The 72089-nt window shown below is 40.1% G+C and overlaps 1 protein-coding gene across 1 annotated transcript; it reads right to left on the minus strand.

The window, feature by feature from the left end:
• Positions 1-39115: 39115 nt before the first annotated feature.
• LOC147463313 (uncharacterized) lies at positions 39116-41627 on the minus strand. The gene is made up of 5 exons (XM_086488014.1): positions 41286-41627; positions 40252-40358; positions 39660-39988; positions 39476-39572; positions 39116-39275 (listed from the first exon to the last, which is right to left on the minus strand). Exons 1-5 carry the CDS (start codon positions 41625-41627, stop codon positions 39131-39133), a joined length of 1020 nt encoding a protein of 339 aa, XP_086344140.1. The 3' UTR covers positions 39116-39130.
• Positions 41628-72089: the final 30462 nt, after the last annotated feature.

Genomic DNA, 72089 nt, shown 5'->3' on the forward strand with positions numbered 1-72089 from the left:
TGGTGCGGAAGTCAAGCCAAAGCTATGGTAGGTTAGAAGCCGTGGAGACACCCTCATTACAGAGTGCATAATGGCCAACTCAAGACCATTGGGCCTTGCTTTCTTTCAAGCGCAAGGTGCTGCAAGATTTCCAAGGTGTCCCTAAAGTTTGGTAAGGCAACCAGATCGGTGGGTCTCAGTTGGCATTGTCCCATTCATTTGTTTGTGCATGCATTCCGCTCTCTGCCGATTGTAGAAACTATAACAATGTTTGTTTGCAAAGAAGTTGACATAGATGCTAGGTGTCAATTGGGGCTATGTTGACGGTTTGCATGATGGTGACCGTTACAAGTACAATGTGTCCCCCACACAGATTTGCCTTCGATATTTGAAAGCAAGGTGCACCTTGTATGCACGGTTTAGCTACGAGAGGTGGATGCACAAACGTGGCAAATGGATACCCTTGCAGCTGACAGCCGAAGAGGTTCAATCCTTTGAAATTCGTGTCCGCATGCCCAATAATGAGGTGGAGGTGGTTGAAGTGAATTCGCATTGGACTCTTGCCAATCTTCGGGAACACTTTGTCATAATGGGATTCGAGGATGTCGGCAGTGCAAGTTTCAAACTGGAACAACGCAAGGTGTGCTTTGTGCTTGCTTAGCTACCTTTTCTTATTTTTTGTGGGTATTTGTATTTTGATTGCCCATTTTTTGGTTGTGTAGATTGGAAGGCGGATGGAGGTCACTATGCTTGTTTACAAAGATTGGGCTACATACGAAATCATCTTGTCTAAGTGAATTGGCTTGTAACTTTAATCGTTTATATATTGAATATTTTATTAAAGATTTTGAAAATTTTTAAGGTGTTGTACTTGAGCTTTAAGGTGGTGTAAATTTATTTTTAAAATGCATATTTTTTATTTTTTTCGAGATGGAATATGTCTATATAAGGGGGAAAACCTCCTCATTTCACCATTTTCATCCCAGCATTGCAGAGAGACCTAGCATACCCAATCACAAAGAGAGAAGACATGGCTGCTACTAGTGCTTTAGATGCATTCCTTACTGAGGTTGGGTATGCAAATCGCCCTGAGCTTCAAGCATTTTTCACAACCCAACCCGATTTAGAAACCACCTTGACCCTCCACTCTCAATCTCTTGAGCACATTACTTCATACATTTCCATGTGTATGGGGAGATTCATTGTTGAGTATTCAAACTGGACATGGCAATGGGTCCGTGAGGGCCTTCTCCACCACATCTACCAAGGGGACAGGCCATTTCATCAGCGGCTTGCACGCTTTGCCACCATAGCACAACCCGCCGGACAATATGTGCGGCTTGAAGCTAATGATGTGCGAGCAGTGCGTAAGGGAAGGATCGGAAACACTTTTTTCTTTGTTCAGGCCATAATGATCTTCCTCCTTCACGAGTGCCCAACAGGCCCTGATGTAGTGCGACCACACTTGCAAATCGGCGGGGTATTGGCTGATCTGAAGGACCTCAAGCCCGCGGCCATTGACACATCCGCAGAGGAGAGGACGCTTGCCTTGACCTACCCTGTAGGGATTCAAGGCCTCTTGGAGGCCTCTCCATCTGTCGGTTCATCCTCAGGACCGCCAGAAGGAACCACCACTCGGGATGCCATCCCTGAGGTAGAGATTATCCGCTTCTCCTCCATTGTGGTGGGTGGGGAGGAGTTTGTGTTTATGCACGATCTGGAGAAATCCTTTGAGCTTCGCATGGATGAGTGTTTCGCCATCCTCGATTCCCATGGCAAGTTTGAGGTTGATACCACCACCTCCCATGACGATGATCTCCTACTGCCCATGGGGAATACTTTGGCGGACACAGTGGCGATCGCACAAGCCGAGGTGGCGGAGGCCAAGCAGGCCAAGGTCTCTGAGGACGAGTTTGTGGCCGTTCAAGCCATGTGTTTGGCTAAACGCGCAAGAGTGGATTCACCATCACCTGCAGCAACACCTGTTTTTCTTGATCCAAAGGGGAAGTCAAGTGTGGATCTTTACTTGCACCCAGATGCTGATGAGGAGGATCGTAGACAAGAGGTATAGATTCTCACTTACATTTGATTGTTACAAATGATTTTGTTAATGTTATATCATAATTCTGTGCCATATCTCACAAAACCGATGTTTTGGAGGTTGACGCGTGGGCGCAACAGTCAGGGGGGAGGAGGACGCCGTTCGGACCTCAAGCGGCACTTGCTCACTACCTCGGCACACTTCCGACTGGTGTCGTGGTGTTTGTCCATGCCGACTACTCTCCCAATGGTCGCTACAACATTTTTGCTCTCCGTTCACTCTCCAAGGCGTTGTGCTTAACAACCCTTGCCCAATCGGCCAACCTTGTAGTGCTTGTAAGGAAAGATTTTTCAATATCCACTTTCGGTGTTAACTTTCGCGGGCGCCTTATCGCCCATGTCGGCATGAACCAAGCTGTAGGGGTTAATGACACCCAAGAAATCACAACCACTTTACTTAACAGGGAGCCACCCCAAAAGGCCAAGCGCCAAAAAATTGTAATTCGAAAGATCCTAAAGCAAAAGCCGGATATCATGTAAAGCATTGATTTCTTTAATGAAACTACTTTTTGGTGTCTACGACTCTCTTACTTGCAAGTTTTTGAATTTCTTATATGTTTGGCTTCCATTGTGTATGAGAAGCACCATAATTTCTGATATGACTACTAAAGGGTTTGACAGGCCTTAAAATTATTAAAATGCATACTTTGTTATATGCTAGGCTTCCAAAGTTATTGATGTGCCTACTGAAGGGTTTGGAAGGCCCTAAAATGGGCTGCCACAAGGGCGCACATTTGGGCCTTCCATCAGCAAATGAAAGGGGAAAATGCGCGCCCTTGTGGCAGCTCATATTGGAGCATGTAAACCCCATTTAGGAGCATACCCAGGTACATAACATGTGCAAAACCCAAAGACAAGAGATAAATATGTTATGGCAGCTCATTTGGGGTAATCTCAAGCCACCTTGTAGTAGAGCCAGATACTTAAAGTTGTTATATTTTAGGCTTCCAAAGTTATTGGATTGCCTACTGAATGGCTTGGAAGGCCCCAAAAATGGGCTGCCACAAGGGCGCGCATTTGGGCCTTCCATTAGCAAATGAAAGGGGCAAATGCGCGCCCTTGTGGCAGCTCATTTTGGAGCATGTAAAGCCCATTCAGGAGCATACCCAGCTACATTACATGTGCAAAACCCAAAGACAAGAGATTAATATGTTTTGGCTGCTCATTTGGGGTAATCTTAAGCCCATCTTGGACTAGACCCAGATACTTAAAGTTGTAATAACAAATCACAAGAGGAAACTATGTGGCAATCTCTATCCCATTTTGGAGTATAGGACTGACTTCACAGATGCAATAACCATCCTTCAAAATTTCTATGCTACATGGACTAAGGGGGGATGATTGCCAAATGCATCTACGCTAATTGAAGCATTGAAGCAAACAAGATATCCTTATTGCTTGTTAAAATTTTCTAGAAACCATTGGAAAGGGTTTGGAATGCCCTAGAAAAGTCTGCCACAAGGGCATGCATTTTGTCCATCCATATGCCTCTGGAAGCCCCAAATGCGCGCCCTTGTGGCAGCCAGTTTGGGGGCATTCCAAGCCATTTTCAAGACTTTGTAGATGCTTTTTCCATGCAATAGTGATTTTTCCCTTGCTTCAATGCTTCACATAGCATGGATGCATCAGGAAGTGCATGCCCCACTTAGCCAAGGTGCTTAACGTAGGCAAGTTTTCACAATAACAAGCTAATGGCTACATACATACAATAGAAGGTAGACAAAACTTGGACCAGTGCTACATCGCATGGTACAGAATTAAAGCAATACAATGCGCAGTGGGGTATACAATAAAAGACGCTTATATTCAAATTCTTCCCAATACAATGCACAGAGTGGGGTATACAATCAAAAGACGCTTGTATTCAAATTCTTCCCAATCTTGGAAGTTCCGTAAATACAAGAAGGTTTGATGCCTAATTACAAGCTATTCCTCATGGCGCAAACGGCGATCAAGCTGCATATTCTTGGGCATAATGGTTACACGCTTTGCATGGATGGCACATAGGTTCGAATCCTTGAATATGCTAGTTAGATATTGCTCTGCTGCCTCTTGGACTACCTCTATGGCCACGGCGCCCATCCAAAACTGAGTGTTGTATAATTGCAAAACCTCCCTGCATAGCCTTGCAAAAGGGGCCCTCTGAGTCAAGAGCTCGGTGCTCTTTTGATAGTGGCGAATCTCCGCAAAAGCACAGCTGCGCTTTCGTACCTTCTGAGGTCAACGTGGAGGTGCATTTGTTGCACGAGTTGGGGCAGCTTGCTTCCTCTTCTTGTAGACAATGCTCTTTCTCTTTTTTTTCTACACAGGCACTTCCAACACCTCATAATCTGATTCCACCCACTCTCCATCTGATTCGTGATCTTCACTATTGAGCGGATGTGATGGTGTAGGTCCACTCCCTTTAGGGAGTGTCTTACCCCCAATAGACATGTGAGCCTCATAAGTTTGTATTTTGAGCCAACCCATGGGGCATCTTCATCCGTTTGCGTCTCTTCGAAGCCTTCTGACGGCTGCTTTTGGCTGTTTGTTTCTTTGCCTTGGTCACTCTCATCCTCCCTGTTGCCATCAGAATCGTTGGAGTCCGATGAATAGACAACAAGGCAATGTTTCCTTCTCTCTTTTGCTGCTGTAGAGGACTGGCCATGCTGATTTGAAGCTCTAGCTTCTTCTGTGTGGACCTCACCTTGAGCTTGTGAAGTTCCAGCTTCTGTTGCTGTACCTTTGAGCCGTTGGCCATCCAGCCCCGCTGGATATGCAATCCTTTCCGTTTTTTTTGTTCTTGCCATGGTAGCACCTAGTAGGGAAAATGACAAAATGAGCGTCTTCAACCTTTAAATAGGTTTTTTTGATATTTGGGCCCTTTCACACTATGCGGACAATTAAGTGAAACTCAAATAAACCAATTGAATTTAACAAGTAAACCTGGATCATGCCGACATCTGACGCGATGCCCAAACACTGCCTTTTCGATACTTAGTTGCATGCCAAGCTTCATGGCCCAGGGACACTCGCGAGCGTTTCCACTTCTCAGATGCTGCAGTACGGGAGGCGTTGCATAACTGCTTTGCTAACATCGACTCTCTTGCTTTCTCAATAGTGCGAGTTCTCCCAAAGGTGTGCCTAAAAAACCAGTTAAACATCTCTTGGAGGTAGTTGGAGTGTGAACCACCACCACCATGCCGAGTATTCTTGAAGTAGACTCCTTTTGCTCGATAGTGGGACTTCTCCATGCCTTGTGTACTCCATATATCAAGCGAACCATAGCGGTCCATGAAGTATGCACCATGCGCATAGAGAATGTGCTAAAACAACCAAAAAGGAGATAAGCCAATAGAAAAGTTGCATTTTCAAACATTGCATATGTATTAAGTCCGTTAAAACAAACCATGTAGTGTGTAATCTTGCTTTCAGACCATCCGTCCTTAGCGGCCTTTGTGAATTCATAAAGCACCTAAGTAATTCAGGAGGGCATTTTTCAGGAGATGGAACTGCAAGAAAAATATTTCAAGTTGGACTTTGGTGGCCAACTGCTATAAAGGATGCTCAAGAATTTAGTAAGAAATGTTTGTTGTGCTAAAGGGTGGGCAGACCATTGAATGTAGACAGGATTCCCTTGCAACCTATCTTAACTTTGGAACCATTTTAAAAGTGGGCATTAGATTTTTTTTGGTCCCATCAAGCCACCTACAAGGTTCACACAGAACAGGTACATCTTGGTTGCAACTGATTACTGCAAAAAATGGGTGGAAGTTGTGGCTTTGAGAGATAACAAAGCAAGGAGTGTGGCAAAAATTTTGTATAAAAATACTATGACCATGTTTGGATGTCCTATTGAGTTGGTTTTTGATTAGGGAGGACATTTTATTTACAAAGTCTTCAATAAACTGAGTAAACTATACATGATACTGCACAAGAAATCAATTGTGTATTATTCTAGGCAAATGGACAAGCAGAGAGTACCGATAAGATCTTGATGAGGATAATCAAGAAGTTGGTGAATCAGAACAGGACAGATTGGGATGAGAAGTTGATTCAACACTCTAGGCTTTTAGGACAACATTTAAGTGACTACTGGCATGACACCATTCAAGTTGGTGTATAGATTGGAAGCAGTAGTCCTTATGGAGTTTCTAGTACCAAGCCTGAGGGTTACAGTTCAACAGAAATTATCTCTGTCAACTGTAGAAAGGAAGCATTATTGAAACTAGAAGAAGATAGAATTCAAAGCTTGTATATTGCAGAGGTTATCCAGCAAAGAAGGAAAGCTTGGATCAACAAGGAATAAAGTTCAAGATTTTTACTACAGGAGATTGGGTGATGGTTTATAAGAATAAATTGGGACCAAGACCTGGCAAACTGAAACTGAGATATGTAGGACCATTTGAGATAGTTAGGTATGTGGGGCCTAATACTTTTACTTTGGTTGATGAGTCAGGATAGGTAATTGCCAAGCCAGTGAATGGTTTTTGACTTAAATTAATTTTTGCAGAAATAAGGGGTACTCGAGTGGAGCATAACATTAATGATGTTAGTGGAATAGAGACATCTTATGCATGCAAGGTAGTTGAAAAGATGACCATTTCAAAAACTGCTGAGAATTCTTCTTTGCTGCGTTTTTCTTCTACTCTGTGTTTTTTTGTTTGCTGCAACATGTCAAGTCTCCGCAATATATCTGTGGCCGCAGGGTCTAACTTGAGGATGGAAGATGATGAGCCGTTTTTCACGCTGCGACCTCTGCACAAAGCTTGATATCAAAGAGTTGTACTACCTACTTCAAGTTCAGAGGAGGATCCAGAAATGCTTACACCTATCAAAGCATTACCACCTGCCAAGGAGGAAGTGTTTCCAGAGTACATCTTCTTGGACTTCAGGTATGAGCTGGTGGTAAATGAAGAGAATATTCCATGGTTGAAGAAAATATGGTTACTTAATTTTGCAAAGCTACCCTGGGTTTCATATAACTTTTAAAGCATACTCTCCAATCGGATTCAATCGTGGATAGTCTTCTAGTGCTATTTCCCACCGTAGACCTGAGTTGGAAGCAGAATCATATGCCAATGATATACTTAAAGTATTTGCAGGCAAATGATATACATATCTTTGCAGAGGACTATTTGACTGAAAAATTGATTGCACAGGTGTTTGATGTACCTACTGTAGAAGATAATTAAGTGAGTAAAGCAGCTGAGAAGGACATGACAAAGGCATTTGGAGAGTCTCAAGGTGGGAGGAACTATTTTTCACTGTCAAGAATGAAGAATCAGGTGATACTGCAACATGTAAAATGGTTTATTGAGAGATATTTTTGCTGGTCAAGTCAGAGTATATTAGCAGGAAAAACTATGGTATATTGTTGGCAGCTAAGAGTGGCAGACAGATTGGATGGGCAAACATCCTATTTGATAGGATTAAGTTTGAAACCTACACCAAGCAAAGAAGAAAGGATAAAAAAACAGAAGTGCGACCATATTTGGCACTAATTTTTCAATATGTGAACAACAAGAGTATTTTGCAAGGAAAGAGTTTTCTAGTATTAGGCCAGTTAAATGAAGATTCAGGATCTGCACCAAAGAGAAAAAAAACAAAAACTGCAGTAAGAACAGAAGACCTTACAGATGACAAAGGATGAGGAAAATCTGATGTCTACCGGTAATTCAAAAAAGGAATCTCTAGATGCAATTAAGGTAAAGCTGGACAAGGAATTTGGGGACTTGTTTCTTGAATCTGTAGTGGAGAAGTGAAAGACCTGTAGTACCTGTGTCAGTCAAAATAGGTTTTAAAATAAAAAAACTAAAGGGAAAACTTGTTAGGGAGGTACGTGTCATTACAGTTGGGGACTCTACAATTGAAAAGCCTAGCATACCTAAGGCTAGCTTTCCAAATGTATCTTTTAATGAGGTGCAAAATGAAATTGGTGTAGTCAAAGAATATGTGGAACAATAGATAATGGATTTCACTTTATTGATCAGGAAGAATGAGCAATTGCATAGTGAATTGAAGCATATTAAAGAGAAAGCACTGAAGGAAAAGAAAACACAGACTGAAGAGGAAGTTTTACAGAAGAAAGTTAAAGATTTGATTGAAATCTAGGAACTAATGAAACAAGAGTTAGTCTCCTACAAGCAATTTGCAGTATACAGAGAAAAAAGTTCAGTTAGAATTGCTGAGTGGAGAGATGAGTGGCTTAATGTGTTGTAGGGTTAGTTAATTGAGATGACTACTTTGAATGCTACTCTAGAAAGCAATAACAAGGTTTTGTTGAAGAGAGTTACAACATGTATAAAAGTGGAAGAGAAGATTAGACAAACGTTAGAGGAAGAGCTAGATGTGGAGGGTTCGTATTTGGCTTCAAGTGATGTGAAGAAAATGAAGACTAAAATGATGAAGTATATGAAGGGTGTTTGGGAGAAAATTAAAATCAAAACGTACGATGTGGTTAGTAAGACATATCATATCTTTGCAGCAAAAGAAGCAAAGGAGGAGAACTTGTTAGTGCAGAGGCAGTATGATAAACTGAAGTAGTAGTATGAGCAATTGCAAAAGCAACTGGACCAGCAAGGCTGGCTTTAGATGACTAGGCAAGAATTTATATAGAAAGGTCTCACTCTTTGATTCATTAATGTATAGCATAATAAGAATGAGGTATCATTCTAAGGATTTTATACAAAAGTAGCAGAATTGTTGAGGTCATCTCAGTTGAGTCAACAAGGGTCTTCAGAGTTGGACTGCAATATGCTAAACCTTTTTAAGTCAAGATAGAATTCTCTCCCGCATCCATGTAGTCAAGACAACAGATTAGTTAGACTTGGCTACGTATGACAGGCTTCAAAGAACATATCAATTATTATCCATGTCAAACGTAAAAATTATTAGACTAGCTACTATTGTCCTAAATATTAAAGTCATTAACAAATCTCAAGTATTTTCCACATTTTAAGTAATCCTGCCAAATTTGTACCAAAGAGTTCCACCCTGTCAAACCATCCCTAAGTTAAACTAAAACATGTAAGTACAACTTCAAAGTGATTAGAGAAGCTTGCATTGTAGCTATAATCATATTGTATGGATCAAAGTAGAGCCCTTCAAATAGTGGAACTAAAACCTACTCTATAAGCGAGAGTATTCCAAAGTCAGTAACCAGCAATATTATAACCTTGAAACAAGAAGTAGAGACCAAAACAAATCAAGGTCAGCTAATGCAAATCCAAAAATCTCGACAATTGATTGTCAAGAACCACTAAACCATATTTCTAGAAATCCATAATGCAATTCCTCCAAAGTCAGTAACCAGCAATATTATAACCTTGAAACAAGAAGTAGAGACCAAAACAAATCAAGGTCAGCTAATGCAAATCCAAAAATCTCGACAATTGATTGTCAAGAACCACTAAACCATATTTCTAGAAATCCATAATGCAATTCCTCCAAGGCCCAGCATGCTTGATCAAAACAGTAGTATAGATTCAGCTAGGTAAATCTAAAGAACAATTCTAGAACTACACTAGAAAGGTAACAAAATCAAAAGATCAAGCCAAAAAGCCTGTAGTGGTCTAAAAAACCAGGCCATCATAACAGTGATCTAAGCCAGCAAGTTATTAGCAAAGTTAGCACACTAGAAGTGAAATATTTTGCCAAGTCATCATGACAATGAACAAATCCAGAATCATCTAGGATTATCACTAGTGAAAACCCAAGTTCAACTCAAAACTACCAGAATAAGCATTGCCATATAGTAGATCTTGCCAAACCTTCCCATAAAGAAATGAGTACACCCATTAATTAAAAGTCAGAAACCAACTTATTCTCCCTTATCCGGGTATATCGCCTTCCCATTTATACCCTTGTATGGATGATCAACCATCACTAGAAGACCAAAAAGTGTAGCCCAATCTTCTTTGTGACAAACCAAGACATAGCAATTAGTAAGCCAGAAACATTGCCGATGCCATATTTTTTCTAAGTAATTCATGAAATAGGATTGGAGCCCTTAATAGATTTCAATCCTACCAGAATATGTATGTATGTATAAGGTCACCAACAATTTGTGGTAGCACCTCAACCAAGAACCAGATATGGCAGAATATGTATGTAAGAATATGGTTACCAATAGTTAAAAAGACTAATTTACCAGAAGCCAATCAATAATCCAGTAATCTACAACAATCCTATACACTCATCAACACCACACCAAGTACCATAAAGAATTTCCCCTAAAATCAAAGGAACATTTGAACTATCAGCCCAGAACCAAAACTGAATATCAACCTAGAGCCAAAAAAGGTGTTTTTTTAAGAAGTACTCAGGTTTTTAGCAAAAAATCTCCAACATCCCTAGTCAAAATTATATATATTCCTTACCCTCATGATTAGCACTCCCCACACTCACCAGGTGATTTAGCACCCATCCAGGTTATAAGACCAGTATTTGGCCAATTTGAAAAAACTAAACCTGTTAAGAGTCAAAGGAATATGCAGTGGGAACTTTATGAGTTACATCGCATCATCCTTTATATAATCAGAGTTATCTTAGAAGCATCATCAAGTATTAGAGCCATTTTTTTCAAGCCACATTTTCTGTCAAAAAAAGGTAAACCTCTAGCCAAAGGTAGTGAGCATGATTCCTCCTTAATTCATTTTGAGTAAAAACTACACCGCAATAACTGCAGCAGTTATTAATGTCGACAATCATCAATGTCAGTATAGAAAAACCCTGTTCAACCTATAGTCCAGCACCCAAAAGAGTCACAAAAAACCTCAGTTTATTGTTAGTGTTCCAAGGCAAGAACCAAGCATACTCCAACTTTCCATTCTAATGTATGACCAATTGTTATTGCCTCTCATCCCAACATCGAAGAAAGACAATAAGAAACCTCTTACACAAGATTCACTCCCTTAACATACACAAGAATTAGGAATCTGTCAGGCATCTGAATACAAATTGAGAATTGAATATGCAGGAAAACAGGAATTCAACATTGCACAAGGCGGCGTCAATCCTCTTTGTCTTCTTATTCCACACGTCCAAAATGTTACAACCACCAGGGAATAATCCATTTTTTGATATGAAGAGGTTTTGTCCCTTTCACACTATAAATCTTGACTTTTTTCTTAAAAACTACAAACACTGAACTGGAAATATAAAACTACACCCGGTGGTAGAAAGTTTTTCCCAGCAAAAACTTTCGACTCGATTCCCACAAATCTCTTGCTCAAAAAACTTAGTGCTAATAACTATATAGAGTGCAAAGAGAAGTGCTTAGAACCTAATCCAAGATTCACAAACTACACACTACTTAATCACTAAACACCGCCCATTGTCCCCCCAAAGGATTACATTGATATCCCAATTTGTGCACCACCTCACCATCAAGAGTGATTTACAAATGCACCATTTATTGGCAACATGCCACATGTGGGAACCCATCAAGTAAATCATCATCCATGAGAGCTCATACAAAACAAACTTGTAGAACCAAATTTCTATGATCAAGCTTTTACTCAACCAAAAATCAGTAAAAATAGACAAATTCAAGTTCAGGGTCCTCTGCATCCCTAAAATCTGCACTACTAAATTTTGCACTATTGAAAACTGCATTCTTAAAAACTATATCTCTTTGAAAACTTGAAATTCATCAAACATATCCTCAAAAAATATTCTCAAGAGAAAAATTTGATTCCAAGAACCATAGAAAAATTGATCCAAATGCTCCACAAACATCTCCTCTTCAATATCCATCATTCTCGGCAAATCAAACTCAAAACAGTTCCCTCTTTGCAACTCGATCATTCCATTCATCAAAGTCTACAACTTTTGCAAGAAAAGCATCTAAAACATCAAATCCCTTTGAACTCCACAAGCATTTTGCACAATCAGGTTCAAAACCTTCATCTCTTGATCATTGTTTTGCAAAATTTGATCTAAACAATATGAGACTGATAATATTGAATCATCAAAATCAACATTTGCAATCTGCAAAATTTGATTTGCAAGCTCAAAATTCAAGAAATCTAAAAAATTCATGTAAGGTTGAGCTTGATCCACTTTAGACACATCACAATTTGGAGCATTTGCAACTTTGAGCTTGGTAACCATCATTGCATAATTCAAAAACATCTCCACACTCAATGTTAACCACCAATTTGTTGCAAATAGTCTTTTAGATAAATCAGGTTTTAGTTCAAAATGCAATATGGACGGTTCGATATGAAAAAACACCTTGCAAACCATCAAACATTGCTTCTTAAACATCTCCAACACTTGTGGAAGAAGACTAGAATCAACTCTCGACTCCACTTTCTCAAAAACAAGCTTTCCTTGATCTTCTTCACTCATGTCAGGACAAAGATAGCTAAATTGATTTTTGCTTCTCGCATCCGGCTTCAAATCCCTTTTACAAAGCAGTAAAATCTTCTCTTCTTTAAGTAATTTCAGGTCTTCATGTCCATTTTCAAATTCAGGTATAGATTCAGGTTCAGATTCAGGTTCCTCAAAAAAACTAAAGAAATATTCAAGATAGGATGCAAACTTTGCAACCATTAGACACTTCCTCTTGAGCATCTCCAATTCTTTGCATGTAGATAAATACTTCAAAATCTGAATTAGACTCAGTATGCCAAAACAATTGATTTTCTTGAAAATCTCAATTCAAGAAACACTAAAACTGATATGCTTCTTCATCAAACTAATATGATTCAAGGCTTAAAAATAACAGGTTAAAATCTTTTTCACACATAAAAAAACACCAACAAGATGGCTTGGACACATTTCTCCTCAAAAATAGAAAGAAATCCCCTTTTTGATTGCAAAACACTCCAATCGTTGATATCTCCCTGAAATTAAAAACTTTCAGGTTCATTTTCAATTTTCTTGCACTCCAGTAACACTTTGAAGGACTTCACATCAACTTTTCGCATTGTAGGTTGCATGACTTGACTTTCATAAAAAAACACATGATCTCTTATTTGAAACATCTTTGCCTCCAATCCACCAAAATTGACTTCACTTTGGTTAAGCAAAGTCACTTTGCATCACAACATGCAAGAAAATTCCAAAAAATTTGCACTTGTGGATGTAAGAACATTCAATAGAACCATTATGAACTTCGATGTGAATTTCTTCCCTTTCTACTTTCACTTGAAAACCTCTAGACAATTGCTTCTTATAGAGATTAGATAACTGCACTCGACCAATATGAAAACACTGAACTGAATAGACTTCAAGTGACTGAACCTAAAAAATTTTACTTGTGTTCCCTGAATTTCTTCCCTTATGTCATCAAGCATGAAGACATAAAACCAATGAGATGTAAGCATATTAACATCATCTCCTCCATCAACAACATCACATAGAAATGTAGAACCATCATTAGGAAAACCCACTTCACCATCATCAAGAACATGCAAAAGGCTTGCATAATCATTAGTCAAAACCATCTCCTCAGTATCAAAAAAACCATTGACATCAGGAACTTGGTATACATCATCAAGAATATCATCAGAAAACTGAACTCCTTGGAAAAGGATGAACTTCCAATCTCCTTGACGAAATTTGTAAAAGCAGCAACATCATGAATATCATTCAAGACAACATCATCATTCAAGACACCTTCCACAACATCAACGTTTGAATAATACTCCACATTCACAATTCAAGTAAGTTGAAGATTCAAATCCTCAGTTTAATGATTTTCATCCAAAATAACTTTCTTAAGAGCATCATTAACTTCACAACAATAAGAAATATGAAAATCGGCCTCAACTAGAACCTGAGAAAACTTCACCATCAATGATGCCTTCTCTTCTTGAAGTTGCTTGATTTTGAAATTCACTTCATTTTTCGCAACCATACTTGAAAACCACTCATTCTCCAACTCTAATGAGAGATCGATCATCTTTGCTTGAAAAACAACAAGACTTTGAAATTTAGCAAATTCAGGTACATATCTTCCTTGCAAATTTAAGGGACTTGCATTATGGAACTATGTAAATCAGGGACCTTTGATATCAAAACTTGCAATTCAGGGACTTGAAATTCAAGATCCTTGTCTTCAAAACTTGAATAACTTATATCCACTCCTGAAATTGATTTTCAGTCTTCATCAAGACTCCAAAAAACACTTCTCCCAACAACACAAACACCTTCCTAAATGTCACTTGCAAGATACATCAAAAACTGATTCATCACATCATCTTCATCATCAACACACCTTAGTTCTTTGTCTGTCTTCATATCTTCCACTTCATTACACTATAATCTGATCTTTCCATGAATATCAACCTCTTCAAGATTGATGTCCAATGTTGGTATATGGGTTTGTATGGGATATTGGTGGCTTCTCTAGCTCACCCCCACTTGCATTCCCTTCTTCTCAATCACCAATTCTTCTTTTGGGTAACTTTCACTCTCTTCCTGCAAAGAGGTGAGTCTCTTTGATGTGAGGTTTGGGGATAGTTGGCAATCCTCTTGGCTCTCTTGGCTCTTGAGTTGCTCCTGACTTCCTCCTTCTTCCTCCATCATTTTTTTGGACTTCATCTCCCTTGCTTTGAACGATATCTCCTTCTTCAACCAACTCTTTTTCTTCAATAATCTATATATCTACAACTTTGATCCCATATTCATCAAGAACACTAAAATCAGGTTGAAAATTTTTAGGTGCTAAATAATTAGATTCAAGCTTTGAAAATTCAGGTTTTGAAACTAGAGGTGCCTGATAAACTGTTGGTAACTGAAAACTGACTAGTTGAGGATGTTTTTTGTTGGAAACAATAACAGGTTGTTGAAAACACCTTCAAGAATCATCATCACTGAGATAATCATCAAACCCATCTTCATACTACTCTGAAATACATTCACACGCTCTTGCAACCTTGATATTCGCTTAACATTGAGCATGACTTTCTCTTGTTATTGACATGACTATTATCCCTCTTGTGCATCATCAAGAACATCATAAAACCAATCTAGTTCCTCTTGAGCATCACACATGTCTTGGTGACATGATGCATCTTGAAAACATTGCATTATCCAATACAACTCCTTGGAAAACTTTGGCATGCAATACTTGACACAAACCTACTCTTTTGAACAAGGGATACACATGTAAGGACATTGCTTCGCATAGTGCCCATGTTTTTGACAAAGAGAGCATTTCTTCTTCTTCTTCTTCTTCTTCTTCTTCTTCTTCTTCTTTTCCACCATAAATAAATATCAAAGCGATAGCGAACAACAATAACGGCGTACTGAAATAACCTTCAAAAGATTGTATAAAGCCGTGTACTGCATAATCTTCATACTTTCAAAAATTAACTTCTTGCAATAGCAAACTGCAATTGCCTGAACAAAACTACAATTGACTGCACAAAAATTGAATGCACAGAAGCCGCCTGAAACTGCACATAAATTGTCGAGAACCTGTAAACAATTGAAACTGCACGGAAACCATTTCAAACTCCTGAAACTCTTGTTTCAACCATCCTTTGTGCTCCTTCCACTTTATCATCATGGCTTTACCATCATAACTTGCGTGTGCCTTTTCTAGGCTTGCTCCATTCACTTTGAGATTACTAGAATTCACTCCCATGTCCATTAGGACACGTACAACAGGGTCACCAATTGCTATTGTCTCTCATCCCAACATTGAAGAAAGACAATAAGAAACCTCCTACACAAGATTCATTCACAAATCACGTAACAAACAGAGTTTAATACATACACAAGAATTAGGAATCTGTCGGGCATTTGAATACAAATTGACAATTGAATACGCAGGAAAACAAGAATTTGACATTGCATGGGGCGTCAATCCTCTTCATCTTCTTCATTACACACGTCCAAAACGTTACAACCACCAGGGAATAACCCATTTTTTGATATGAAGAGGTTTTGTCCCTTTCACACTATAAATCTTGACTATTTCTTGAAAAACTACAAACACTAAATTGGAATTATAAAACTACACCCCTTTTGGGTTTAACACTAGTATGTTACCCAAGCTGAAATAGAGATTACATATGAGGAGATTAGGTGTGTTTAGACAATATAAGAGAGCCCTTTTTAGACTAGTGTCTTTTATTTCTACCACCACAGTAAAGAGATTAAATCAAATAACAAACAGTTACTCAAGGTATAATCCACAAAATGTATTTACAATTAAATGTATTTGCAATCAAAATAGCATTTTCAAATCTTCACTATCATTGAGTGAGCTTTTTCATTATCACCATACATCAAAACTTCAACCATTCTTTCCTTTATTGGCAAACAGAAAGGAAAAAGACCAAGTCCAAGTAGAACTTAATGGTCAATTAAATATAGAACCTGTGAAGCAGAAGCCTTCCCACTAATAATCCAGGTAGCAGGGGAAGTAGATTAATGCAGAGCCAAGCCTCTTTCCAACCTCTCTCTCTCTCTCTCTCTCTCTCTCTCTCTCTCTCTCTCTCTCTCTCTCTCTCTCTCTCTCTCTCTCTCTCTCTCTCTCTCTCTCTCTATCAATCTATCAATCTATCTCTATTGAAATAAAACAAACCCAACTCTAAGTGAGGGAGCATAGATCCCTCACCTATATATGTAATGAGTTGAAGGCAGTTGTAGCCCAGACTTGTAGCTATGTGACCCAATATTGTCACATCAACTCATTCATATCCTGGAGGGTAAGAGGAGGAGTTATGTAGCCGAATGATGCCAAGGAATGGATGGGCCAAAGGCCACATCCAGCTATCATACCAAGCATCAGATGGAGATGCATAAACTATGAAACAACATTAGTGAAAGGGGGAAAGGACCCATCAGGACACAGGCAAAGTGCATTAAAGCATGCATTGGAGAGGGCAGCCGATACATGCTAGAAGGAAAGCATAATGGGAAAGGGGAATAACCCTTCATGTATGCACCCTTTATAGGTTAAACAACTCACAAATGAAATGGAGCATCTAACCACCAAAAGGAAGAAGGGTCTACCTTGGAGTCTGAACACACAAAAAAAACTTGAAACCAAAATGGACTTAGTTGACCACCAACTAGAGGGGGTAAGGAAGGCCAGAGTCATATCTAGAGAAACCTTTCTCTCCTACTAGAGGAGGCCAATCAGGATCACTTCTTTAGGACCCTCAAAGTCAAAAGGATTAGGGTTGTGGTTCACTCGCTCATAGATGGGAATGAAAAGGTGGTCAAGAATCTCGATGAAATGGCATTGTTAATGCTTAGCCAACTACGACAAATTATAGGATAGTCCAAGGACCGCTCCTCTGAGGTTGACCTTGCTAGAACTACTCTTCTTAGGAGAGTCAAAAGAAGGATTCCCCTCTCTGAAGCCATCCCTGTGGAAAATCCGTTTACTGAGGATAAATGCTCTCTTGCATTACAAGCTCTTGGCAAAGAGAGGTCCCTGGACTAGGACAGGCTAACTACAAAATTCTTCAAATAATTTTGGGACAGTTTGAAGTCCCCCATTACGTGAATGGCTAACCAAGCCCTGGTTGATGGAGTCTTGGACTTGAGCATTAAAAGGGGCCTCATTAAGCCTATCCCCAAATAAGTATGTTGCTCCCATCTGAAGCATTTGGTGCCCCATAACAATGATGCCAATTTCTTATAAAATTATAGCCAAAATCATGGCGCTCAGGCTTTTCCCCTTCCTGGACAAATTCCTCACACCTCACGGCATGGTTTTATCAAGGGAAGGTCCATCTATGATAACATTTTGGCAGCAATGATCAGTATTGAATATGCTGCTTTCACTAAGAACGAGTGTATCCTACTACAGTTAGACCTAGATAAGGCCCATGACAGGATCACTTAGTCATTCATTGAGGACGTCATGAAGGCACTTGGATTTGGGCCTCGGATGTACCAACTCGTCAGTACCATGTAAATTTGTAGCCATTTGGAGCTTCCTTTCTATGAAACGATTGTGGGTGGCTTTGAGGTTAAAAGATCCATTAAGTAAAACTGCCCTCTTAACCCCTCTATTATTTTCCATTGGATCCCATCCTCTAGTAACACTATTTAAAGACAACATTGCTAAATGGGAGATTCAAGGACTAACTCTACTTAACAAGGGCCATCTATTGGCTAAGCTCTTTGCGGATGACTCCCTACTTTTCCTCAAAGCATGCCCTCAAGTCATCAAGAAGGCTCTAGAAATTGTGCAAACATACACCTTAGCTTCAATAACATTGAAAAGTCAAGATTAATCTCTTTAAGAATGACGCATTTGATCCATCTTTGTGGACAAGAGATATTGTTTCAAAAAAAGGGGATATCTTCAACTTGGGAGCCCCTTTAGGGGTGGATATAACCCATAAGAAAAGATTCCTTTGGGTTATGGAGAAGATAAGGACCAAGATGCGAAGGTGGGAGTATGTGCGTCTCCCTTTCTTGAGTAGAATTAAAGTCATAAACTCCTTTATGCTCCCGTAGGTAGCCTTCAATGGTTTGATTCTTAAGCTGGCCAAATGCAACTAGAAAGAATTCTTGAAACTTGTGAAGATATTCCTATGGAAAAACAACACTAAAGACTCTATGCCTTGGCAGTGGGCTAAATGGGAGACAATTGCAAGACCAGTGGAGCAAGGCGGTCTAGGGATTCTTAATCCTTGCATCCATGCAGAGGCCCAATGTGCTAAGTTTGTGGTGAAATTAACTAAGCAACACTAGGCCTAGGTTATTATGGCCAGGGCTATGATGGACAATTATATATGCTCAAAAGGTGTCATGTGGAAAGGGTTGGAAGTACATGATGAGCTTATTGCCCCTCACTGGACCGTCCTCAAACTTGGAGGATTGCTAGGCAAACTCATTCAAAAATGCAACAAGGAAACAATTTTTTTGGAGTGGGGAGAGCCAACAAGGTACTTACAAAACTCCATGACTCATTGGTCCCCTTGGATCTCTAAGGCTGAAATCATATCTATCACCCCTTTATGGAGGGATGTTGCCAGAGAAATTAATAACAAAGGTATCATATTGGCCAATTTTGGGACTATAGTAGTTATAGCTGGAAAGGAACATATCAACTAGCGAATCAGTTTAACCTCAATGGGATTGAAAGCTTACTGATCAATAGAGCTCTTGAATAGCCAAACAGGTGGTATCTATCGGACTGTGATTCTATTTTTGAGTGGAAATCATGGTAGTGGCCGAAGAATAGACACTTTATGAAACCACAAACTAAGGGAGTGTACTTTTCACTTATGTATTTCAAGGACTGGTTCTCTCCACTCAGCAAAATATGGGGCAAGCAATGATCAAAGTCAAGATGGGAAACAGTTTTGAAGAACATATGGCACCTATATTGGCCGCATAGGATGAAGGTCTTTGCATGGAAGGTGTTATGAGGAGCCTTGCCGACTAGGGTGAAGGTGCTCACTATGGGAATCAATCCAGATCGTTGCCTGCAGTGCAGATTTTCTAGTGAAGACCTCACTCGTCTTTTCAAGGAGTGCTTGACAATTAGTGGCCTTGCATGGAACATTTGCAAATGGGTGCAAAAAACCTAGAAAATTGGATTCTACAAGAATGATCTCTTGTTGGGAGGGAAAGTATATAAGAGTCAAGCGCTTCTTATCATAACACAAGTAGTGAGATTTTGCTACTTTAAGCATGTGTAGAAGGCAAGGAATTGTCGCATCTTCAAGAACAACATTATAACAGCTAAAGTCTCATAGATGATCCAAGAAATTAAGGGGGTGATCATCCCCATTGGCAAGCAATCAAAATCTAATGAATGGAACAAGACCTTCAACACCGCTTTGACTAACTTTCTTGGGTGAAAAGGTGGACTCATTCCTTTCCTTGGGGTGGCTCCCCTATCAACCGATGTAGTTATGTCTCACATTAGTTGTCATGGATTGTCACGAGCATGGAAGAAAATTGTAATTTTTTTGGTTGTAATAATATAATCTACTCACAATTGTGATTTTTGCACACCAAAAAAACCTTTTGAAACAAAAGCGATATTAATACTTTGAAAATGTTGTTCCAAGGGCTTTTTGGATGACTTTAACATGGCACATGGGAATATTCATCGATAACTTCTCCTTCAAATAGTATCTCCACTTGGGTCGTTGCATGTTGGTAGGTGGATATAGTTCCAATTTTAAAAAACACCCACCGACTTGCACAAAAGATGTGAAATCATATGCCTCTACATTAAAGAACCCTCATGGATCAGCTCCTTCAACCAAGTCAAGCATTAGAAAGTCCCAATCATTTGCTGACCAAACAAAACCTCTAGGAAGTCACCCAAAAAATCAAAGGAATATCAACCCAAGTACTCATTAAAGTTTGAGAAATTCATGTTGGGTATTCAAGAACTGGTTTGATTAGTGTGTCAGCTCGTGGAAAACATGCTCTTATGAAGCATGCGGGCAAGTTTAGTTAGAAGTGGAGTGTTTTTTGCATGGCTACCTAAAGCCTCTTATATTTGTAAGGCTTCACAAAATTAATACATAACATAGCATGGTGTTGGAAATAAGGTTGCAAGAAAATGCACACAGCTTGAAGAAGACAAAGGAAGATTAAGACACACAACAAAGAGTGTATTACTTAGTGTGCAATGGAAAGATAAGATAGCCCTAGAGTGATGGGCGTATATACAATACACGGGGGGAAAAACCTCCTAATGAGGGAAAAAATGCCCCAATGATCCTAAGTGTGTTCACACACATCACTACCACATATATATGCTAACAAATCCCCCCTGGGAGTGATGTGATGAATGAGAGCTAGCACATAGAGTATAGGGAAGTTCCATGCCCTGTGAGGACATGATGAGTCCACAAAGGGGAGTTAGCCCAAAGCTTTCCAAAAAGCTTTGAATGAGACAATTCCTTTGTGAAAAAATCTACAAGGTTGTCCTACGTTGGCACATAAGCCAAGCTAATCTCTCTTGCTGAGAGCCACTCCCTAACATAGTGTTAATGCACCTCAATGTGCTTTGTGCTTGCGTGAAAAACTGGGTTCCTTGCAATTTCCAATGCGCTCTAGATGTTAGTGTAGATAGTGTTGGAAGTGTCCTGTCCAACACCTAAATCAGCCATAAGGCGTCTAAGCTATACACTGTGAAAACTTCCATGTACTCAGCCTCACAATGGAAGTGGCCATAGTAGGTTGCTTCTCGCTTAACCATGATATGCATGAATTTTCAAGCATGAAACAAAAACCACTTGTGGACACTCTCGTGTCAAAACAACCAGCCCAGTATGAGCCCAAAAAAGCATGTAAATCTGGCGGCAATGATCTCCCCTTGGGATAAAACAAGCCAAGATGTAAAGTGACACTCAAGTAGAAAAAAATCCTCTTGACAGCATGCAAATGCTTAGACCATGGGCTGTGCATAAATTTGGTGACCTATGAGACTGCAAATTAATATCTGGCCTCGTGTTGCATACATAAAGAAGGTAGCTAACAACAATTTTCTAGAGAGTGACACCGACAGGATCACCAACATCATGAAGACTCAATTTTAAACATGTTTCCATGATAGTGGCAATATGTTTTGCAATCCTCAAGTCCAAACTTACATAGCAATTTTCTATGTAACTTGTCTGACACAAGGCAATACCACCATCACACTACTTAAACTCTATACCCTAGTAATGATGCAGCAACCCCAAATCTTTCATCTTGAAAGTAGCATTCAAATCAGCCTTAAATTTAGTAACATGTCTTTCATTTGGTTCGGTGATCAACAAATCATCCACATAGAGAACAACAATGAGAAGTACATCACCCTCACGCTTTGCATGCAATGTGCTTTCTGTTGGACTGTTACGAAACCCTTGTTTGACCAAATGAGTATCAACTTTCTCATACCAAGCGTGAGGAGATTGCTTCAACCCGTAGAAAGCTTTCTTACATTGCACAATTTATTCTCTTGTCCTTTCTTGACAAAACTGCAAGGCTGCATTACATAAACTTCCTAAAATATGTCACCATTCAAGAAAGCATTAACAATGTCTTATTGATGTACATCCCAACCAAAATGAGCTACTAATGCAAATAGAAAACGCAAAATAGTCATATGACAAGTGGGAGCAAAAGTTTCTTCAAAATCTATGCCTTTCTATTGTGCATAGCCTTTTGCAACAAGTTGAGCTTTATAGAGATCAATCTCACATCTCGTTGTGTTCCAACTTGTAAACCCACTTTGTACCAATGGCCTTTTTGCCCGGAGGTAAATCACATAAAATCCATGTGTCATTTTCTATAAGTGCATCATTTTAAGATTGCATGGCAGCCATTGAATTCTTTGCTTCTTTAAAAGACAACATCATATAAGCTAGACACAGCCAAAGCATAACAATCTGATGCATAATATGCATGGTGAGAACCTGAACGAGTACAAGTAGACAAAGGTGCATCCAATTACTGTCATGCAAAGTATGCACCAGGCATTTTGGCATACCTCTAGCTTGCTCATTCTCAGCCCTTTCCTCATCATGTACATCATGTACATCTGCATCAGTAATAGGCTGAGCTATAACATTTTCTGAGACCCGCATAGGCTATACATTTGCCTCATTTGAATTTACATTCGAACTTCCACCACTGAAAGAGGCAACAAACTGTCATAAATGTCATTTGAGTTTACGTTATTGTCTCTAGTACATGACAGCAAGGGCTGAACAAAATCTTCCACAAACACAACATCCCGTGAAACCAAGATACGCTTTGTTTGCGAATGGTACAACCTATAACCTTTTCTTTCAGCATTATAGCTAACAAAAATACATTTGATAGCCTTATCATCCAATTTTTTGCGTTGCATTTGTGGCACCAAAGCATATGTCAAATAGGCAAAAACACGCATGTTCTCAATAGAAGGCTTTTTTATCATGCCATGCTTCATATGGAGTTATATACTACAAAGCTTTTGTAGGAAACCTTTTAAGTACATAAGTGGCACACATGATGGCCTCAAGCCAAAAAAAAAGTGGCAAAGCTTGACTTTTGACCATACATCGTGTCATTTCTATAAGTGAACTATTTTTCCTCTCAATAACCCCATTTTGTTGAGGTGTATACACCACTTTACATTGGTGTTTTATCCCACACCTAGTCAAAAATGCATTAAGTTCATGAGACAAATACTCCCCCCCCTTGATCGGAATGGAGGGTGTCTATAGTACATTTCAAGACATTTTTAGCCATAGCCAAAAATTGTTTGATGCACATAAACACTTCGAACTTAGCTTTAAGCGGATATACCCATGTATTCCTGAAGTAATCATCAAAATGAGAGAGAGAGAGAGAGAGAGAGAGAGAGAGAGAGAGAGAGAGAGCCCATTCGCCTGTCCAAACGTGGGGGGGGTGCATTTTTTGCCATGCACTCTTCTTCCCTCCCATATTAGAGTATTGTAGGGGTAGACATGCCAAGATATATCTATGTATAGGTTATGGTGGTGATACAACAATTGGATCAGAAAGACAAAATGGGTCCTTTCCATACTACAGTGAATATGAATAGGCCTTAAATGGGGATCAAGGATATAGAGTGCCTTACATTGCATGCATTTGAGATTCTTTGGTGGCTACCAGTGTTGTTTTATGTTCTAGGAGCCACTACTTTTGACTACTTCAGCTGATCATATTTGGAGAAGTTGTATATGTTTTACATCTATCCCAAGGCGTGTGTGTGTGTGTGCGTGCGTGCGTCGTGTGTGTGTGTATGTGTGTGTGTGTGTGTGTGTGTGTGTGTGTGTGTGTGTGTGTGTGTGTGTGTGTGTGTGTGTGTGTGTGTGTGTGTGTGAGAGAGAGAGAGAGAGAGAGAGAGAGAAACATAATTTTTAATAGCATAGGGACGATCCAAAGAGACATTGAAAATCTAGCGAGCAAGCGTTGACCTCAAACCTTGGTGTGTGTGTGTGTGTGTGTGTGTGTGTGTGAGAGAGAGAGAGAGAGAGAGAGAATCTAGCGAGCAAGCCTTGACCTCAAACCTTGGTGAGAGAGAGAGAGAGAGAGAGAGACTAGAGCATGCTTATGGCATCATTTCAAGGCATAAAAATATATTGAATGACAAATCAATGTAGAATTGTTATATGTGTGTGTGTGTGTGTGTGTGTATGTGTATGTGTATGTGTATGTGTGTGTGTATATATATATATATATATATATATATATATATATATATATATATATATATATAGAGAGAGAGAGAGAGAGAGAGAGAATAGCAAGCTGGTGGAAATATGGTACATTGTAATTGGTTGACAAAAATGGGGATATGAACAGCTCAAATTTATTAGAAGTCGTGTGAAGGATGAATCGATTGCAACCGGTAAGGTAAGCACTCCATGTGCTCACAAAGAGAGAGAGAGAGAGAGAGAGAGAGAGAGAGAGAGAGAGAGATCCAATTGCCATGCTTTTCTTTGTCGCAGCAGCACGCGGGTCACATACTGGTTTTATATTAAAACATAACAAAAATGACATGTGCTCATAGACACTCAATTAAATCTACTTCTCATAACTCTCATCCCCCCTTAACTTGAACAAACCTTGTGACTCTTCACCTTGTTTCAAAAGAATAGTTAGGAGAAGAGAGTTAAACAAACACAAAAAAATTTATTCTTTTTGATATTAATCGGCCCTTACCTTTTCCTGTGGACTATTGAAATCTTCTTTTATTTATTTTATTCTTTTGAAATGCAAAAGTGAACCTTCATTTCGTTTATATTGATAATAGCTGGAATTCTCAATGTGTTTACTAATAAACAAGGTGAAGACTTCATGATGGCCTCAAGAAGGTGACATTTTTTGTTGTAATAAATTGAGTGATTATTACAACACATTTGACATGTTAATGGTTTGTGTTCGAAAAAAACATGTCTCGGCTTAATAGCGTGTTGTTTTCAATTTCAAAAATGTCAGCTTGAGGGTAAGAAGAAAGGAGAAATTTTGTCCTAAAATAGAGAAAACTAGTGTAAAATCTTGAAAAATAAATCTAATTTCTTACAATTTTCTCTTGACAAATTCAAGAAAAAGAATTTTGTATGTTTGAAAAAATGATTTCTTTCGAACACTTTAATGGAGAGAGTTTAGAGAGGGAGATACACCTGCACACACACACACACTCATTTTCATAATAAAAATGTTTAAAGTTCAAATGAGTATAGTAAGGTTTGAAATGACTTGAAATGTCACCAATCAAAGTTAATGTGATGGTGATCATTGACAGGTGCAAAAAAAACAAGTGAAAAAGTCACGATGGTTTTCTAAACAATAATAAAGTGATAAAATTATTAGGTTGAGTTTAACTAGAATTATATAAAGTGAAGCAGTGTTCATGAATGTCTCTTTTATTAAGCGATTGAATGTCCTCCTCGTCGCAAAGAAGCAAACCAAAGAATACTAGATATTTTTTTTGAAATATGTAAGATTTTTGAACTAAGTTTTGACATCATTGCACCGATTTTTCTTCTCTTTACCATGGTTTTTTCATATATATATATATATATATGTATGTGTGTGTGTATAAATAGATAAATAAAATTACATATATATTAAAAAGAACTCATTAGTATATATTATATATTTACTTATTTATATTGTGTGTGTGTATATGTGTGTGTGTGTGTACACATATGTATGTATAAAACTTACTAAAATTATGCAAGTGAAGCTTCACTTTATCATTCTATAAGAATAGAATGCAAGAGAAGTCAAGCCATGTGAAGAAGTAAAATGAAATGTGAAATAAAAATATTCATTTAATATTTTAAAATCAAAATAACATCTAAGATAAGTATCAATCATCACTGAAAACATTGAAAGGATGCGTAACTCAACACTTCAAGATATGTAAGGATGTGAAACCAAGGGATGTTTTGATAAAGAAAATGGAATTCAAGATATGTAAGGATGTGAAACTAAGGGATGTTTTGATAAAGAAAATGACGGTTCAAGTTGGTGCTCTAAAACAATATGTGAAAAGTAAGTCAAATCATGCAAGTTCTAACTAAATAGACACATTGAATTAGTAAAATAACAGAAGATTGCAACATTTCACACAAAAAAAGTAGGTCCAATCAATCAATCAACATTTCAAGTACGAGTCTAACTCTCTTCCTTTCCAAGTCTTAACTCTCTTCCTTTCCAAGGATTGTTTTTAAAAGCAAAAAAAAAAAACAAATTTCAATGCTTCACATGAAAAGGTAAGTTTAATCTATAAAGAAAATATAAAATATAAAAAACGTGCACCTTACTCTTCTTCTATGAGGTTTGTTCAGAAATACCAAAACTATAAGTCAAAACAAGGTGAAAGTTCACTATGGCCTACATTCTACATAATGCTATGAGAATACATGAAAGTGACACATTTTTTAAAACATTTGTTATCACATTAAAATATTATGTTTCTTCAAAAAAGCGTAACAATAAACTATTTAAACTACAATAGATTCCAAAAACATAAAAAATAATGTTTGAAAAACCATTTGGAAGCATTGTAGTACATTGAAAAAAAAAAAAAAAAAAGGTGGAAGAAGACAAAAAGATTGTGTGTGACTCAATATTCAATGGTCTTCTTTAAAGAGAAAAGTGCACAAATGTAAACACCTTTCACAAAGACCTAAAAGAAGTATTGAAAAAGAATTTTTTTCATATGGGACTAATCCACAAGCTTTATCCAATGGCACATAATTGCACCAAAAATCCAACGCTTTACTAAGGACTCCTTCTGTAGTCTAAAAAAACCACCTTCACAAACGACAAGGGACGATGGAACAAAAGGAAATTTTAAAAAATAAGAAGCACAGGGAAAAGTTGGATTTTAAGAGCTTTCTTTAGAATTAGGCCTACAACATGAGAAACACAATCAAGAATCCTCTCCTTGCAGATAAGCTTGACGCTACTAATAGAAAAAAGTGTGCGCAATAAGATTCTCCACATGTCGAGCAAGCTTTGTATCTAGGGTTTGGGCGATGTTTAAGGATGGGGTGGTCCGCGCTACGTGGGATGTCCTTGGGATGTCAAGTTTACTGCCGGTGGCAAGGCCACCTCCTCTCTCCAAGAGGGAATCTTTGGGCATCTTTTGGCAGAGGCAGCTTGCGGCGCTCTAGAAGTGTCCTCGGGTGGAGTGGGAGCTCAACATTGTTGCAAGCACGGTCAAGAACATTAGTGTGGCAAGGAAACTCTATTTCTAGCTGATGCAAAGTGAGCACATCTCTCTATATGAAGCAACGCTTCTGTTAAGTATGGAGTCTCATTTACTCCTTGTAATTTTCTTCATTTAAAACACACATAAGGCCCCCATTATGAAGAGAGACCATCGTGTGTAAAGAAAAATCACTCACTTGAAACCAAAATTTTCACGGCCTGTCTCGAGCAATATTATGGTCGGAAAACGATCGATCATTTGGCCGGTTGGTCGGTGGTCAGAAGTCAATGGCCGGTGGCTGGTGGTTAATTTTCAAAAGCGGACTTGTCTTCTCAAGGGTGGCCACACATAGGCGGATTTAGGGGTCCGATTTGGACTTGTCTACACAAGGGCGGCTACACATGGCTACCTCTCATGAGAGAGGGAAGCCCTTTTGGCCTATTAAAGGAGTCCATTTCTACACACATTTCATAGTGAGAAGTTGATGCAACAAGGTGGGTATGAGGTGGTGAGAGTGAAGCAAGGTGGGAGCTCTATTAAGGGTATAATCCCTTTGTAACCTACTTCCTGTTTGAAGTACTAAAGCCATTAAGTGACTGCTTTCTCATGGATGTAGCCCACATTGGGTGAACCATGTGTATTGTGTGTGCTCTCTCTCTCTCTCTCTCTACTCTATAATATCTCGTGTGTGAGAATTTCTATCTCTCCATTAAGTAATCTACTCAAATATCTATTTAGCTATGTCATATTTCCTAACAACTGGTATCAGAGCAAGGTTTGCTCTTAGCTAAATTATATCAAGGAAAGGATTCCTTGAATTGAGTGGGAATAATGGCAGAGGAAGGGAAGATCAAGGTCGAAAAGTTCAACGGCAAAAAACTACCAACATTGGAAGATGCAAATTGAAGACTATCTCACCAGAAGGATCTTTATTTGCCACTAGCCCGGTCTTACAAAGAAGCCCGCAACAATGGAAAACAAAGCATGGATTGTCCTTGACCAAAAGGAATTAGGAACAATCCGGCTAAGCTTGGCGTCAACAATGGCCTTTAACATTTCAGAGATGAAGACCACGGAGGACTTGAGAAGTCACTTGATGGCCTCTACGAGAAACCATCGGCATCCAATAAGGTATTTCTCATGAAGCGCTCATTCAATCTAAAGATGGAAGAGAATGGTTTATTTGCAGAACACCTAAATGACTTTAACACCAATATAAGTCAACTTTGATTGGGGAAAATCAATTTCGATGAAGAAGTGCGAGCTCTTCTTATACTATCGTTTCTACCTATAGTTGGGACAACCTTGTGATGGTTGTAAGTAATTTTATCTCTGGCACAAATACTCTTAAGTTTGATGATGTTGTGGGTGTTCTCCTAAGCGAGGAAATGTGAAAGAGAAGCACTAGGAAATCATCAAGTGTTGCACTATCAATGGAAACAAGAGGAAGGCCTAAGGAGAGGTTCAAAAACCAAAAGGGTCATGATCGCTCAAGACGGAGCAAGTCGCGCACAAAGTCAGTTCTTGAATGTTGGAACTGCGGCAAGAAGGGTCACGTAAAGAAGGATTGCTAGTCTGAGAAGAAGAAGGAGTCAAAGTCTCAAGACAACAAACGTAGGCCAATGTGGCAGGTAAAGTAGAGCAAGATGCTCTAATTCTCTCATTAGACAATGTATCTAATTCCTGGATAGTGGATTTCTGGGCTTCATTCCATGCAACACCACACAAGCAACATTTTCAATATTACATCAAAGGTAATGTTGGGTATGTATACTTGGGAGATGATGAAGCTTGTGAAATTATTGGCAAAGGTACAGTTTGTGTCAAAACTGCTAACAGAAATGAATGGAAGCTTAAAGATGTTAGGCATGTTCCTTTTCTTTGCAAAAAAATTGATCTCTACAGGATAATTGGACGATGAAGGTCACAACATTGCATTCGAAAACAAGCATTGGAAGATCTCAAAGGGATCTTTGGTGGTTGCCAAAGGAGAAAAGGTTGGTACACTTTATTTGTGTATTGTTAGCACGCAACCTTCAACTTGTGCAATGGCTATAGAAGTTGATAGTGACTATCGGCTTGGGCATATGAGTGCCAAAGAAATGCAAATCCTTCAATCAAAGAAGCTTCTACCAGGTTTAAAAGAAGTGGACTTAGAGTTCTGTGAAGATTGTGTTTATGGTAAACAAAAGAGGGTAAAATTTCAAAAAACAGGAAATGAAAGAAAAAAATAAAAAACTTGAGTTGGTTCATTCTGATGTTTGGGGTCTTGCAAGTACACCATCACTTGGTGGCTCATTGTACAATGTAACATTCATAGACGATGCAACTAGGAAAACATGGGTTTATATAGTGAAGAATAAATCGATGTGTTTTTCATATTTCAAAGATGGAAAGCCTTTGTGGAGAATGAAGCAGATACCAAGGTTAAATGCTTCAGATCCGACAATGGAGGTGAATATTGCAGCCAAGCTTTTGAAAGCTTTTGTGCTAGCAATGGCTTTCGGAAGAAAAAGACAACCCCAAGGACACCTCAACTAAATGGGATCTTGGAAAGGATGAACGTAACAATCATGGAGTGAGCATGAAGCATGCGGCTACATGTCAGCCTGTCGCTTGAGCTTTGGGTGGAAGCAGTAAGTACGTATGTGTACTTAACGGCAACCGGTCACCTTCAACGACATTGGATGGGGAAGTTCCAGAGGAGGCATGGACACGTAAACTGGTGAATTATTCATTCCTCAAAGTGTTTGGGTGTGAGTATTTCATGCACATAGATAGAAGCATAAGATCAAAGCTAGATGCAAAATCCAAAAAGTGTTTCTTCATTGGCTATGGAGAAGGTGACTTTGGGTATCGCCTATGGAATCCTGAAGATGGTAAAATCTTTAGAAGTAGGGATGTCATTTTCAACAAACAAAATATGTACAAAGACTACTTGGAAAGAAAACAAACAAAAGAAACAGGTGATGAGTACATGGAGCTTGAGGATAGTGAAGACTTAAAGAGTACAAACGATGACAACATGCAACAACGTCAACCAAATGAGGAGCCTCAACCTATTCCCCGAAGATCCACAAGAGCAAGTAGACCTCTAGAAAGGTTTGTTCCTTCCTTCAACCATCTCTTGATCTCAGATTGTGGAGAGCCAGAATCATACGAAGAAGCTATGCATCACGAATCCGAGGAAGAATGGATAAAGAGCATGCAAGTGGAGATGGACTCATTACATCGCAACCAAACATGGGAGTTGGTTGAGTTGCCTAAAGGTAAGCGGGCACTTGAGAAAAAATGGGTGTACAAGATAAAGGAAGAAAAAGGTGGGAAGAAAAGGTACAAGTCTAGCTTGTGGTAAAAGGGTTTTCTCAAAAGAAAGGTATTGACTTCAATGAAATATTTTCTCATGTTGTAAAATTGAACTCAATTAGGCTTGTCTTAAGCCTTGTGGTTGCTCATGATTTTATCTCGAGCAAATGGATTTAAATACGGCATTCCCTCATGGTGACTTAGAGGAAAAAATTTACATGCTTCAACCAAAGGGGTATGAGGTAATGGGTAAGGAGAAAATGGTTTGCGGATCAAAGAAGAGCTTGTATGATTTACAGCAAGGATCAAGACAATGGTACTTGAAGTTTGATCAATGGATTTTGGATCATGGATTCAAAATGTGCAACTCAGCTCATTGCATCTACACGACGAATTTGGGAGATGGCAAGTTCATCATCCTATTGTTGTATGTTGATGGCATGTTGATTGCAAGTGCTAACATGCAGGACATCAAAGACCTAAAAGAGGAGCTGTCTAAATCTTTTTCAATGAAAGATTTAAGTGCTGCAAAGAGGATACTTGGTATGAAGATATCAAGGGATAGGACGAAATAGACGACAAAGCTACCTCAGGAGGATTACATCAAGAAGATTTGCAATGCAAAATGCAAAAACGATTACTACACCTTTGGCTGGTCACTTTAAACTAACCAAGGATATGTGTCTAAAGACACAAGAGGAGATAGCCTATATGTCTAAAGTTCCATATACTGCAGCGGTAGGTTCTCTAATGCATGCTATGGTATGGACAAGGCCAGACATTGCACATGCAGTGGGAGTTGTAAGTAGGTTCATGGACAACCCAAGTAAAGAGCACTAGCAAGAAGCTGTGAAGTGGATACTTAGGTATCTGAAAGGGACAACCACAAATGCTTTGTATTTTGGAGGAACTGATATTTTTCTTCAAGGGTATGATGATGCACATATGGCAGGTGACAAAGATACTCGAAGGAGCACTACTGGCTATGTCTTCACGGTTGGAGGCACAGCAATAAACTGGGCTTCAAAGCTGCAGAAAGTGGTCTCATTTTCTACCACAAAAGGAGAGTATGTAGCAATGACAGAGGCAAGCAAAGAAATTATGTGGCTTCACGAATTCTTATAAGAGCTTCGATTCAAATAATACAATTGTGTTTTGTACAGTGATAGCCAAAGTGCTATCCATCTTGCGATGAATTCAACCTTTCATTCAAGGACAAAGCACATTGAGGTGAGATATCACTTCATACACACTCTTTAGAGACAGCTAAAGCTAGGAAATGTGCATACAAGTGAAAATATTGCATACATGTTTACAAAGGTGGTCAACAAGGCGAAGTTGAAGCATTCAAGGATAAGAAGCCAGGATGGAAAGCAGTCACAGGTTTGGTGTGGAGATCAGTCTCCAAGTGGGAGATTGTTAAGTATGGAGCTTGATTTACCCCTTGTAATTTTTTGTATTAAAAACACACATTTGTAAGGCCCCCGTTATGAGGAGAAGCCATCGTGCGTGAAGAAAAATCACTCGCCGAAAACCAAAATTTTCACGGCTTGTTTCGAGCAATATTATGACCGAACATCGGTCGAAAAGTGGTCGAAAAACGTCCGGTTGTTTGGCCGGTTGGCCGGTGGCCGATTTTCAAAAGCGGACTTTTTTTCCTAAGGGTGGCCACACATGGGCGGATTTAGGGGTCCGATTTGGACTTGTCTACACAAGGGTAGCTACACATGGCTACCTCTCATGAGAGAGGGCGGCCCTTTTTGGCCTATTAATGGAGGCCATTTCTACACACATTTCATAGTGTGAAGTTGATGCAACAAGGTGGGTGTGAGGTGGTGAGAGTGAAGCAAGGCGGGAGCTCTATTAAGGGTATATATAATCCCTTTGTAGTCTACTTCTTGTTTGAAGTATTAAAGCCATTAAGTGGCTGCTTTCTCGTGGATGTAGCCCACATTGGGTGAACCACGTATATTGTGTGTGCTCTCTCTCTCTCTACTCTATAATCTCTCGTGTGTGAAAATTTCTCTCTCTCCATTAAGTAAGCTACTCAAATATCTATTTAGCTACCTCATATTTCCTAAGAGCTTCTGTGTAGATGTGCAAACTCATGCTCAAAGCAAGTAGGCTTTCTTTCAATTGAACATGAGCACTGCAAGAAAGAAGTTGTGCTTGGCTTTTCCTGGGACGATGTGTATGCCAAATATGGTGTTCTTTCCAGAAGCACAAAATGTTATTGAGCAGATTCTTGTAGGGAATGTCGCCTCTTAAAATGCATTGATTGCGGAATGTGCCAAACATCAGCAAAGCCAGCAAGCTCTAGACTATTTTCGGCTGTTGTGAAGCAAGCACGTCTCTCTATATGAAGCAAGCGCATCTCTCTAGATGCAATCACATATGCTTGCATCTTGAAGGCATGTCACACGTGTTGTAGATGCAATCATCTATGCTTGCATCTTGAAGGCATGTAGCGTATTAGAAGATCCTAAGATGGGAAAAAGGTCTAGGCTATTTTCAACGAATGTAAAGCAAGAGCATATCTCTTCAAGTGCATTGATTGCGGGATATGCCCAATAGGGATAGGGCCAAGAAGATTTAGTTGGCTATTTCCAACATGAGAGACAAGGATATTTCTTTTAATGTAATCACCTATGCTTGCATCTTGAAAACACTTGGCACTACATAGGAGCAACAATCACATATGCTAGAAGTGGTGCTCCTGAGAAAGCACATAAGGTGCTTGAGCAACGTTTTGCCCATAATATTGTCTCTTGAAATGCATTGATTGTTGCATATGCTCAATACAAAAACTATGGGCTTTCTCCAGTGAATGCAAAGAGAGGGAATTTCTCTAGATGCAATCACCTATGCTTGCATCTTGAAGGCATGTGATACTTTGCATAATCGGGAGCTCTCTAGCTCGACATATCATTGGCTAGTTTTTTCATCTGATTCTGTAGTAGACAAGTCATTTGCATATTTGAAAACCATGGACCTCATACATCATAAATGGCCACTCAGTACCCCACAGCTATTGCAAATGACTAGTGCTAGACTCAAAGCGTACTTTGATTCTAGCTGTTATGAAAAACGACAAAGCTTTGTTATGAAATAGCATTGTACTTGGATAGGTGCAAATACTCACAAATTGTTCTAATTTAGATCTTATTTGTACCCTACTTAATTTTCATACCTTTCTGATGTTATTATGTTTCATTGCAATCAACATATAAAGAAGCTTGGAGACAACTCATGTACATTTACAAACACAAGATATTTGAGTGAGTGGTGAGTAAGAAGAACTACCACATTCTACTCTTGATTGTTGAGAATGCATTGAAATGAACACACCAAAATTTGCACACTGCCGTGGGAATGGCACGTTCCCTCGTATTATAAAAGTTGGGGACGATTGTGCAAACTCCCCCATGCAAGGACACTTGCATGTTTTCTTTTTTTCCTGTAAGTAAAGAATGGAAGAACACATAAAAATAATGAGATTCCATTCAGCTTCTTCAAAACTATATTACTATTTATCTAACCTTTTGTATATGTTTTTTTGCAAGGCACACCAGAACAAGCATCCATCTTCCATCTCTACCCAGTCACAACACCCATAGGAACGATATTAAGCACTAGGTACATAGTTGTCTCACATGCTTCTATTATTTGTTGCTTGCACATGACTAGTATGTGAATGTCACAATGTTCCTATCATAGTGAAGCTAAACGCATATAGATTGAATCTAAAGTCTTCTCTAGCATTGTAAAGAGTGAGACAGAGAGACAGTTTGTTGGCAGTGGGAGGCAAGTTACAGAATTTCATTAGCAATAGTTCCATGCATTTCTTAGAGCATATTTGGATTGCCATATACGTTTGGCCATGTTTATACATAGCCATAGATGGCTTCTTAGAGAAATCTCTCAGTGTTACCATGTACATGTGGTAGTGATGTGTGTGAACACACTTAGGACCGACGGGGCATTTTTTCCCTCACTAGGAGGTTTTGCAAGATACGCCCATCACTCTAAGGCTATCTCATCTTTCCATTGCACACTAAGTAACACACTCTCTATTGTGAGCCTTGAGCTTCCTTCAACTTCTCCAAGCTGTGTGTGTTTTATGGCAACCCTATTTTCAACAATTGGTATCACAGCAGGTTGCGTCCTCTTTAGCTTAGTCGCCAACAGCTCTAGCTCACGTATGCTCACTTTCTCAAATTTCTGTGAGCTTTGGTGAGCGTCAGTAGGTCGACAAATACTTCAAGATAGCTCATAGAGCTGGGTCTGCTCAAATTTTTGATTTGGGCTTATTTCGGCCTTCGTTTCCACTACAAGCAATATTGCACATGCTATTTTGTCATTTTATACAAAAATTTTGTCATTTTTGTTTTCTACATAACAAGTCCCTTGTATTCTTCTACAGTTTGTGCTATATAGCATGTGTTGTTCCCGCTTTATTTTTCCTCTTTCTGGGCAGTTTTCACATCAAGTCTAGGCATTCTCCATGGCTGACAACAACACACATGTGTTCAAGATGTTTGCTATTGAGGACAGATTGGATGGGAACACCTATGTGGGCTTACATGATGCAACATGTTCTTGTGTCAAAGGGCGTTTGGAACATTGTGCAGGGCATTGATGTACGTCATGGTTCTATGAATGCAAGCAATATTGAGGATGCTGCAGGTTTTGTTGGCAAGATTGTTGTTGTTTGAATTGTTTAGCCTACTATTGAGCAAGCTCATTGGGATGTAAGAGATGCGTAGGCTCATGCATTGATTGCATTTTTAGTGAAGTGCACTATTACTCCTCACGTTTGTTCTGCAAAATTTGCAAAACAGGCTTGGGATATTTTGGCTGGTCTTTATGCAAGTCACGATGAGGCTAAAAAGTTGCATTGCTCCATAGAGAGCTGGAGTCAAAGATTATGCATGAGGAAGATGAAATGGACTTTTCTTGGCTAGTGTCAAGGATATAAATGAGCAACTTATTTCTACAGTCGAAGTCATTTCTGACAGTTCCCTTGTGCAAACTGTTATTGATGCCTTGCCAGATTCTTACCAGACTTTTGCTAGTACTTGGAGACTTATGAAACCCTAAAGTTGTCAAGTTTGATGCATTATGCACATTGTTGTTGCAAGAGTCGCTTTTTAAGAAAAAAATGGGGCTAAACAACGTGCAGTTGAACATGCCTTTATTGCTGCTCAAAGAAAAAGTAGAAACAGTAATGCATCCACTTCTCATGGTTCTTCTGCGAGTGAAAAGGCACATGTTCCTAATTTTTTTGCTGGAAACACTTCGTCTCAAAATTCTGGTGAAAAGGGAAAAAAGAAGATGCGTTTCCAGTATTGTAAAGCTAATGAACACTTGATCAAGCACTGTCCTAAGTTGAAGGCAAAAGAGGATAAGAAAAAGAGGTTGGTTCCACTACAAATACAGCTATTGTTGAGTCTTCTGTGAAAGGAGATTGTGATGCTGATGTTGATACAGAATGGGCTTTTAGTGAAGAGTGCACTTATGATCCTTCAGCCCATGATGCATGTATGTCAATTTTGTTGCAGATGCTCATGTGTGGTACTTTGACAATGGTGCTACAAAGCACATTACGCTTCATTGTGACTTGTTTACCTCTCTCGAGGATGTCCCTCATAGGAATACAGTCACTTGTGCAAACAATGCCTCTTATCCGGTTAAGGAAGTTGAAAAGATTGTGCTTACTGTTGTAAATTGTAATTCTTTCACACTTGTTGATGCATTATATTTACTTGGGATCAAGAAGAATCTTTTGTCTGTATCTGCACTTGCTAGACTTGGTCTTGTAGTTAAATTTGTGGATGACAGATGTATAGTACATGATCTCAGTTTTAGTGATGAAATTGTTGCATCCGGCATTTTATGTCGTGGGTTGTATAAGCTTACTTTATATGATAGTGTGGGTAGAATTTTGCAAATGCAGTGATTTTGCAATGGGAGTGGTTAGCAGATTGATATCAGTTCTTGGCAGAAAGCATTGGAAAGCAATGAAACACATTTTGACACATCCAAAAAGTACGGCAGATAAGTGCTTACGCTTTTGGAATAGTGATGCATCCATTGTGGATTACACGGGTGCGAATTATGCAGGTTGTGTAGATAGTCAAAGATCTAAATGTGACTATTTTTCTCTTTGCTGGAGCAACCATGTCATGGAGATCATGTCTCCAAAATTGTACATCATCTTCCACCACAAAGATAGAGTACCAAAGTATGTGGCAGTTTCTGATGCTAGCAAAGAAGTTGTGTGGTTAGTTTGCCTAGTGGGAGATCTTGGTATTATTCACTCTCCATTGTTGGAATGTGATAATCGGAGTACGATTACATTGGCAAATAACCCATGTTTTACCTTAAGTCAAAAGTCATAGGAGTCCATTATCGTGTGATACATGCCATATTGACTAGCAAGCACATTGAGCTACTCAAGGTTCACAAGGATGAAACCTTGCAGATGCTCTCACGAAGAGTCTACCTTCGAAAGTGGTTATGCAAGCAAGCTTCAAGATTTGTAATCTACTTCCAAACGTCCATGCCTATCCTTGATCAATATAACCAATCCATGGGACAGTGTCAACTCTCCCTCATACTTCTGCATGACACTTTTGTGTGATGCACACTATTTGATGTGCAGTGTTTCTGTTTTGCTTATTGCATGGCGCACAAGTTTAACTTCGCATGTTGTTCAATTGTAGCTCAACAATAGTGGAGTCATGAGCATTCCAACCTCGGACGATATCACTGCGTGTTCTCCAGGTCCCTAGTACATTTTAATCTTTAAAATGCCATTGCTTGTTGTCCACCGGTTTACAACATAATCTCTTACTTATTGTATTTTTTTCAATCACATCTTAGAGCCGGATCTCGCATGGCCCTAGTGGTTTTAGTGAATTTAAGTGTAAACATATTGATTTTGGAATTCCATTGATATTTTGAAATTATGACATCATTGGCTGCATGATGTGATGTTTCCATAGTTTCACTCAACTTTTTCAACGTGATGTCCTTCATTTGAGGAGTATCCAATGAAACTCAAATTTTGATTGGTTAGTCTCAAAAAAGCAAAGCTAATACTCACTTTTTTGAGAGTATTAAGAATATCACTAGAATTCAGGGTCATGTTCCCTTGAATTTGCTAAAACAATAACTAGTGAGTGACTATAGCATAATGCATTTCAATTAGTTTCACTATAACCGCAAACCTCATGCAAGACTCCACTCTTAACATCATTGCCAAAAAAAAACCTACCAAGGCCATTGTGGCCATAAATCAACCACAAAAATGAGTCCGACAATGAATATTGATGCAAATAAATCAACACCACCAATCAATCTTTTTGTTGCCAATGGGAAACAATCAAGAGACATTACATGGCATTGCATGGTGACTACTTATAATATATGGCCGACTTACAACTTACAAGTGATAAGAGTTGCAAATAAACCAATGCAATCAATCGATCTTTTCACTACAAATGGACAACAATTATGAGACGCCACATGGTAACAACCTATATATGACTGACTTGGTGATGCAAAGAGGTGCTATGCGAGAGCAAGAGCAACGCATAGCTAATAGCCACCAAGCCATGGTAAGGTGAGTGTCGAACATTCATGTAAGGTGGTGGCGATTTTAATGGCATTACATTTTGTAAGTCACAATCAGCTTGGTGTTACTTCGGTAACCGCAGTATGTTATTCTATTCATATCCAAGATGTTTCCAGATTCTCTACTTTCCTCTGGGCTCTCAGGGAAAACAAGGTATAGGCTCTTTACAAAAAGAAGAAGCTAGTGTTGAACCCACACTCACATGCGCTTCAGTCGACACCTTCAACAGGAAGTTACTAAAGCATAGAAACTCTCTCTCTCTCTCTCTCTCTCTCTCTCTCTCTCTCTCTCTGCCTGCCTAGGACTCGTAATCTGTTGCAAGGCCGCTTCACCCCTCCCCTTCCCTTCGTGTTCGCCAAAGGATCTTCCTCTATTCTCTCTAATAAACCAATAAAGCTGATTGGGTACCCTCATGCATTTTGTAAATTGCAACAAATGAAAATTTACAATTTCGTGCAATGCGGCCAAAGATTAGTCCATGTGACCTAAATCTTTGTTGTCAACTAAGTACCCACATCGTATGCTTTTCAATCTCAATCTCTACCATGTGTAACCACGTCATTGGGGCTCTCTTTATTTGTATCCCAAATTTTTATTTACACTGAAATTTTCTTCCTTAATGTTAGCAAAGCAAGACTCGCTACAACTAGGAACTAAAAGTTCTACTCTTCCCTTCATGTGCTATTAACATACAACGGTAGAATTCATCCCCGAAAAATGAAACTCAAAAACAGAGTTACTACCAATAACCTTTGCAATGAAGCAGATCGAAACTGCTTGCCAACGTTACTCTTAATACGGCTACAAAAGTCAGAGCAGGAAGACAACTCTAAGCAGTGAGGGAATTAGCAAGTTACAATCTGGTTAGAATGAAGTAGTAGCACTTCTTGCTGGCATAAAACTCACCATCTTGCAACTAGCTACTGAAACCCTTCTCTGTAAGAAACGAACTCAAAATAGTCAAATAATACTGGAAAAGATATGCCCACATGCTCACTACGAAATAACAATCAAAAGCGGAATTTGTTACCTAACTGGAAATGGCCTCCCTGACCATGCCAGATTCCATTGAACAGATCGGAAATATATTGTGGAGAAATTAATAATACAAGCACCTTTAATGAGACACCCTCAATGCTGACACTGGAAAAGATACTACAACATGTATAACTGACATTAAAATAAATGAAATATTATATCACAAACAAAAGATTGAACTCCCTTCAGGCCTCCATAGCAAGAAAGGCACACCTCTTACGGGCATGGGGAACAAGCACCGTAAATCTGAGTCAGTGAAACCTATGTCTTTTCTCTAATTTATGGCAACGGAGGTATATTTACGAGTTCATTTGTACTGCAATTCAGGAAGAATAGATAAGGAGGCTATTGGTGTCTTTAAGGCCAGGGACCAACTCAAAATGATCCTCCGCATGTAGAGACAAAATCTTTGTGCTGCAAAAGAAAGATGTAACAAACAAATGGAGTTCCTCTACTCTGTGGTTCCATCGCCCTTGACCTCAGAATTCTTTGCAGCCTTACCTCCTTTGAGGCCCGAAAAGACACTTCTCACAGACTGGGTGATAGAGTGAATAAGGCCCTTCCCTTGCTGCGGTGGACTAGGGTCCACATTCTCATGTACAACCCCAGTGGGAACTTCCACCTTCTCTTCACCCCCAGGCTGCTGAATAGATCTCTGATCAACAGCTGGTACCACATACACTCCATCACCTGGGCTCTTCTGAGCTTCTTTCTCAGCAATGTTTACTTCCCGTGAGCTAGAATCCTGCGAAGGCTTCTCTTCCTCTACTTTTGTAACCTCAGAAGTCTCTTTGGCACTTCCATTAAGTTCTCCAGCCACATCCTTAGCACTACAATTTACAGACAGAAGACTTACAAGCCTTACTTGCAGAAAATGCTTTTACTTGAAACTTGATTGATCCAAATGAACGCCCAGATAACTAAATTTAGGAGAAGGAAACGGCTGGGAAGGAACCTTTGTAGCAATCAGTCACAAAATGGTATAGAGCTTAGGTAGATTCTTTGGCAGGAAGAAAAACAAGCAATGAACAGAGAAAGGATGAAAAGGAAACTGCCAGCATGAAAAACCACTATTCTGAAGTGCTGCAAGTACCTGATCTTTCCAGCCTCGCTGACACCATCCACATACTCATTCACTGCATCAGATATAACTCCAGCCTTTTCTTGCAGGCTTAGGCCTGCCACTTCTCCTTCAAGGGCCTGCAAGAGGACCAAAAAGAATGTAAAAATCCTACAAATGCTCAGATTGTTCAGATTACTTGATAAGCGCACAAGAGGGCATAAAAGGATCCATTAGGTGCAAAATTAAAGGTTTCCCACATACACCCCACTACCTTAAAATAAGAAGTCGAGAAAAACAAACAGTTTCTTTGGTAATACAACAAATCTGGAACAGAAACAAACCACTCGCACGTATAATATACATCACCTACACATCTGCGAACTAACATCTATGTAAAGAGAAATTGTGAGTAAGGTCAAAAGAGAACAAAAGAAACGGGCACTGCAACAAGAAGCTTAGCCACATGATGAACAGCCAAATGGTTTTTTTAAAAAAAGATCCACTACTAATGGGGAAACAACTGCCAAAGAAGAAAAAACAAACACTTCAGCAAAAAAACAGCGATTAAAGAATCAAACAGTCTCAGGATCAAAATTCCTCCTCATTGATCCAGAATATAACGACGCAAAATAAGTAAAAATTGCTACAAGCGCATGGAGAAATCAGATCAGGGCACAATAGACAGGCTTCCTGATGGAGAACGATTTAGATATTGTCCATGCAGCATACTTCTTGAAGACAAAGACCATGTGGCACAAACAGGAAACGTCTTAAGCACAAAAGCAAGTAGCATCAAGTCCATAAGCTGTAGCTCAAACAAAGTGTACCGCATCATCGACGTATGTAAGAAAGAAAAGAACACAAACGCAACTCTGATGCATTAGATCTAGAGATGCTCCTTTGTTTTTCCTAAAGGACAAAAGGCCAAGAATGGCAAAGAATGGAGGATGGCTACAGAAGAAAAACCGATATTAGCAGTGAAAGCCGTCCGAAAGAAGGGAGGCTGCAAGAACCCGGGAGGACATGCGAGCAGACGGAAATCAAAGAACGAGAAGAAAAGTTACCTTTGTCTGCTCCTGACTTGAGACGACCTCGGACGCCATGGGAGCTGAAGCTACAAGGGACGATGTGTAAAGAGTGGGAGTTCGAGCAAGAGCGAGAGAGTGAGGGGGAGAAGGAGATGGGAGGGTGTGTGTGAACGTATATCTGTCTAGAGACTCAAATGTGGGTATCGCAAAAGTTTTCCCTCCCCACTTTAAGACGTTTGAGCGCCAAGTGTCAGCCAGCCGACACGCAGCTTCTTTTGCAAATCGTTTCGTGCCACGTAGTAGCTTTGTGTCACTTATTAATTGGTTACGTTGGTCAGAGACCTCTGCCTCCCCAATTTGTAGAGATTCGACCAACATGGCAGCAAGGCCACGGCCCACAACTAAAGAGGGAGCAAGATTTATATTAGTTGTTTTTGAGTCACGATTTAAGCGAGGCATGGCGACTCTTCCATAAGCACTCTCACCCACCAGTCATCACTTCTACTGAGGTATGGGGTCAGTATGCGTCATCCCTCCACACAATCTCGAGGCAGCCACCTCTTCCAGATCCGCCACATCCATGCCCACACACATGTGCTTTCTTTATCGCCAATATGGTAAAGAAAGCCATTCATAGGATGAAGACCAGGATCACGATGGCCTGGTAGCAAAGCATTTTATACATGCGAGAGATCTACTTGCAAAGCTTCTACGAGTGATGTTCGATCGTGCGATGTGCAAGGGCCTACCTGATACTTGGAGTTTTTCCACTATCGTACCTATCTTCAAGTCAGGGGACCCTATGGAGGCTAGGAACTATCACACTATCATGATTGGACACACATTGGCACGGTTGTACGCATCCATCCTCAAGCAGCAGTTGAGTAGATGGGCAGAGACAAAGGGTGTACGGAAGTAGGACAGGCGGGTTTCAGGAAAGGTTTCTCTACTGTTGATCATATTCTGATACTCAGAGCCATTATAGAGAGGGGAGATCGTGTGGGAGACAGCTCTATTGTTGCTTTGTGGATTTCCACAAAGCCTTCAATATAGTGCCCAGAGCTAGATTGATGCGCAGACTACATGAGATGGGGTTACCCAAAGAATTGATTTGGGGAATCACGGCTCTATACAAGTTTGTAATGGGGCATGTACGCACTCCAAAGGGAATTTCTGATTTGATTCATTCTACTATTGGGGTGAAACAGGGCTGCCCACTATCCCCTACACTATTTGGCATGCATGTGGATGAGGTTGCTGACTACATTGAGAGGGATGGTGATAGAGGAGCAAAATTGGCAAGGACATGGATCCCACTATTGTTATATGCTAATGATATTGTGTTGATTTCTGACTCTCGAAGGGGATGCAACGTCATTTAGATTCTTTATACACATTTGCTCATGATAGTGGATTGTCTGTTAACTTGGGGAAAACCCAAGGTTATGGTGTTTAACATCACACCACAGTGGGTCAGGAGGTCAGCACCCATTTTTACATATGGCCAGGATACGGTGGAGTATATAGATGCATACACCTATCTTGGGGTCTTCTTCAGTGGACCGGTGTTTTCATTGAGGAGAGCAACAAAGACTAGATTGACAAGAGCTTATGCAGCCTTGGGAGGATTGGAGAAGATGTGTTCGTAGGTTCAGTTTCAAGAACCTCGAACAAAGCTATGGCTTTTTGACACTCTAGTGGCTTCACCTATGCTTTATGGGGTTCAGATTTAGGGACCCTCAGTGGACCACCATGGCAGACCTGGTAGCACTAATGGATGGAGATGTATGGAGAGGCCTCTAGTCTCTACGATCTCTCGACTGATTCGGGTTAAGGCCTCAGTGCCACATGAGATTATTCGAGTCGAGCTAGCTGCCCCCCTCTCGTAGTTGAGGCCCTTATTAGATCGGTTTCCTTCATGCATAATCTATGTTACCTCCCCAGAGACTAATATGCTCGGCTAGCCCTTGAGTCATCCCGACAACTACTGCTACAGGGGGACACAACATGCTGGTTTCAGTCACATGGCTTCAACATGGATAGATTGCCTCCATTCCATTACTCCTTAGATGTGTTGGGGTGGTAAAGCCCATTTGTGTCGCGCCTAAGTGTTGGGCGGCCGGAGACTATCGAGAACTAACACTGACCATTCATTCTACATAAAAGAATAAGCACTCATAAACCTAACACTGTTGTGTTTGGAGTCCACCCAAACCTGTGTCTCCTCTCTTCTCCATTGCTGCACACACACACACACACACGCTCCCGCATGCGCTCTTTAACTGGTATCAGAGCTCAGGGATTGGGAGCACCATTGGAGCTTAGTGGGGAGGCAAGCGGAGAAGCAGCAAAAACTGCAGCACGTTTTTGCAGATCTATTTTGGTGTACCAAAACGTCTTCATTCAAGCCGATTCCCTGCGCAGTTGACCAATTTTTCATCCTCTTCAACTTTGCAGAAGAAAGTTTTCTCAAAATCTTCACCAATTTTGAGATACGTCACTCAGACTGCATGTAGGTCATGAAGTAGAAGCTGCAGAGTTTTCAGATTTGTTTTGATCTGTAAAAACAGCTTATTTCAAGTCCATTCCCTCTATCCCCAACTGTTTTTGCGTGGTATACAACTTTGCAGAAGGAAGTTTCTGCAATTTTGCACAGTTTGAGAGATATTCAGTTCAGACAGTAGGGTGGTCTACCCTCGTCGATTCTTCTGTGTACAGGTTTTCGTTGCAGACTCTTTCTGCAATGTCTGTCACATGCATATTTGATGTAAGGTCTTGAGGGTCTGCTATATCAGACAAACCGCCGCAGCGGTTACAGAAAAGGGTTTTTGTGGTTGATGTAAGATCTTATGCGGTTTATGTATTGTGATGGAAATATGCATAGCTTATTGTTGAGGGTCGTGGTAAGGTTTTATTGAGCTGGGGGATTCTCAAATGTGGAGATCCTTTCGGTGATACAGGTTTTGGAGCGAACTCCCGACATACCCATAGTTTCGGCATCGACATAGGATGTATGTTTATGCGGTTAGTGCAGTACCGGTGTGCATCTGTTGACCCGCCATTGTTGGCATTGTTGTCATCTTTATGCGTATGCCTTTGACAATGTTCAGTTGGTGAGAGACACTCTTCTAGAGTTGGAGACATTGACAGTGACAATTCTTTGAGATTTTATCTTGCCGGTTTAGCCACTTTGATCAGCATTTCAGTCACTGTACACATTTGTTTTGGGTTCAGAAGTAAGTTTTGCAGGGGAGACTTTGCCGAAATTTTTCAGGTTTTTCTATCATCTTCTTTAGTGCAGCGGATCTATCACTTTTGTTCCTTGTCGAGTGATGGATTCATCATCGGAGAACACTTTGTTCAACATTGAGAAGTTAGATGGCACTAACTTCCCAGTTTGGAAGGAACAAATTTACAATGTCTTAGTACAGAAGAAGCAGATCCGGCCGATAAAGATGAAAGGGATAAAGCATGAGGATATGGATGAGCATGATTGGCAGGATGAGCTTGCCAGGTCCACCATCATGCTGACTTTGTCAAAGAATGTATACTTCAATGTGAACATGGAAAAGACTAGTTATGAGCTGTGGGAAGTTATGTGACCTGTATGAGAAGCAAAGTGCAACATCATAGGTTGATTGGCTGAAAAAGTTAGTTGATTTGAAGATGGATGAGGGCACACCCATGTGCAACCATCTCAATGAGTTCAACACAAATTTCAGTTAGCTTTCTGCGCAAGGAGTCAATTTTGACAATTCGGTCAAAGTAATGTTCTTGCTAGTTACGCTGCCAAAAAGTTGGGATACTTTTTGCACAGCCATAAGTAACTCAGCACCTCTTGATGGTTTAACATGTGCTGATGTTGAGGGCAATTTGCTTACTGAAGAGGTTAGCAGGAAGAATCTTGATACTTCTCGTGGTACTAGCAATGCTCGCATTGTTCGTGGTCGATCACAAGAAAAGGGCAAGCAGAATCAGAGAGGAAAATCTCCTAGCAAATCACGTGGCCGAAAAGACATTGAGTGCTATCATTGTCACAAAAAGGGTCATATGAAGAAAGATTGTCGAAAGTGGAAACAAGAGAAAGGTAAAGACAAGAAGTCGGAAGAAGGCAAGACTAAGGAAAACAGTATAAAGATTGAAGAGATCAACAATGTTTTTGTTGAAGATTCTTATGGAGATATTTATCTCACATCTGCCATGGATTCAACATTTTTGGTTGCCACTGATGACTATGCTTTACAGGATTGGGTTATTGACTCAGGTGCATCGTTTCATGTGCCTCCTCACAGAGAGTGGTTCAGTACATATGATGCAACCCGTAAAGGTCGTGTTCGTCTTGGCAATGATTTTGCTTGCGACAGTTGGTGGCAACGATGTGCAGCTGAAATTTCAGAATGGTTCTTCATTCATGCTCAAGAATGTGAGACATGTGCTGAAGCTTACCAAAAGCTTGATTAGTACAGGACAATTGGATGACGCGGGATATTGCTGCACATTTGGTGATAGTTTGTGAAAGATCACCAAAGGTTCTTTAGTAATAGCACATGGTTCAAAGTCTGGGACTTTGTACATGCTACATGTATCCAATGTTAAAAACCATGTAATTTGTTAATCGAGCAGCCAAGCGTGTCTTTGTGGCATCGCCGGTTAGGACATATGTCTCAAAAGTGAATGAAAATCTTATCTCGTTTTGGTTATGTGCCTGGCTTCAATTTCTCAGACTTTTCACTTTGTGAGCATTGTCTTTATGGTAAACAAACACAGTCACCACACAAAAGGGGAAGCACTCGAAAAAGTGAGCCATTAGAGTTAGTGCATAGTGATGTCTGTGGACGTATGCCTAACGTATCCATGGGATGTTCATTGTACTTTGTTACATTCATTGATGACTTCTCAAGGAAAGTGTGGTATATCCTCTCAGGAAGAAGGATGAAGTTCTTTCAAAATTTCAGAATTTTGTGGCATTAGTGGAGAATCACTTTGGCAAGAAAGTCAAGTTCTTAAGGTCAAACAATGGTGGTGAGTATGTCACTAAAGCGTTTCAAAATTTTTGTGATTCTAAAGGCATCAAAAGAGAGTTGACTGCTCCATATAACCCTCCACAAAATGGTGTTGCTGAGAGGATGAACCGTACCATACAAGAGAAGTTACGTAGCATGTTGTCTAATGCAGAGTTGCCTAATGGATTTTGGGCGGAAGTGTTAGCAACTACTATCCATCTTATTAATAGATCTCCTAACAAGGCTTTAGATGAGAAGGTACCTGAAGAGCTTTGGTCTTGGAAGCCACCTTCTTACAAGCATCTTAGAGTCTTTGGCTGTGAAGCGTATTGCCATGGTCCAAAGGAGTTTCAAAGCAAGTTGGCTCCTAAGTCAAAGAAATGCATATTTCTTGGCTATGGCAATCCTGGCGAGATGGGATTTCGGTTATGGGATCATGAAGCTAAAAAGATAGTTCGCAGTAATGACGTATACTTTAATGAAGAAAAGATGCATAAGAAGCTTGTGCATACAGTGGAGGTCAGGAGAGTTATCTTCCAAGAAGATGGAATTGTCCACAATAGGACTGAAGTGCCTAATGTCAGACAACAAGTACACAATCCTCCTGCAGTACAAGATGTTGCAAGAGTTTCAAGGCCTGCTGATAGATTTACTCCCTCATTGGACTACATTATTTTGACAGATTGCGGAGAGCCTTCCTGCTATAAGGAAGCCATGTCAATGGATGACAAAACAAAGTGGGAGAAAGCTATGCAATCAGAAATGGACTCGTTGCATAAGAATCAAACTTGGAAGTTGGTTCGGTTTCCTAAAGGTAAAAAGGCATTACCATGCAAATGGGTGTACAAGCAAAAAATTACACCTCATGATAATAAACCCAAGCACAAGGCATGACTTGTTGCGAAGGATTTAAGCAGCAGTAGGGTATTGACTTTGATGAGATCTTTTCTTCGGTTGTCAAGATGACTACTCTGCGGTGTGTACTTGCGTTGGTTGCTAAAGATGACATGGAACTTGACCAGATGGATGTCAAGACGGCGTTCTTGCATGGTGATCTTCAAGAAGAAGTTTATATGCAGCAGACAGAAGGTTTTGTTGAGAAGGGCAATGAAGACTTGGTGTGTTAGTTAGAAAAGACTCTTTATGGTCTAAAATAGTCATCAAGGGAGTAGTATCGTAAATTCTACTCATTCATGCTCTCTCAAGGCTAGAAACGTAGCAATATGGACCATTGCCTCTACACTAAGCGAGCTAACGATGGTAGTTTGCTGATTTTGGTCCTTATGTGTATGATATGTTAATTGCCGGAAATGCAGGGATGAGATTTCAGCCTTGAAGTCAGAGTTACATGCAAACTTTGAAATGAAAGACATGGGTGAAGCAAGCCATATCCTTGGCATGCGCATTAAGCGAGACAGATGCAAGAAATTCGTCTATTTGTCTCAATCTGAGTACATTGCTAAAGTGCTCAAGCGTTTCAATATGGAGAAGATGAAGGCATTGAGTACTCCATTGCCTCCATATGTGAAACTTTCTAAAAATGATTGCCCTAAGTCTGAAGAGGAGAAGGCTGAAATGGCACAAGTGCCTTATTTATCTGCAGTTGGGAGTTTGATGTATGCTATGATTGCTACACGTCCTGATATTGCTTTTGCACTGGGAGTTGTTAGCAGATATATATCAAATCCAGGCAAGAAACACTGGGAGGCAGTGAAAGGGGTTATGCGATATTTGAATGGTACAAAAGACATGTGCATTTGCTTTGGAAGAAAGGAAGCATGTGTAATTGGTTACATGGATGCAGATTATGCAGGAGACTTGGACAAGAGAAGGTCCACTTCAGGCTATGTTTTTGAATTCACTGGAGGTGCAGTTTCATGGCGATCTCATTTGCAAGATTGTGTTACCTTGTCTACTACAGAGGCTGAATATGTTGTAGCTTCAGAAGCTTGCAAGGAAGCTATATGGCTTGGTCGACTGGTGGGCGACTTGGGAATCAATGTTGAGATGCCTGTGTCACATTGTGATAGCCAAAGTGCTATACAATTGGCAAAGAATCCAGTGTTTCATGCAAAGACAAAGCATGTGGATGTGAAGTATCACTTCATTCGTGAGGTGCTTGAGGACAAGCGATTGCAGCTTGCCAAGATTCACACCACTGAAAACCCTGCTGATCTTCTAACAAAGGGCTTACCTTCATAGCGGTTTGCACATAGTCGGGCACTCATGGGCATTGGGTAGATGATCATAGTCATTGTCTACCTGTATTGTATATATATATATATATATACACATTGTCGCCCCAGCTTAAAGGAACATTGTCCTTTAAGTGGGAGGTTGTTGGGGTGGTAAATCCCAATGTGCCACGCCTAAGTGTTGGGCGGCTGGAGACTACCGGGAACTAACACTGACCATTCATTCTACATAAAAGAATAAGGACTCATAACCCTAACACTATTGTGTTTGGAGTCCACCCAAACCTGTGTCTCCTCTCTTCTCCATTGCTGCACACACACACACACACACACACACGCTCCCGCATGCGCTCTTCAAGATTCACCCTCACTTTCTCTCACACGGACAGAGATCACTAGACTTATACGTCAAGATTTAATTCAACTACATACGAGAAGCCCATGGATACAACCGATATAAGAGTTGGACACGATGATGGATTTCTATAGAGAGCATCTTCTCTAACTAACATAGGATGGATATGTAATCGGATTGGTCTATATGGACACTCATTTTTCCTATGGGATACGATGTGCTATTGGTCATATACGCACATCATCGCATCAGCTAGATTGAAACTCACAGATTTAGGAGAGTACCAGTACATGACAGGATATGCCAATTAATTGTGTCATTTAGAGCCAGAGACAGAGTTACATCACATTAGTCATTGTTCGTATACTATGAGATATGAGGGCGCTTCAGTGTCTATTCGGAGAGTGGTTTGGACCGTTGGCTAGAGTCATGAGATATCAGGATCAGAGATGCAATGGGTTTTTTTTGCTAGAACTGCGTAGACATAGGGAGAGTCTCTTGAGAAGACTAGGCAGTGGGAGATATTCACACAGGGAGATCACTGACTTTTTTAGAGCAGGGACTCAACAACCAAATGAGCATGCTTCACAATAGACATCATAGCCCACTTATACCATAGGTATATTGTGAGCTTGGGAGATCTAGATGCCCACGTCTACGAGGGCAACTATGACATCGACGGAGGCTCCATCAAAGAATCAAGACTATTCTAGCATGGTATGGGAGACACTCAATACAACTATTTACAGAGGCGGCCATTGACGAAGATCTTCAGCGACTGATGCAATGCTTTCTCGAACAATGCCCGATGTTGGGCATTCTCAGGCATTGAGGATGATGATGATGATTTTAGTCTGACAATTTAAGTCTTTCACTTTCACTTACTTTTACTTCATTTTATTTTTGTACCCAGGCATTGGATTAGATCCACAAGGATTGTATTAGTTTGGTCACATAGGTCGTTTTGGCGTTTTTGAAGACGTTTAATATAACATTTCATTTCATTTCATCATCTCTCTCTCTCTCTCTCTCTCTCTCTCTCTCTCTCTCTCTCTCTCTCTCTCTCTCACACACACACACACACACACACACACACACACACACACACACACACACACACACACACAAATAAAGGTGCAAAGGGGACAATTGGGGGCACTAAATGAAGCATTTCACTAAGGAAAAGAAAGGGACAATGCAGTCACAACGAGCACAAAATCCAAACGTAGATAGAGTTGTGTTTAGATTAAAACAATAATTTGTTGCATATGGATGTATGAGAAAGATGCATAGATCCAAGAACTGAACTGGCCCTATGACAAGATACAAGCAGAGTACAAACTAGTCCATGTGACCATCTTGCATGTAAGGAGTCGAACGTCTTTGGTGGTCAATCCGCTTGCTGCAAACCCTACAGGCTATGGAGATTGCGCTTTGTGGACAATGGCATCATCATCAAACGGTACACCAAAGTACACCCATATGTTAAATAGAATGCAGTAGGTGGAAATGATTTTTGGCAAGAGCTCCACGTCTCACCCTTTGTTGCAGGTATCCCCACATCTGTTTCAACCTACCAAATGCTCGCTCTACAACAATTCATGTACTAAAAAATTTGTAGTTTCACTTTTGCAAGACATCATCACGCTCCACAGTAGGAAGCAGTATGACAAGCCATGGCAAGTTCTTTGGTGTCATTCAACCACAACTACTGGCCCATTGAGAATCACATTGGTATATGCTTTTCTGTACAATGATGAATTCCTTAGCACACGGATATGATTGTAGACTTCAACATACCACATATAGCATCAAGGAAATGCAAGTTGTTGTCAACCACAACCTGCAATATCATAGAGTACTTACGGTTCCTATCGAATCAGTGTGCGTGTAGCTCACCAGCAGGCAATTCCATGTTCATGTGTGTTGCGTCTATGGAACCGCAACAATTGGGGAAGCCTAGATTTGCTTCAAATCCATCTTTCACTAGTTGTGTTGTGGTTGGCCAACGAATGAATGTGCTCTTTGTTGCATCATGGCTTCAATGAAGTGTCTAAAAACTCGACTAACTATGCATCGACCAAGACCATACACATTTGCAATGTTATGGACCGGTCCTCCAAAGTTGAGCATTTGTAGGGACAAAGGAACCTTCCTTTGCACAGTGTGGGACTGCAACTACTATCTACCAAGGAATAGGTTTTTGTTGAAGGTCACCTTGCACCAAAATGCATGTGAAGTCGAAGCACTCTCGCAGAACTCGCAAGTTATCCTCGAAGAAAATGTCATCACCGTCCATGTAGTCGAAGAAAGTGTGCGATAAGTGTTGGCTTCAAGGTTTGACATACCATACGCCAACTGTAGAACTCTTTTGTTTTCGGTACGATACCGCAAATGTGATGATGCAATTCATTATTGAAATTGTAGCTTCAATGACAGGGTCATTGTCATTGCAAAGCTCGGCTTCATTGTCGATTGGGGGAAGACCCTCTTAGAGATGTTGGATGCCCAATAGTGCAGCACTAAAGGAACCACCATTATCGTTGCGTCAAGGACTTGTTCTATGGTGTCCATATCACATAGATGACTACTGCTTACGAAGTGGAGGGTCTTTATATGTATGCACAAAAGCTAAGGCCAAGGAAGACCTGAGGGAGAGGAGGTATTGTGAAAAATGGGGAGCATGCTACGGGTTGGGGACGAGAGAGAGAGAGAGAGAGAGAGAGAGAGAGAGAGAGAGAGAGAGAGAGAGAGAGAGAGAGAGAGAGAGAGAGAGAGAGAGAGAGAGAGAGAGAGAGAGAGTAATTGTTTATTCGACAACAAAATTATCAGAGAGATGGAGTTTCTGAGTCTATGCACGTGTATGTGTGTAGGGGGAGAGAGGGGGGGGGAGCTTCAGCGTGTGTGTGTGTGTGTGTGTGTGTGTGTGTGTGTGTGTGTGTGTGAGAGAGAGAGAGAGAGAGAGAGAGAGATAATGGTCAAACATCTAGAGCGACTCTCCGCAAAGCTAGCACAATCTTGTCATTGAATAGAGAAGGACCCATTCCAATGGCGCCTCATCTTCATCCGCCTATACCTACGATCCCCAGAAGCGAACTACGCATACTGCTATAAGCTATTGATGAGGTTGGTTGGAGGGCCTCGCAATCATGTCTCAGGTTGGTGGAATTTTTTTTGGATTGGTTTTTCTTGGAGCTAGGGTAAAGGAGCCAGTAAAAAGACGTGACCAATACAAGTACGCCTATAACTTGAAGCTAATATATTGTTGAGATAATGCAAATAGAGGATCGAAATGGATAGATGTGTGAGTAGATCTTCACGAGTGCTACAATTTGATACCCATTTCAATGAAAATCATTGAGCACAAATGTAAAATTGAAGCATTACAATTTGAATTTCCCTAAATTGGCCCTTGCTTTTTAACTGTACCTAAACTGGCTCCTTTACCCTACTGGAACGCGTGTTTGTATGGGGTGCCATTTACTTCATGGAGGACCGTCCAAGAAATACCGGCCATATTCTACAAGTGGCTCTAGATTGTAGCTATGGGGGAACGCTCTTAGGTGGGGGAAGAGTGTTGAATGCATATCCACCCACAATATGGGATTTAAGGGGCAATCTTTCTCCTCCCCACCGAGAACCCAGCCTTACTACCATATTGGAGGGACCTATTGGTAGGGGAGCCCTCTCAGTGCCATGTAGGGTATGAAATTGGTCTGAGCCAAAACATGATCCACTGTGCTAGCCCCATGTCTATGAGGAAAACAAGCAAACTTACTCGACGTTGGAAATATCTGGAGGCCATTCAAGATGGCCAGTCCATGTGCAATCCCCAAATCTATCAGATATCCCCTGTATCTAGTGTGCTCTTCATCCTGCGAACACCTGGCCAAACTCATGTCACTAACAGTCAATTCTCTTAACATTTCCTGAGAGAGAGAGAAGAGAGAGAGAGCATCAACATATCATCACACACACAGAGAGAGAGAGAGAGAGAGAGAGAGAGAGAGAGAGAGAGAGAGAGAGCAAGGTTAATTTTTTACTAACACCTCGCCATTCAAATGTTAAGGACATTTTGGCACGCGCACAAAAATGTTGACAAAAATTGTGTTTTCTTGTATTCAGAATCGATGGAAGTTACAGAACACCATGCACAATGTGAGCTTGCCTAGGAAAGAACTGGTAGAAGTCTCCTTTACATATTGACTTGAAAACCGTGAAACCAACCGACTGGGCCAACTTTCTAAGTGAGAATACTAGAATTTTGGGAAGCCTTACCACAACCTTCTAATAGCATTACGTATTAACCTCTTGTAGCTTGATATTGGAAGTCCGCAGCTTAAGGATGTTCTAAAGTTAATCCAAAATAGTATTGATAGAAAACCTTTTTTTGTTAAGTATGGAGCCTGATTTACCCCGTGTAATTTTTTTGTGGTAAAAACGCACATTTGTAAGGCCCCCGTTATGAGGAGAAGCCATCGTGCCTGAACGAAAATCACTCGCCAGAAATAAAAATCACTTGTCGGGAACCAAAAATTTCATGGCCGCCGGAATATTCCTTTTCGTCGGAATATTATGGTCGGACGGCGGTCGGAAAACGATCGGTCGGTTGGCCGGTGGTCAATGGCCGGTGGCCGGTGGTTGGAAGTCAATGGCTGGTGGCCGAATTGAAAAGTGGACTTGTCTTCTCAAGGGCGGCCACACATGGGCTCATTGGAGGGTCCGATTTGAACTTATTTACACAAGGGCGGCTACACATGGCTGCCTCTCATGAGAGAGGGCAGCCCTTTTGGCCTATAAAAGGAGGCCATTTCTACACACATTTCATAGTGTGAAGTTGATGCAACAAGGTGGGTGTGACGTGGTGAGAGTGAAGCAAGGCGGGAGCTCTATTAAGGGTATAATCCCTTTGTAAAATACTTCTTGTTTTGAAGTACTAAAGCCATTGAGTGGCTGCTTTCCCGTGGACGTAGCCCACGTTGGGTGAACCACGTATATCGTGTGTACTCTCTGTCTCTCTCTCTCTACTCTATAATCTCTTGTGTGTGAAATCTATTTCTCTCCATTAAGTAATCTACTCAAATATCTATTTAGCGACGTCATATTTCCGAACATTTTTGATAGAGAAAGTGATGCTTATGTTGCACCTCGAGGGATGTTATCATAGTACAAACTTTTGCACTTGCCACCATAGTACAAACTTAGGAGATTTTAAGTCAATGACAATAACCCAATAAGGATCCACATAACAAAAACTTTCTAGATGTTAAATCATTGACAATAAGCCAATCACCCAATAACAAAGGTAAGAATGGAACATCACTCCTTACATATTCAGTAGGCTTAACTATTATTTTCATGTAGCTAAAGAACTCAATAACTCCTCATGAGAAGCAAATTAATAAACTTAAAATTTGCTTGTTCAAATTAGAGCTTTGCAAAAGTAAACATTATATCCAACGTAGTTCAATACCAAAAAGGTTGGTTACAACAAACTACGTAATGAAGGCAAGGATAAATAAGAAAACACCCAGCCATGCTTGCCATAAATACTCATCTCTGTATATCACTAGGGAGGTGACGGAGTCGATGACACGATTCAAAAATCCACATATATTTTCATTGACACAAGTGGCTGCATTTGTTGCATGCTCAATTTCCATTAGTCTCTTCCCTCTAGCTTCTTCATGTGCATCCTTTCAGTCCTCTAAACTTTGCAATACCATCGTCAAATTCTTTGTTGACTCCACGAGCTCTTTGATGTTTCTTTTGTTCACCTGCGAGTGTTGCTTTCGCTTCCCTCCCGAGCTTCCTTTTGCTGATGCATCATTGGGCCCACCACCATCATCTGCAGCTGAAGGTGCTATTTGCTGCTTGCAAGTGCTTTCACCGTCAACGGGCATGGTGTTGTTGTCGTCTTCGTACCCTGTAGTGAAGAAGTTAAAAAATGAGAGTCAATGTAGCAATGCAACATAAAATTGAGGCGAAAAAAATTTGCAAGGAACAAAGAAATAATCTCTATTGGGACGTGCATACCTAGGGACAGCGTGTCGTCCTCCATAGAGTCCACCAACAATCCCCTAATGTTGGCATTGCGGTCCCCACCAAAAAGCATTTGAATTTTGTTGTAGAGTTTGAATGGAAAGACTTCTACATGCAATCCTTTTGTGTGCCGCTCAGTTTGATTCATCTGCCAGTAGCTAGACCACCCTGAGGGAATCTTCTTCTCGTAGTTGTTGAGCCTATTGAAGAGGGAGTTTATTTTCTCCCACTTCATTTTTCATTGGACCCCTCTTCTAAATAGTCATATACATGCGCTCAACAAATCCATTCTGATGTTAAGAGACAGATTGAACGGGTGTCCACTTGGACGCACACGTAGCCAGACACCGCATTTGTAGTCAATTATTTTGCCGAGCTAATGTAGTGATACTCTGTGTAAATCCTGGTTCCAGATTAGCAGGTCAATTTCCTGAGTTGTAATGCTGTCATGACATTTGTAAAAGTCCATGTGAACTCGCCATTGGCCATTTAGAAATCCCTAGGTATAAAGGTCAATAACCTTAATGTGAAAAGAGGCTTATCTTTAGAGAAGAAAGGAGCTCTGAAATGTACACTCAAGCTACGAAACTGCTCCACCTTGTAATCATCGCAACTAATGAATGGGTAATTAGATTTAAGTTTTGAAACTTGCATTGTGTTCCTCTCTCTTTGCTCTTTCTTTCAATTGTAAGCATTGTCAGTTTTGTTGAGGTTTGTGACTACGCATTAGTGAGCCTAACCTTCAGATTTGAGTGCTTAAATCATTGTTTTTAGTCGTTTTGACCATAGGAGAGTGTTCCTAGACCATAGAGCGACCTTTTTGGATAGTTATGTTGCAGTTTTTAGGACCTTTTTCATGATGGATTGTGATTTTGGTACCTTGTTGGATTGCGACCAGACTTGTTAGGATAGTGCCCCTAGGTGTCCTACACCTACTCCTAAAGTTTCGTTGCATTTTGAGTCCGTTCGAGTGCAGAAATGGCGTGATGACGTAGAGTTGTGTGTGTGTGTGTGTGTGTGTGTGTGTGTGTGTGTGTGTGAGAGAGAGAGAGAGAGAGAGAGAGAGAGAGAGAGAGAGAGAGAGAGAGAGGTGCTTAATAAAGGGGAATCTATTGAGATCCTCTGATGTGTTTGAAGAGAAAAGAGGGAGAGATGACGTGTGGAGGAGGAGGAGGAGGAGGGGGAGAGAGAGAGAGAGAGAGAGAGAGAGAGAGAGAGAGAGAGAGAGAGAGAAACGTCGTGTGATTTTGAGATCTCCGTGGAGAGGACATAGGTAGATTTCCTTGATCATTGAGTGTTGGTTTGCTTGTAGAGTTGTTGTGTTTGCTTTAGGGTTCACTTCTTGAGATTGGCGATCTCAAAGAATCTCCGTGCCCCATCCGAGTCACTTCCCTGAGTATTGACATTATGTTACTGCCAGATCGCTATGCTATAGGCGTCCGTCACGGCGACCCACTAACATTGGCGCCGTTGCCGAAGATATGATCCTTAGATGGTGAGTGACCTAGTGTGTATTTAGAGTGTTCTTTTTCGAAGATTTTCTTCCATTCCATTTACACTTTAGCAGTGAAGTAGCTAGACACAAGGTTTAGTGTTTGATAAAGTCTAGAAGTCGAGGACTTGCTAGATCTATTCTTGAGAAGTAAAGAGGGTTGTGAGTGAGATAGCCAAAAGCATTTCATTCTTCGATTTTCTATATGCTTTCAGAGTGCTGTACCGTTTTTGGTTTCGACTATATTTTGTACTGTTTATTTGTTTTTATTTCATGTTTCAATTCAATACTTAGGAGTAGGGTAAGTAGAAACTACAGCCATCAAATTTGGGCTAAAAGGTTGAGGGAAAAAAGGGTGAAAACCATATTTTGGCCGAAATGACCATAACTCTAAAATTCTAAAAATTGTTGTACCATTTTCCATTTCGACTTTATTTTGTACTGTTTTGTTTGTTTATATTTCATGTTTCAATTCAGTACTTAGGAATAGGGTAAGTAGAAACTATAGCCATCAAATTTGGGCTAAAAGATTGAGGGAAAAAAGGGTGAAAGCCATATTTTGGCCGAAATGACCATAACTCTGAAATTCTGAAAATTCGATGGTAGAGAGCTCAAAAGTGATCCAAATCAAAAATTTGTGGATCAAGGGCATTAGCAGACTCTCTAGAAAGTTTGACCAGATTCTATGGAGGAACATGGATCGCGATCCATACACCCCAGAGACCATTTTTGGAAAAATTTGACCACTTACAGTGAGCATAATGGGATATTGCTTTGATCAAGTTTTCTTGAAAGAAAAACTCAAAAATCGCATCAGAATTGGCTGTCAGGGCAAAAACAACAAAACATGCATTTTATACACAAAATTATTTTTCAATTTTTTGGGATCCAAATTCAAAAAGGGTTGAGATTTGGCTTGAACCAGTATGTTATTCATGAAAAAATGATGTCAAACATGGATCGCGATCCATGTACTTTTTGACATTTGGGACTGATATTTGACAAGATAACTTGTGGAACAACTTTGCCAAAAGGGACCATAGCCAAAAATTGAAAAAAGTTGATCAAAATTGCCAAATACAGAAACTAGTAAAAAACACAGGGTAGACAAAAACTCACTTTTGACTAGGAAAAAGTTGTCCATATTCAAAAAGATTTGGGGAAGAGTATCAACATAACATGGACTATAAGATGACCAAGTTTCATGTCAAAATGAGGTCAAACATGGTCCATGTACCTCATCAAAAAATTTTGGCTGAGATTTGAGCAGTAGGTAGCTGGTACAATTTGGAACAACTTTCCCAAAAGAACCTTATGCAAAAAAGTTGTAAAAAGTGGTCAAAAGAGCCAAAAATAGAACATTGTCAAAACTGTCATAGCAAACTGTAGAAGTCAGTTTTGGTTGGGCAAAATTGATTCAAATTCAAAAAGATTTGTGGAGCAAGCTACAAACATCACAAGCTATCAGCACAACAAAGATTCAGATCCAAAAGTGGTGGAACAAGGATCACGATCCATGTACCCTTAAGAAAATTTTGGACAGAAACTTTTCCAGCGTATAACGGATACCATTGTGAATAAAAGTCCCCAAAGAATTTTTGTCAAAAAAGTTCGAAAAGTGAGTGAAAAGGGCAAAAAACTGTTCAAAGTGGAAGACCCTAAACCAGACCTAGGGGTTGACTTTTGCCTGGCCTAAACAAGTCCAAATCACACAAAAAACCACATAGCTAGCATCAAGAGACCAAGGGAAAGTTGTGTGCCAAGTTTCAGTGCAATCTGACACATAGGTACATGGATCGCGATCCATGTTCCTTTGTCACAGACTGATACCATATTTGCACCATAGCTAGAGTACATCACAAGGAATCTAGTGGTCTTCTCAAAACTGAATTTGGATATCAAAAACCAAACCAAAAGCCTAGAACTACCAAGTACTTTGACAAAGTGCCAGAACTGACCTAACTTTCAATCCAGAGGTCCTTTTTCAAAAAAATTGATACCATACTGATTTTGATGGTACCAAGAAAAGTTAATTTGGGCTCCAAACATGGATTGCGATCCATGTACCCATAGTGACAGCTTGACCTAAAACTTTCCAGATCAATAGTGCTTACACAAGAAAACATATCCCCAAGTCCAGTTTTGGAAAAAATTGAGCAATTTGGGTCAAAAGGGAGCAAAACAGGTGACAGGCTAAAAGCCACTGTGCAGACCTAGTGTTGGCTATTTGACCTATCAAACTAAGTCCAAATCTAAAAAGATTTGAGATTTAACTTGTGGACATAGTCAGGAACAAAATCCTAAGAGATTAAGTCCATATGTGGTTGAACATGGATTGCGATCCATGTACCTCAACCTCAGAATTTGATGAAAATTGGTACATAGCCTGCATATGACCTTGTCTACACATAGTCAAAATTTGGAGAAAAAAATTGACAGGGGAACATGGATCGCGATCCATGTACCTCAACATAGTGGGAGTATCTAACTTCATGATCTTGTAGACATACTTGAGAACATCCCAAATCTCAAGTTTGAGCTAAAAATACCTTCCGAAGATCAAGATACAAGCCAAAGTTCCTGTGTTCTGGTCTTGAGACTGTCTTGGGTGTTGTTTCAAGTGCATTTCACTAAAATTGCTCTAAATTTTGATACACAACTCCAAATTGAGTCAGCTATAGCCAGGAAGAAAGCTTTTAAGGTACCCCAATACCAGTTTCTAGAAACCAAAAGAGTCACAAATTTTTGACTTTTGAGAGACCTTACCAGGGGCAAAAAGAGATAAGTTGCACAAAGCCAAAGGGGGCTTGTAAGAGATTACCTTGAGAGTTTTGAGTGAGTCTTAACCATGACAAATCATCCACCACCAGGGTTCTCTACTCCACTCAGAGACATGAAAAACGCGGCAATGCCTACAACAAGGGGATTGGGAGAATACATAGAGGAGAGGCATCCTCTAATCAACAAGCCGAATGTAAGATTCATCAAAGCCAATGAATCCATGAGAGTGCTTACAAATTATACTCATGAGGGATTATATAGATTCACAAATGGAGATTCATATATCTTCTACAAGTGTGTGGAACCCAATGCTAGAGAGTTGACCACCCATAAGAACCTCTATACGAGTTTACGTATATAGATGTCCATGGAGTGCAAGTCTTGATGGTAGATAAGTATGGACGTGAGTATATACTTGTTGATTTGATTGACTTAGAATGATACACATACAAGGGTACTAAGATCTCTACTTACTTTCAGCCAAAAATGATGCCAGAGCACATATATGAGAGGATTCCATCGGGATTTTCTCCAAGACGAGAGGAGGAAACTAGAGACGTCCTTCCACGAGACCACAAATTAGTCGGATTGGTGACTAAACCACAACGTGTAAGACCATATCAAGTGGCTCAATGTGTCAAGACAAGGTACAATAGGTCAGGGGATCCATATGCTCATGTCTCACTCTTCAAACAAGTTTTGGGAGCTGAACGAATTGCAGATTTCCATACTCAGTATGAGGGATTTGGATCGACATTAGAAGGAACAGCTTTGACTTGGTTCCAACCATTGAATAGAGACGATTTTCCCAGGATAACACAACTCTTACAAGAATTCACAGAAGAGTTCTCAAAAAGGGGAATCAAGCACAACATGGTGTCACAGATCTATGCTTTCAAACAGAGAAAGGATGGAAAAGTGAAAGAAGCTCTGCTTCGCTTCAAAAAGTATATAGATAGATGTTAGGCAAGAACAACCATTGGCTGGATCACCAGCTATGAAACAAGAAGGTCCATGCTATGAATGCGGAGGTGACCATTGGGCAAGAGCTTGTCCAAATAAGGGTCACAAATAGAATTATTTGCATTCTATGAACGTTGTGGAAGAGACCATCTACGCCAACACTGTGCTAAAATTCCAGACTACAAAGGGAAAGCAACAATAAATGATGTAGATGTAATGCCTTCTTCAAGTAGATCTGAGGTAGAACCCACCATTCCTTTAAAGGTGATGACTTGAGCTCAAGCTCAAGAAGCTGTCAAAAATGAAATTGTTGAGGAGGAAGCCACATTGCTTGTTCAAACAAAAATTGAAAACTTATCGGTGAGAACAGGAAGAAAATCATGGAAAGCCAAAAGAGACAAAAGAAAAGCAAAGAGGCTACAAGAGAAAGCTGCTATGGAAACTAAACTGCACCAAACCAAAGAACGGCTTAAACATGAGCAAGAAAAGAAAAAAATGCAAAGGGGCCTAAAGAGTCAAAGACTAACTTGGGAGGTTCAGTCTTGGTCGACAAAGTCTTTGAACCTTAGATGCAATTGTAAAGGCCTATGAAGCTAGGCTAAAACCCAATCAAACCCAAGAGGATAGATGGCTAATATATCCTCATCCAGGGTATGAAAAAGAGAGGTTGCAAATGTGAAAGGGGCTCATCCAGGCGGTCCAAGATCTTATGGGACCACGTGTTCTAGATGCTCCAAAAATCCAGGTGCTAATTCGCAAAAAAATCCCAGGAAATTGAAAATCCATGGTATTGTAAACAGAGACCAGGAAGAGACAGGAGCTCAGGCACCATTAGATACAAGGGAAGTAGCCAATGCCATAAATGGGGTGGGCTCACAATCAGTGATGCCTATTTCGGAGGTAGAAGAACGGTGGCCACAATCCTTATGGGAATCGACTAGAAGATGGTAGTGCTACTTTACAATCAACACCTATCCCTGAAATGAACATGGATCACGAATTCTTCCCAGGGGGCATAAGATCTATATATGGGGATGTCGGGTCTGTCTCATCTGAAGAGAGTAAACCCGCTCTCTACAAACTTTGCTATCTTTCATAGGAGAACTCGAAACAAAATCGGAGGTTAAAATGGTACCTTCTCAATGGAAAGCCACACAAAAAATGATGGATACCAAGAGCTTGCCAGAATTGATGTCTTCTCCTATACAATACACACTTTATCTCTCAGAGCTACTAAAAAGTAGACCGCACCTATGGGGCCAAATGGGCAAAAAACCTGGAAAACATGGGGTTGAAAATACCTTCACATGACTAACTTGCGGACAAAAACATGGATGACACCTAAGAAACCACAGACAAAGCAAGTACCCGTAAATAAGATGGGTGACTACTGTGAAGGAGAAGAAGGAAACCCCACCGTACCACTTGAGTACAAAGGAGTAAATACGATTGCTATATTAGATAGTGGGGCAGGAATCTCCATTGCAACCAAAGAAATATGGAAAAAATGGGGAAAACCTACCCTTACAAAAACTCAAACGAAATTGCAATTAGCATATGGATATGTGGAGAGACCAATAGGAATATTAAAACAAATCATTGTATCCTTGTGTGGCATAGAGTATGAGCACACCTTTGTCATAATGAATTTTGACAAGAGCAGCATCTTTGACATCATATTGGGCAGACCATTCATGCGTCACCTCAAAATGGTACAAGACTGGGGCTATGACTATATCTACTTGAGACACAAAGAGGTCACAACAAAAATCAGTGTCAAAGATCATAGTTTTAGAGATGTAAAGCAGACCCTGGGAGAAGAACTAAACTTTACTACGGATCAGGAAGATGAGATACCGGCCAAGCTGCAAGACAAAGCACATATTTGGATGTACAGAGCTCCTGAGAGTGTAATTTGAAGAAGGAGGATTGTATTCTCAATCAACCTTTGGAGGATGCAGACTATATTCTAGAACCTTTTTCTAAAGAAATGTTTGAACCATTTGGATGGCAACAAATTCGTGCCACTCTTGATGTCTGCGTAAATGAGGTGACTAACACTAAATTTTGGATGAAGATGGCTATGATATAACTTCCTTGTTTACAATGAAGGTGTTGAAGGAAGCGAATGAAGTTTATGAGTGTGAAAGTAGAAATGGTGAGACAGATAGCTACATCATGGAGCATGAGGCAAAAGTGAAAAGGAAGGAAGCAGAGCAACAAGAAGAATATGTCATCATTGACATACCTGAAGAATCGACAAAAGCCGTTTCAAAGAAGTTGACTCCAGAAAAAGTGCAATTGAAAGCAGATGAAGAAAAAAAGTTTCCAAGTTCAACATCAAATATTCAGAAAATGCAAGATCAAAAGAAGAATTGGGACAAGGAAGAAGATCGATTGTCTCCTACGATGATCAAAGTCAGCATATGCGGAGAAACAGGACTCAAAATCACATGTTCAGCTGTGATAGATCCAGAAGCAACAAAGAATCTAATGACTTACGGAACATGGATAATGATGGGGAAGACACTAATCAACGAGCTAGAGGACTTGGTCAACACAAGTTCTAAAACGGCAATTTCTAGCTTCGGAGTGGTAGAAGTTATACTCAAGTTGAGTACCGGGGAGTATAAGGATACTTTCCACATAATTGACTCCCATCACATCAAGGAGAGTCTGGTCCTGATAGAAAGCTAGAGGAACATCTTCTTTTGACAACAATCAAAAGCTTTAACAACGACAATGGTAAGACTCCATGAAGCTTCTCAAATCCATGCGGAGAAGAAATCACTAGCCATCGTGGAAAAAGGTAAAGAAAAGGTAAACACTGAAGTATATCAACTTTGCAAGACGACTTTACCCTCAACGTTCTTCTGAAGCCTCTACATCAATAGCCAAACCATCAACAATGCAATGGAAATCGAAACAAAAAGTCTATCAACCAAAGTTTCCATCACAGAAAAGTATACAGAAGAAGCCAAAGAATGTCAACCAAGTGTTGGTATCCAAAGAGCACATCAAAGTCAAAGACCCAGTTTGGATACATGAAGCACAAGTTCAACATCAACAACAAAAAGTGACAGGGTGGGTAACATCAAATGAGTCAATCACTGCTCAGGGCTACTTTCAAGGAAACACTAATGTTGGGCCAAAAAACCTAAAGTAATAGCCTGGATGTACTCACCTCAAGAAAGAAGTTCTACAAACAGCAAGCCAAGCTATCAATGGAACAGAAACAACTCTAGCAGGAGAAAGAACAATCACAATAGGCAAAAGACAAGATCAAAGAAACAAGAAATGCGACAAGTATGGGTGCCAAATTCTAGCTTCAACAAAGCTACCCAATACAACCAGATGCAACAATGGATGATTCCAGTCAAGCTTCTTGAAGCAGAAGTTTTTTACGAAGGTAGCACTCAAATATGATTATCAAAATTTTTAGCTCAATCTGGAACAACCAAGAGAAATCATGCAACATAGGCTTCTATCCAAAGGCAAGCAATGACAACCAAAATCCAACAAAAGCCAATTGCAACCAAGGCTGCTACAATCTCTAGATGGATACCTTGTCATCAACTGCAAAATCAAGGCTTCTACAAAATGGAAAAGGCCTAGAATTTCAAAACTTATGGAATTAGGTTTCTGGCATTGAACAAGTAGTCCAAGTTTCCATTAAAAATATAGGGCATAAAAGTCAGAGTCTGGTAGCTAAGCCACTAAATGAGCGATGCATTAGTCCCAAACCTTCATGTAATATTCTTTGTGGTCTAAGTGACCTAGCTATTCTAGGTATTGCTCAAGCTAAAAGAGTTAAACATAATTACGTTGTGTCGCTCATGCTGGTATAGGTGAGCATAAGAGTCGAAGTCATTGTAGTATAGTGGTAAGTGAAGGAGGAAGTCCAAAAGACACTCATGCACTCAGCATAGTGAGGTATGAGTGGACTAGCTTCTACATCAAAAACCCTTCTTCGAAACGTGGAAGCTATTGAGACGTCCTTTGATGTCACATGTGCTACATTTGTTCCTTGAATTACCCATCAACTCCATCTCTTACACTACATGCTTTTGTTCGACAAATATCTCGTATGCATAAAGAGTGTCCCATAATTGGCATTTGCATTAGGCACTCTTCCTTTGTTTCTCCCAAGCACTCACCTTTTATGACAAGTACTTCAAGTCCAAATGCTCAACTCCAATAAGAGCGTATACCAAAGGCACTTTTCTCCCACCGGGTTTTTTCCCTTTGGTCATCCGGGTTTTAAGACCCTAATCTACAAATCCTCATCATCTCTTGTATATATTCCTTCTACATCAACAATAAGGAAATTTGTACCCAAATCAATCGACAATGACTTGGAGCAAAAATTGCAGGTCTCCATATTCTTATCAAGAGAATCTTTTATCTCCTCCAAGGTCAACAACAAAGCTCCATCAAACAATGGCAGTCAAAGAATGGCATACAACGACAAGCAATGGCAATTTCCGCAAGAGAGTCATCGACAACAATCAAAAGTAGATCACACAATGCTTCAACATTGGTGACCTATTGCAGACAACTCAAATTACAGTGGACATGGAAAGCATACCCATCATAAATTCCATGCCACAAAGAGGATCAATTCTACAAGCTCGGACAAATCAACATCCATCTTTATGGCGGCTAAGATTGGCAACAAAGAGGCGAATGCACAATGAGAATAAAATTTGTCTCGATAATCAAATCTCAAGTCACGTATCAACAACATGGTAGATATGAATCACTCAAGGAAGGAGGGATATTCATCACCACCAAAGCTCTTCCAAAGCTAAAGACCAATCTTGAAGACAAAGATTCAACGATCAATGGAAAGACGAAGAATGTCATACAAAGACAGTGAAAGGGCATGGGGACTGAACATGCTAATCTCCACCCAGCCATGCCCTATATAGACCCTTGGCCTGCTAAATATAGGGACCCTCTTGACTGCATGTCCATCATGGCCCTTGGCCGTGACTGGTCCTACCCTTGTCCTGACATTACTCCCCCCTTGGAGAAGCGTTTTCGTCCGCGAAAACACAAGTGATGGTATCTTCATAAGAACACTAATGTCTTCTACCGTAACATCCCTCATGGATCCAACGGTTCATTTGAGTGGAACCCGATTCAGTAGGAGGTTCAATGAAACCAAGAGTAACATCTTGATTTTCTACATTGTTGTCCATTTGTAACCATCTGATGGTACCGGTTCCTATCCAAACAAGTCAGACTGTGAATTGTTTGTGTCTTTTTGTTACCTCTCTCGATGAGAGTCATGGCAGAAAACTGTTGCATGCTTATAGGATAAGTTGCACGTTAGTCATAAGATGCACAAGAGCATGGAAATCAACTATACACGTCATAGTCGTTTAAGGAAAGTTCCTCAGCCCAGCATGCTCTTCTTTCTCTCTTTCTTTTTCCTCTCAAAGAATAATGAAAACTTTTTAAGAATATTTTGATACATGTTTTGCTCGTGAGTCAGCCTGAGCCAAGGTGATCCAACTCTCCGCTAGTAAGAGACCAAGACGCCACTTCAATTAGTCTTCATCGGTTTCTCGATTGAACACTAATTTTTTATTGGCACAAGGGCTATGAGCCACACAGGCTAAGAGCCATTGTCAGACCTAGGGTAAGACCCAATGCTGGTATTTCTTGGGTGATTGTTCTACAGCTTGAATAGATCTATCCCATGGAGTTCCCATTGATGTTAATGGCCAAACAAGAGTCTTGCCATTATAGATCTTTTGGGTGTTCTGTACGCACTACATGTTTCTAGTGCGACACTCAAGTTGAGTTTTTGATACTCCTGAAATCACATCAGCTGATCTATACCATGGAGTCTAGAGGCAGCAAATAGTTCAGATAGCATGGCTGTTGATACGAGTTAGGAATCTCACTTGGGTGGATTTCTTGCTCTAGCACTACGAGTGTCTATGGCATCACAGCTTTGGGGTACGACCCAGTGGGTGCTTGCTAAGTCCCCCCATAGGCATTGAGGATCACAATTTGATCAATTCCATTTATACTTTCAAGGAAAGAATTCCGCACTCCATCACACGGTAGCAATAAAATTCAACTTTTCAAGTTGATTCACATCATTCTGTACATGGTTAACTATGTTGGTTACCGTTACCTGCTAGTCGAGCAGTTTCTACAAAGGGTCTTTCCAAGTGGTTTGACTACGTCGATTCTACCCAACGGGTTTGAATTGTGAAGGCAACACCCAGGGTTTCCAGTGCAATATTGCTTGGTTTTTTCGCAGCTGGGAGACATGCTCCCCTGCTACAGGTAAGTGACCATTAAGTTGAAATCTCTAGGTACGCATCTATTGATTTGGTGTTACTCCATTTTTTAGTATGCTTTGCTTGGTTCCTTCAAGTCGTATAAAGCTGTTTGAATATTCCTGAGTCATTCCTAGGGCATGTTGGAACAAAGTATTTTGGGCCGTAGTGTCCAATGTACATTATCCTGTTATGAATCCACTTGTAGGATTCAATTTGGCACATGTTGTCACATGGGATACAACATGGTCTAGGGATCAAGGAGTTCAGTTTAGCCAGTGTGGAGCAATGAACGAGGGTCCCTTTCATTCTTATCACAGAGTGTTTAGAGTTACCTCCACACACAAGTACATCTTGTACTTAAAGGATGTTCTTTTTTACACATCCTTATATGAGACATATTCCACATGTGGAGAATATGAGTCTCTGGACTGACACTGGCGCCATTATTTCAAATATGTGTCACGACAAAGTTTCTAGGTGCTGGTCAAATCTGTTTTCTAGACCATTTTCAACACGACGTATCAGGAGCAATTTCGGTGGCCAAAATTTGTCGGATACTTAAAATGACTTGTTCAGGTACAAGTACTGCTAAACAACATTATAGATGGTTGTTTATACATATAGCAAGGCTCTGAGTGGTTAACGTTTCATCTTCTATTATGGTTCAACCATTTCAACAAGGCTTGTAAATGATTACCATTGCAAGTATTTAGTTTCTTTTCGGAACTATTTACATTCCTCTTTACTGTGTGCTACGCACATCACATTCGCCATAAGTACTGGCAAGGAGGATCATGGATATACAGGTTCGGATCTGTTTTTTGCTAAATGCATGCACACTAGGGGTTATGGGCACTAGTGTTTAGCAAAGGCTGATTTGGAATGGCATGCATATTCCTCAAGTTATTGCTTATGAAGCATTTTGCACTCCATGTGCAGTATCTCTATGAGATTACTTTTGGGGTCTACTAATCACCAATAGAGGTCATGGCTCGGTTTGGGTGTTTGTGGATTTTTCAACTTCACCATGATGGTTGTTTTGGACATTGTTGATTCCTCGACAATGTTATACGATATTGTAAATCCTCGTTTACCAGTCGTCTGGGAAGACTGTCTGTAAACTGTGGGGGAAACACACCTCAGTTATGTCAGTATCCAAGGGGATAGACATATTACAAAGTGTAATCTTGGGCTAAAGGATATGCAAAGTGCGTACATTAGCACCAAGCAATCCAATTATAAGCATTTATTGTTCTTCTTGGAGTTTACTTACTGTCAGTTAATGCATGTTCTTAAGAAGTTCCCCACTTTTATTTTCGAGGACGAAAAATATTCTTTAAGGGGGGAGTAATGCCAGGACACTGGCAAGGCCAGACTAGACAAGGGCAGGGCCGGGCTAGGTGGTGTGGAACAGGGAGTCCAACTAGGGCAAAGGGCCAGGGGCTTGCCTATATAATGGGTGGTTGGGTGGTGGACTCTCAGGTTCTAGTTCCCCTTGTCTTACAGACAACGGACAAACAATAATAACTTCAACAAAAAAGCTCTCAACAACAAAACATAAGGAGTTCCATAGTGCTGAAGCTAATGAAGTATTGCAAATCAATGACAAAGACAAAAACATCAAAAGAACTCTTCAGGGCAGGTATGAATCACTCAAGGAAGGGGGGAGCGTCATCAACAACAAAGCACTTCCCAAGCTAAAGTCCAACCTTGAAGACAAAGCTGAAGAGAACCCTATGACAAGACTGCACAAGGTCGTGTCAAGGGACGACACAAATTAGGAAGGGGGGAATGTTAAGAGAGAGATTGAACGGCGTCCACCTGGCTCGACATCATATTGGGCAGACCATTCATACGACGTAGTAAACTGCCTTGTAATGCCTCATTTTTTACGGAAGCCCTTAAACTGAGTGGAGACAAATTCTCCCCCATTGTCAGTGTGCAAAACCTTTAACTTCTTGCCTGACTAGTTCTCAAACATAGCTAGGAACTTGTGGAAGACATTAAAGACTTCCTCATTTCTCTTCATGAGGTAGACCCACAAATTTTAAGTATAGTCATCTATGAAAGTCAAGAAATATAATGCCCCCCTGACACTTATACATCATAGGACCGCATAAATATCTTATGAGCCAAATCTACAGGATTTCCTAACTTTTTATTCAATGGCAAAGTGCTAAGCCTAGTCTGTTTTTGTGTATGCAATGCCCACTAAACTAAAATCAAAATAAATTAACATAGGGATGTAGCCAAAACACTATAACTGTTTCATTCCCTTTTGACTCACATGAGACGGCTATGCTACAACTCAATAGAAGGCAGCTCAACTACATAAATAGATTCTCTTTCACAGAAGAGATTTACAAGGACTATAATTTGAGCCAGACTTTTGGACTTTTAGCATGACCAAGTTACCTCTTTTTATAATTCAGAAACCATCGTCAAACACTATAGTGTATCCAAGATCATCAAGCTGTCCTACTAAAATCAAGCTCTTAATTAGCTTTGACACATGTCTAACACCTCACAACATGAAATCAGTATCGTTGCACATACACAATTTCACATTTCCCCTACCACAAATCTGAAGCTGGTGAGAATCACTTGCTTATGCAGAAGCATAACCAGAGAACCACTCCTTGTGAGGAAAAACATGAAAACAGGCACCTGAGTCAATAATCCAATTTTGGGCATAGCATTTGTCAACGCCTCTGGACTTAAGTCAAAAGTGAATACTAGTACATTTGATGACTGAAACACGTCAAGAAAAACATCAACATGTGGAGATTCAATGACATTGAGCTCCTCTATCTTCACAGTACTTGTAGGAGGTGCAAAACTTACAACGATAGCTTTACCCTTCTCTCTTTGCAATAAATGACAATACTTTTTCATGCGTCCTTTCTTGTGACAATGGAGTGACAATGATAGCATTTAATGTTCTTCATGTCACGTCCATGGCTCTTGCTACATGCGTTCTTGCAATCCTGAGAACAACCGCGACTGCAACTATGAACTCTTTGCCTTTGATTGTTTCTCTGGCTACTTCCATTAGCCATATATGCATCACCATGGACACTAGTGTTAAGGTACTCACATCAAATCTCTTTTGTGAGCAAAGCACTAGTAGCATCACTGAAAAAAAGCTTGTCCTTAGGGATGGAGTTACTAATTGTAGTGTTAAATGTATTTGATGATGCAAGCAAAGAACATAACAAGAAAATGGTTGTCATTTTATCATCGAAAGTCAGTCCCTTTGATGTCAACTAAGTAAACACACTGTTAAACTTGTTTATGTGTGAGCTAGCACTGCAACCTTCTTTTGATATTCAAATCATGAGCTCTTTCTTCAGAAACACTTTGTTTGATGTACTCTTAGCATCCCATGCTGAGCATAATGACTCCCATAATTCCTTTGCAATAGTTTTGTCCATAATCGTAAAGAAAATGGTCTTACCAAGGTGTAAGCGAATGGTCGCCATAGTACGAGCATTAAGCTCCTTCCATTCATCATCAGTGTAAACACCCTCTGTACGCTCTTTTAGTGGCATTTCAAGGTCCTTATTGACCAAGACATCAAGCATACACTGCTTCCATATAATAAAGTTGGTGCCATCAAACTTCTTGATATCATACTCTTAATTCTCAGAAGTTCTAGCCATGATTGGCAAGAGCAAATGCAAGAGAGTGAGACCAAGAAATTTTGGCAATATTTTTGCAATTTTTTTGTAGAGTCTCCTTTGCATAGAGATGAAAATATAAACTAGAAACTTAACAAAATCATTGAAATTCAATGCAAAAGAGTGCTATAGACAAACTAGAGGACTTGTGGGAAAAATCCATCAAAGTCTTCTCTGTACAGAGATCAACATCTCAAGCAAAACTCAACAAAAAACAATGCAAGAACCAACAAAGAGTGCATACAAGGAATCCAATCAAATAAATTGCTTAAAGAAACTGTTAAATGATTGCCAATGTGGCGGTGTCAAAAGCACCTATACCCATCTATACATATACTATGGCAAGGCGACGAGTGGGGATCTTCAGCAACCTAATCCACCTCACACTGGGTAATGTGGACCTTAGTGCTTGGCTTCAAGAAACCTTACATAACGACTACCACAAAAGGCTAAGTAGACATGAGTAGCCATAGTCTTAGAAAGGGCTCTTTCGGACCGAGTCTAAAAAATGGTTGAGACTACCAAAATAAGACAAAATCACTCCACAACAAGGTTCAATGGCAATATTCGTAACACAACGTCCATCCCAAAATGGAAACAATCATTGCAAAACCACATGATGCGCTCAAACAGGTGCCAATGTGTACGCAAGCAAAAGCACAAAATTAGCTCCTTACGTGGAGTAAAATGCTCTGAACAGAGTACAAGCACTCTATCATGCATAAATCATATGCATCCACCCCCTGGAACTGTAATGGCTATCCCTGCCAAAGATGCTCATAGCTTTGCTATGTCAAGAGAACCTGTGACTATCCTTGTGCATGTAAAACTATGTCTGAGTATTGGAAATAGGGTTTTAGGGAAACACAAATAGCTTAGAGAAGACAAAGGAATCTCAAGGCACACAATAGAGAGTGTATTACTTAGTGTGAAATGGAAAGATGAGATAGCCCTAGAGTGATGTGCGTATATACAATGCCCCGATGGTTCTAAGTGTGTTCACACACATCACCACCACATGTATATGGTAGCAAATCCCCCTTGGGAGTGATGCGGCTCCTTGACATAGTGGTAATGTACTTCAATGTGCTTTGTGCAAGCATGAAAAATTGGGTTCCTCGCAATTGCCTATGCACTTTGACTATCAATGTAGATAGTGTTGGCAGTGTCCTATCCAACACCCCAATCAACCATAAGGTGTTTGAGTCATACGCACTCAATTGTAGATGTGAAGAGTGCCTTGTACTCAACCCCACAATTGGAAGTGGCCACAATAGATTGCTTCTTGCTCAAGCATGATATGCATGAACTCCTAAGCATGAAACAAAAACCACTCATGGACACTCGCGTGTCAAAACAACCAGCCCTATCTGAGTCCAAAAAAGAATGTAAATCTAGTAGCAATGATCTCCCCTTGGGATAAAACAAGCCAAGATGTAAAGTCCCACTCAAGTAGCAAAAAATCCTCTTGACAGCCTGCCAATGCTTAGACCTTGGGCTATGCATAAATTTGCTGACCTGTGAGAGTAGAAACTAAATATCTGGCCTTGTGTTGCATACATAAATAAGGTAGCCAACAACAATTTGGTAAAGAATAACATCGACAGGATTACTAGCATCATGAAGACTCAATTTCAAACCTGTTTCCATGGGAGTGGCAATATGTTTGCCATCCTGAAGTCCAAACTTACATATCAATGCCTCTATGTAACTTGTCTGACACAAAGCAATACCACCATCACACTGCTTAAACTGTATACCCAAGTAATGATGCAACAACCACAAATCTTTCATGTTGAAAGTAGCATTCAAATCAGCCTTAAATTCAACAATATGTCTCTCATTTGAACCACTGATAAGCAAATCATCCACATATAGAACAATAATGAGAAGTACACCACCCTCATGCTTTACATACAATGTGCTTTTTGTTGGGCTGTTACGAAAGCCTCATTTGAACAAATGAGTATCACCTTTCTCATACCAAGCACGAGGAAATTGTTTCAACCCGTACAAAGCTTTCTTAC

This window comes from Adiantum capillus-veneris, chromosome 2 (genome assembly GCF_014529385.1).
Source record: "Adiantum capillus-veneris isolate H3 chromosome 2, ASM1452938v2, whole genome shotgun sequence".
In the NCBI taxonomy this organism is placed as follows: Eukaryota; Viridiplantae; Streptophyta; class Polypodiopsida; order Polypodiales; family Pteridaceae; genus Adiantum; species Adiantum capillus-veneris.

Coding starts and splice junctions, on each gene's coding strand:
- LOC147463313 (XM_086488014.1), bottom strand. CDS start 41,627: ATGTTGGTCGAATCTCTACAAATTGGGGAGGCAGAGGTCTCTGACCAA. Junction 40,359..41,285: donor CAAGTCAGGAGCAGACAAAG/GTAACTTTTCTT, acceptor GTCCTCTTGCAG/GCCCTTGAAGGAGAAGTGGC. Junction 39,276..39,475: donor TCTATTCTTCCTGAATTGCA/GTACAAATGAAC, acceptor TACATGTTGTAG/TATCTTTTCCAGTGTCAGCA.